The following is a 72,089-nucleotide window of genomic DNA, read 5'->3' on the forward strand; positions in this document are numbered from 1 at the left end:
GTTCAATGTTATACATCAAAAATCAGAACTAAAAACTTGTGTGTCCATTTTAACTCCTTTCTCTCCCTGTGTGCCAATACAAGGCCAATCAGTCACCGATCCAAAATGACTTGGATTCAACTGTCCTGCAGATCTCCTGGCAAATTTTCTTCCCTGGGAAAGAAAGCTCTTCCCCATTCCTTTTTCCAGAGAAACCGGTTACAAGAAAAGTTCCTAATACCAGTTTATATCCAGCCTGCCTCATGGGTTGGACAATTATCTGGAACATAACTTTTCTCTGGATCAGATCACACGATAGCAATGGTTTCCTAATTCTCATTGAAGCTGCAAAGGCCTTTGGACACAATGTTGTTCAGTGCTATGACCCTTATTTTTTTGTTTTGTTTTGTTTTGAACCAACTTTCTCAGGTAGAAGAAGCCCCTTGTTTCTGAACTGGACCCTGTCTCATCCAGAGGACTTGGTCTCTATCCTGCCCTAGTCTATTTCTTCCTCCTGTCATGCCCAGTAGCCTGACATCATGACTGTGCTCTTTACCACTATATCACTAACACTGGTTCATTGAAGGTACTTTTAAAATGTGTGTTTGATGGGAAAAGAAATAAAAACTGGATCAATTAATATTCTTCCCACTGAAAACATCTTTCTTCCCTTTTCCATCTATTAAATCACACAATTTATGTAAAAGGCAGCTTAAATAACAATCACAATGTACTATTTGCACCTCTCCTGGTGCGGATTACCTTTCTGCATTTTTAATAGTTTATTGTCTATCTGTCTGATCCTTGAAATATATGGGTAGGTGCAATTAAAATATCACAAAACCTTCAATTACTTTTGCACCAACCTATAGTATAAATGCTGAATCATATTCTCAAATGAAAATTGTTCCATGCTGAATTGGGGCCATAGTATAGAAATGTCTCTTAGTTCTAAATAAGGAGGAATAAATAGAAAAGGCTAACTAACCTTAATATTCAAAGCACCACAAGGAGTTTGGAGATGTACTGAGCAAAAAGAATGAAAAGATGCATCAGTCTGCTATATACAACATAATGCTGTGTAACACACTATCCCAAATTTAGCGGCTTACAAGACACACTTATTTCCTGTTTACATGTCTTCAGGTCAACTGAGATTTGGCTGATCTAAGCTGGACTCAACCAAGCTTAGATTCCAGCTGCAGTTTGGGTCCAGATCTTATCTATCACTCTCATCCTTCTTAGACCAGTAGTTTCTAGAGGCAGGCTCTCCTCACAATAAAAGGCAGCAGCACAAGAAGTCGAGTTCTACCATATATCACATTTAAAGGTACTTTATACAGCATATGCACTAATGTTCCACTGGCCAAAGCACTTCACATGGTAAAGCTCAACATAAATTAGTTGAAGTATACTCTGCCTACTCTAATTGGAGGAACTACAGAGGTACAAAGAGTATGACTCTGGGAAGTGTTCAATAATGGGAAGCACGAGTATAACACCTGTGGTTGGAAACTTAATGAATGACAAATAGAAGTGTTTTGAGCTTACTAGAACTAAGACAAGTAATTCAATTTCAAGTTGCTGTTTCCTCATTGAATATACATGAATCTTTCACTTTATATACATTATAGGCTAAACGTCACTAGAAAAGAAATGTGGTATTATAATTAAGCCAATCAGTGGCATGCATTTTTAGATGATGACACAGGACATACATTTCTACCCCCTTTTCTTCTGTTCAGCTGAATTATAACCATCAAAAAGACTATTTAATTTGGAAATGGCAATATTAACTAGAAACAGCTTTGATATTAATTTATTATTGATAGAAAATTTGTTTGTGCATGCATTTTCTGCTTTCAGAATTGCCTCTGAGATCAAAAAGAGTCTTTGTTTTAAGAAAAATACATTATTGGTTAACATACCATATAGTATAGATAATCTTATAAACACATAGGAGGTATGAATTTGCTGCTACTATGATTCAAAGTCAAAGAAATGTCACATTTCTTTATGCTCTTTCAGTCACATTAAATCGAACTTCAAGTTTGGGAAGAAATTGAGTCTTAGTCATTATTAGGTGCTATCCCATGACTCCCCATTGACCCTACCTTGTTCTCTCTTCCTCCACTCTGCAATGCCTTGAATTATACCAGGGCTCTCAAGCAGAACAGAACACTTGGGGAGGGCATGTTGATCATCTTCCAGCTAGCCTAACCCCTGAAGCCTCATAGCTCTGCAGTTTTCAAGGCATCTTGAGACAAGAATCCTCATGAAGCATGGCATTTCATCACCACTCTATCCAACTTCCTCGAATTACCACAGAACTATCTTTTTGCGGTCCTGATGACTTCTGGAGTGTCTGAGATAGGAAGGGAATATTGGGTTACTACTTCTTGCTAGACCAGCATATTACGGTTTCCTTCCACTCTTGGTATAATTTCTTTTCCCTCCACTTACTTATGATTCTCATGTTTAACAATCACTCATCTTCCTTCCCTCCAAATAAAATAAAAGTCTACCTTCTTGGAAGTGTCTCACATAATCTTATTGTGATTTAGGTTTTGAAAGATCAAACAAGAAAAGGAATTTTTTAAAAGATATTTGCTTTTGGCTCTAAGGCAAAAATTTTAATGGAGTCAGAGGAACAAAGAGGTTGGGTTGGATTGGGTGGGTTGGGTTAGGGTGGGGAGTGGTGGAAACAGAGAATAGAAATCATGAATAGCCCTCAGTCTATTGCTTATTACAGAGCAGGAGATTCAAAACATAAATTAATAAACCTGTAATTTTCCTGCCACAAAGCTATTTATTTTATTATTATTTTATGTCAGCTTCAGAATGAAATGATACCCATTTCTTCCATGCCATATTATTCTATTCAGTAGCATAGTTAATTAGAGGACTTCATTAACATGCAGACATGCTTACTTAATTAGTTAAGATATATATTTCTATTGTCTATATATTTTTCCTTTTAGCAATTGCAGTCTAAAGGGTAGAGTTCAGAAATTAATTTTAGCAGCTTCTGGGACACCCTGTACATAACAAAAACTGAAATGTCAATATCCCACAAGAGGATACTTCGCAGCTTTTCAATTTATTTTAATATAAACTACTGGGCACTAACAAATTAAAGCACATGGATCTTCTTGAAATAGCTGAATTTGTTGTAGAGGAAAATTTTACTGTAATTCATTCTTGCAATCACTTGCTAGTATTTTATACTTATTTCTTTCATTACTTTAATTCAATATATGAAGTTCTGAGAAGTTTTTTTCATCAGTCAAAAAAAAAGTAAGCTTTTTTCAATACTATTCTATGTCAGTCACTAATTAAAATTTATTTGGGACTTATAATGTACCTTTATAGAAGATACATATACGAGTTCAACTAAGTGAAGAACTGCATGATTTTGTAACTTCATTTATGATCAATCATATAAAGCAACATAAGATATAATTATTTCCATGTATCCCACAACAAAACAAAACAGTTGACTAAGGCTTATAAAATTCATTCTTTCAAAAAGTACTTCTTTAGCCTTACTATGATCCCAGATAAACATTTTAAAACAATAAGATAATACATAGTATGGGACAAAACTGCTGTGTAATTTCATTTGTATTAATTCAAACAAAGCTGAGATAAAAAATAATGTATTTTTACTACAAAATGAATAGACATACTGCTATGTCCATCTTTAAATATGCAATTAAAAACGCTCTTCTTATTCTGTATGAACCAATCAATCAGTTATTTCCAAATTTTCTTGATTCAATTAAATTTTATTAAATGTGTACCACTGTATTAAATTCTAGGAATACAGCCAATAACAAAGCAGTCATAGTCCCTGCCTTCATGATACTCACAGTCTTTAAATTATATGTAAATAGGCCGGGTGGTTCCAAGATGGCCGAATAGGAACAGCTTTAGCCTCCAGCTCCCAGAATGAGTGACACAGAAGACGGGTGATTTCTGCATTTCCAGCTGAGGTACCTACCAGGTTCATCTCACTGGGGTGTGTCGGACAGTGGGTGCAGGACAGTGGATTCAGCCCACCAAGCGAGAGCTGAAGCAGGGTGAGGCATCGCCTCACCTGGGAAGAATGAGGGGGAAGGGAATTCCCTTTCCTAGCCAAGGGACACCATGACACACAACATCTGGAAAATTGGGTCACTCCCACCCTAATATTGCTCTTTACCAAGGGTCTTAGCAAACGGCACATCAGGAGATTACATCCCGTGCCTGGCTCAGAGGGTCCTATGCCCATGGAGCCTCCCTCATTGCTAGCACAGCAATCTGAGATCGAACTGCAAGGTGGTAGCGAGGCTGGGGGAGGGGCACCCACAATTGCTGAGGCTTGAGAAGGTAAACAAAGCCGTGGGAAGCTCGAACTGGGTGGAGCCCACCACAGCTCAAGGAGGTCTGCCTGCCTCTGTAGACTCCACCTCTGGGGACAGGGCATAGCCAAACAAAAGGCAGCAGAAACCTCTGCAGATTTAAATGTCCCTGTCTGACAGCTTTGAAGAGAGTAGTGGTTCTCCCAGCACAGAGGTTGAGATCTGAGAATGGACAGACTGCCTGCTCAAGTGGGTGCCTGACCCCTCAGTAGCCTAACTGGGAGACACCACAGAAAAGGGGCAGACTGACACCTCACACCTCACATGGCCAGGTACCCCTCTGAGACCAAGCTTCCAGAGGAACGATCAGGCAGCAACATTTACTGTTCAGCAACATTCACTCTTCTGCAACCTCTGCTGCTGATACCCAGACAAACAGGGTTTGGAGTGAACCTCGAGCAAAATCCAACAGACCTGCAGCTGAGGGTCCTGATTGTTAGAAGGAAAAATAAACAGAAAGGACATCCACACCAAAACCCCATCTGTATGTCACCATCGTCAAAGACCAAAGGTAGATAAAACCACAAAGATGGGGAAAAAGCAGTATAGAACAGCTGAAAATTCTAAAAATCAGAGCACCTCTCCCCCTCCAAAGGAACGCAGCTTCTCACCAGCAACGGAACAAAGCTGGATGGAGAATGACTTTGACGAGTTGAGAGAAGAAGGCTTCAGATGATCAAACTTCTCTGAGCTAAAGGAGGAAGTTCAAATCCATTGCAAAGAAGCTAAAAACCTTGAAAAAAGATTTGACAAATGGCTAACTAGAATAACCAATGTAGAGAAGTCCTTAAATCACCTGATAGAGCTGAAAACCATGACATGAGAACTATCTGACAAATGCACAAGCTTCAGTTAACGACTCAATTTACTGGAAGAAAGGGTATCAGTGATTGAAGATCAAATGAATGAAATGAAGTGAGAAGAGAAGTTTAGAGAAAAAAGAGTAAAAAGAAATGAACAAAGTCTCCAAGAAATATGGGACTATGTGACCAAATCTACATCTGATTGGTGTGCCTGAAAGTGATGGGGAGAATGGAACCAAGTTGGAAAACACTCTGCAGGATATTATGCAGGAGAACTTCCCCAACCTAGCAAGGCAGAGCAACATTCAAATTCAGGAAATACAGAGAATGCCACAAAGATACTCCTCAAGAAGAGCAACCCTAAGACACATAATTGTCAGATTCACCAAAGTTGAAACGAAGGAAAAAACGTTAAGAGCAACCAGAGAGAAAGGTTGTATTACCCACAAAGGGAAGCCCATCAGACTAACAGCAGATCTCTCGGCAGAAAGTATACAAGTCAGAAGAGAGTGGGGGCCATATATTCAACATTCTTAAAGAAAGAATTTTCAACCCCGAATTTCATATCTAGCCAAACTAAGTTTCAAAAGTGAAGGAGAAATAAAATCCTTTACAGAGAAGCAAATGCTGAGAGATTTTGTCATCACCAGGCCTGCCCTACAAGAGCTCCTGAAGAAAGCACTAAACATGGAAAGGAACGGCTGGTACCAGCCATTGCAAAAACATGCCAAAATGTAAAGACCATCGATGCTAGGAAGAAACTGCATCAACTAATGAGCAAAATAACCAGCTAACGTCATAATGACAGGATCAAGTTCACACATAACAATATTAACCTTAAATGTAAATGGGCTAAATGCTCCATTTAAAAGACACAGACTGGCAAACTGGATAAGGAGTCAAGACCCATCAGTTTGCTGTATTCAGGAGATCCATCTCACGTGCAGAGACACACATGGGCTCAAAATAAAGGGATGGAGGAAGATCTACCAAGCAAATGGAAAACAAAAAAAAGGCAGGGGTTGCAATCCTCGTTTCTGGTAAAACAGACTTTAAACCAGCAAAGATCAAAAGAGACAAAGAAGGCCATCGCATAATGGTAAAGGGATCAATTCAACAAGAAGAGCTAACTATGCTAAATATATATGCAGCCAATACAGGAGCACCCAGATTCATAAAGCAAGTCCTTAGAGACTTATGAAGAGACTTAGACTCCCACACAATAATAATGGGAGACTTTAACACCCCACTGTCAACATTACACAGATCAACGAGACAGAAAGTTGACAAGGATATCCAGTAATTGAACTCAATTCTGTACCAAGTGGACGTAATAGACATCTACAGAACTCTCCACCCCAAATCAACAGAATATACATTCTTCTCAGCACCACATCACACTTATTCCAAAATTGACCACATAGTTGGAAGTAAAGCACTCCTCAGCAAATGTAAAAGAACAGAAATTAAAACAAACCGTCTCTCAGACCACAATACAATCAAACTAGAACTCAGGATTAAGAAACACAAACAAAACTGCTCATCTACATGGAAACTGAACAACCTGCTCCTAAATGACAACTGGGTACATAATGAAATGAAGACAGAAATAAAGATGTTCTTTGAAACCAATGAGAACAAAGATACAACATACCAGAATCTCTGGGACACATTTAAAGCAGTGTGTAGAGGAAAATTTATAGCACTAAATGCCCACAAGAGAAAGCAAGAGAGATCTAAAATTTACACCCTAACATCACAATTAAAAGAACTAGAGAAGCAAGAGCAAACACATTCAAAAGGTAGCAGAAAGCAAGAAATAACTAAGATCAGAGCAGAACTGAAGGAGATAGAGACACAACAAACCCTTCAAAAAAATCAATGAATCCAGGAGCTGGTTTTTTGAAAAGATCAACAAAATTGATAGACCACTAGCAAGACTAATAAAGAAGAAAAGAGAGAAGAATAAAATAGATGCAATAAAAAATGATAAAGGGGATATCACCGTCGACCCCACAGAAATACAAACTACCATCAGAGAATACTATAAACACCTCTATGCAAATAATCTAGAAAACATAGAAGAAATGGATAAACTCCTGGACACATACAGTCTCCCAAGACTAAACCAGGAAGAAGTTGAATCCCTGAATAGACCAATAACAAGCTCTGAAATTGAGGCAATAATTAATAGCCTACCAACCAAAAAAAGTCCAGGACCAGACAGATTCACAGCCAAATTCTACCGGAGATACAAGGATGAGCTGGTACCATTCCTTCTGAAACTATTCCAATCAATAGAAAAAGAGGGAATCCTCCCTAACTCATTTTATGAGGCCAACATCATCCTGATACCAAAGCCTAGCAGAGACACAACAACAAAAAAAAAAAGAGAGAGAGAATTTTAGACCAATATCCCTGATGAACATCGATGCAAAAATCCTCAACAAAATACTGGCAAACCGAATCCAGCAGCACATCAAAAACTTATCCACCATGATCAAGTGGGCTTCATCTCTGGGATGCAAGGCTGGTTCAATATATGCAAATTAATAAATGTAATCCAGCATATAAATAGAACCAAAGACAAAAACCACATGATTATCTCAATAGATGCAGAAAAGGCCTTTGACAAAATTCAACAGCCCTTCATGCTAAAAATTCTCAGTAAATTCGGTATTGATGGTACATATCTCAAAATAATAAGAGCTATTTATGACAAACTCACAGCCAATATCATACTGAATGGGCAAAAACTGGAGGCATTCCCCTTGAAAACTGGCACAAGACAGGGATGCCCTCTCTCACCACTCCTATTCGACATAGTGTTGGAAGTTCTGGCCAGGGCAATCAGGCAAGAGAAAGAAATAAAGAGTATTCAATTAGGAAAAGAGGAAGTCAAATTGTCCCTCTTTGCAGATGACATGATTATATATTTAGAAAACCCCATCATTTCAGCCCAAAATCTCCTTAAGCTGATAAGCAACTTCAGCAAAGTCTCAGGAGACAAAATCAATGTGCAAAAATCACAAGCATTCTTATATACCAATAACAGACAAACAGAGCCAAATCATGAATGAACTCCCATTCACAATTGCTTCAAAGAGAATAAAATACCTAGGAATCCAGTTTACAAGGGATGTGAAGGACCTCTTCAAGGAGAACTACAAACCATTGCTCAATGAAATAAAAGAGGACACAAACAAATCGAAGAATATTCCATGCTCATGGAGAGGAAGAATCAATATCGTGAAAATGGCCACACTGCCCCAGGTAATTCATAGATTCAATGCCATCCCCATTAAGCTACCAATGACTTTTTTCACAGAATTGGAAAAAAGCTCTTTAAAGTTCCTATGGAATGAAAATGAGCCCTCATTGCCAAGACAATCCCAAGCCAAAAGAACAAAGCTGGAGGCATCGTGCTACCTGACTTCAAACTATACTACAAGGCTACAGTAACCAAAACAGCATGGTACTGGTACGAAAGCAGAGATATAGACCAATGGAACAGAACAGAGCCCTCACAAATAATACCACACATCTACAACCATCTGATCTTTGACAAACCTGAGAAAAACTCGAAATGGGGAAAGGATTCCCTGTTTAATAGATGGTGCTGGGAAAACTGGCTAGCCATATGTAGAAAGCTGAAACTGGATCCCTTCCTAATACCTTATACAAAAATTAATTCAAGATGGACTAGAGACTTAAATGTTAGTCCTAAAACCATAAAAACCCTAGAAGAAAACCTAGGCAATACCATTCAGGACATAGCCATGGGCAAGGACTTCAGGTCTAAAACACCAAAAGCAATGGCAACAAAAGCTAAAATTGATAAAGGGATGTAATTAAACCAAAGAGCTTCTGCATAGTAAAAGAAACTACCATCAGAGTGAACAGGCAACCTACAGAATGGGAGAAAATTTTTGCAATACAGTCATCTGACAAAGGGCTAATAACCAGAACCTACAAAGAACTCAAACCAATTTACAAGAAAAAAAACAACCCCATCAAAAAGTAGGCAAAGGATATGAACAGACACTTCTCAAAAGAAGACATTTATGCAGTCAACAGACACATGAAAAATGCTCATTATCACTAGCCATCAGAGAAACGCAACTCAAAACCACAATGAGACACCATCTCACACCAGTTAGAATGGCGATCATTAAAAAGTCAGGAAACAACAGGTGCTGGAGAGGATGTGGAGAAATAAAACACTTTTACACTGTTGGTAGGACTGTAAACTAGTTCAACCATTGTGGAAAACAATGTGGCAATTCCTCAAGGATCTAGAACTAGAAATACCATTTGACCCAGCCATCCCATTACTGGGTATATACCCAAAGGATTATAAATCGTGCTGCTATAAAGACACATGCACACATATGTTTATTGTGGCACTATTCACAATAGCAAAGACTTGGAACCAACCCAAATGTCCATCAATGACAGACTGGATTAAGAAAATGTGGCACATATACACCATGGAATAGTATGCAGCTATAAAAAAGGATGAGTTCATGTCCCTTGTAGGGACATGGATGCAGCTGGAAACCATCATTCTCAGCAAACTATCACAAGAACAGAAAACCAAACACTGCATGTTCTCACTCACAGGTGGGAATTGAACAATGAGATCACTTGGACTTGGGAAGGGGAACGTCACACACCAGGGTCTGTTGTGGGGTGGGGGGAGCAAGGAGGGATAGCATCAGGAGATATACCTAATGTAAATGACAAGTTAATGGGTGCAGCACACCAACATGGCACATTATACATATGTAACAAACCTGCATGTTGTGCACATGTACCCTAGAACATAAAGTATAATAAAAATAAATAAATAAATATGTAAATATAAACTAATAAAATACAAATACCAGAATACACAATTCAAACATAATTATCTCATTTTAAAATATCCACCATGGAATTTTATATTAGAGATACTTACCTCCTTTGGGATTTCTTTCAGAGTTAAATTATGCTTAACCAAACACAATACTGCCCAATTAAATGCCACAGCACACTACCTAAGTGTTTGCATTAGTTAGGTAAGTAGCCCATTTTAACAATTCAACCTTCCAAAAAGTCTCTCATGCCATCAATCCCAAAAGGAATGTCTGATTGAATGGCAGGCTTGCATGCCCATTCAGGGCCCAATTTTCTTCTATCTTCCTCTATTCTCCCTCTAGGGTGTTAAATGGCAAAGAGAGAACACAGAGGATTGTGGGAGTTTTCCACAGTCCAGGCCAGGAAGTACTGCAATTACTGCTGATCACATCTCTTTCACCAGATGCAATCATGTGACTGCAACTGACTGGAAGAGAGGTTGGGAAATGTAGTCTAAGGCTGAGTCCAGAGGAAAGAGGAAATGGTTTTGGGGAGCACACAGCACTTCTGTCACAAGATTCTGTGACATAGCACAAGATTCTGTCACATCTTGTTTTTGGAGACATTTTAGCTATTTCCGGGGAAAGAAACAAACAAAAAATAAACAACAACATAAAACCTGCTTTTAAAGAATATTCTATAGAAAGTTATTAAAAACTATGTCACAACCTTCTTAATTAGCTCTTTTTTAAATTAATTTGATACTTTAAAAAATTATTTTCAGGTCATTTACATCTATAGAAGAGTTACAGAAATAGCATAGAGAGTTATTGTACATCCTGTACCCAGCTTCCTCTAATGTTTAAATCTTACATAACCACAGTGCACTTAGAAAAAACTAAGAAATTAACATTGGCAAAATGTTATTATAGATTTCACCACATATTTTTGACTTACGTCTTTTCTTCCATTCCAGGTACTTCTAACTACTTTTAACTCTCTCTCTCTCTCTCTCTCACACACACACACACACGAACATACCCCTAAGGCTTTATTTCTTCTTTATTTTCTAATTCCTAGAGTAAAAGACATTTCTCCATTCTCATAAGTAATCATTATTCAAATATCATCGGTTTTCCAAAAGTGAAATCTTACATAGATTATAACCATTGCCAGGAGAGTGGCAGTCATCGGAGGAAAGATGCTAGCATGTGGTAATAATGATAAGAATAATGACATAATGGAGGTTTACTGAGCTGTTACTACATCTGGCAAGTGCTAGTATGACTCACTTAATTCTTGAAGAAGCTGTATGAGAAAGAAACTATTTTAACCCTCTTTTCCTGGTAAGGGAACCAAGGCTTCAAGAGGTTACACAATTCATCGGTCCCACAGCTAGTGAGGAAAGAGCCTAGGTTCAATTCAGTCCATTTTTAACCACAAAACTTCAAGGGAAAATTGAAAATAATAAGGACAAAGGCATATCCAAGGCATTTCTGGATGGGGTTATATCCAAGCATTCACCATTGTAAGGAGCATTTAGATGTGGGTTTTTGAGGACAAAAAGAACAAAAAAATCAGCCTAATGATTTAATTTTTTGCCTTTATTCCTAGTAGTTCAGCATTTACCTAGGATAACAATCCTTCTTCCCCCTCAGTTGTCAGGGGTCACATAGGAAGTAAACTGGTTGCAAGAGTAGGAGTTGAGGTTCTGAGCCTTGGTATTTTCTGAACTTAGCATTTCCGACCTTGAGTCATGTTTGCCCCCCTGTGGCCCTTTCTGATCTTTGCGAATCCAACTTCTCAAGTCAGCCTAGTTTTGAGACCTAATTACTTGGCATTTCACCTCTAACAGTCTCTGCCCAGGCCTGAATGTTAAGCCCTGTGATTCTAGCAATAACATGCCCCTGTGTCTGCCAGTGGGTCCAGGTTCCTTGCATGAGTACCATCTGAGATCCATCTTAGAAAAAATATATTCCATTAGTGCAATCATTCTCAAAATGTGAGTCTTGGGCTAGCAACGTCAGCATCACCTGGGAACTTGTCACAGATGCAGATCCTCAGGGTCTCCATGCCAGCCCTACCGAATCAGAAATTCTAGGCAACAGGGAACATTAATCTGTGTTTTAACAAACTCACTATGATTTTGATGGATGCTAAAATTTGAAATTCCTGAATTAGTATCTGTGTCTCCTTATTCCCTATGATGCCCATCGGTACAATGGATTAAGACAGGGAGGACTTAGTGTCTGACAGCTCAGCAGTTTAGCCGGTTGCATGCCCCTGGGTCCTTGCTCAGCCTCTGTGCTTTTCCATTTTCTCATTTTTAAAAACACACCAAAGAGCTATAATCTAGCTCTCGTTTTTCTGTGTTTGCTGATGAGTAACTAATGGAGGGTTGTGCTATCCTATGTTAATCTTAACTGCCTGACTAATGCTTAGCAATGGCTTTTGTACAAAGGTTGTCCTTGTGATTTCTGAGCCTCTTCTCTTGCTTGGATTTAAGCAGCAATATCCCATCACATTTGTATTCCATAAATCATTGGGGCATGGGTTGAATGTTATATACTCATAACTATGTGTAATTAAACTTAATATGGATTTGACCATTAGTTAAACTCTCATGCTTTGAGATTAGCTATAATTGAGGGAGGCATGACCTTTATTCTAACAGGGTAGAACTTTCTCTTGGAGCATTTAAGGTTAAGGTATGAGAGGACTTCGCTGTTATACAAAAATATTCTACATAGGAAGGTCAAGTAAAATACTAAACCTTTCTAGGCCAGAGTTCTTTAAGAAATTAATCCAGATAAAACCATGAGATAGAGATAATTGCCACAGAAATTAGCAATCCTGCCAAAAGAACTGACCATGCATAGGTTGACCTTTTAGGAACACTGGAGGGACCTTAAAAATGTCACATGGAAACCACTCTTTGGGAGTTGTTTTTGGGATCAGAACAGAAATTAAGAAGCTAGATAGAAAAAAAATGGTGGAAATTAAGAAGCTAGATAGAAAAAAATGGTGAAGATGAGTGCCTTAGTTTGAATTCCCCAGAAGCAGATTCTGAGTAAGAATTTTAGTGCAAGTGTTTTATTTGAGATATGATCCCAGAAAACACTGACAGGAGGGGAGTAGAAATTGAGACAGGACAGAGAATGAAGGCAATACAGTGTGTATTATCAAGCAAGTTATCACTATCAGCAATTGAAGTGTAGGGTCAGAGTTTCTGAACACAAGTCTAGGATAGGCTCTGTGGCTTATCAACTCAGCCCTTGAAGAATTCTATCACTTCTTTATGCATTACATTCCTCTTCTAAGAAATGAAGATAAAAATGCTCTCCAAATGGGATGATGCTGTTGCCATTGATAATAAATGACTACCCTTTCATTGAATACTGATCCTGCACCAGCTTCAACGTTAATCTTTACTCCAAATCCTAGGAGACAGGTAAATGCTCTTCAAATTTTAGTAAGAGATCATATCAATTATACATATATATAAATTATATAAATATATGCATTTAACTTTTAAGTTCAGGGGTACATGTGCAAGTGTGTTATATAGGTAAACTTGTATCATGAGGGTTGCTTGCACAGATTATATCATCAACCAGCTATTAAGCTTAGTATCCATTAATTATTTTTTCTGATACTCTCCTTCCTCCCATCCTTCACCCTCTGACAGGCCTCAGTGTGTGTTGTTCCCCTCTATATGTTCATGCATTCTCATCATTTAGCTCCCACTTATAAGTGAGAAAATGTGGTATTTAGTTTTTTCTTTCTGTGTTATCAACTATACAATTTTATAAACATAAAGGTACTTTGCAAACTGTAAGGTGATGTTAAAGAGAACTTGTTGCAGCTTTTCATGAGTCAACAGAAAGTCCATACTTTTGTTATAATTTTGCAACTCATTAGCCTGAGGCTTCAACCAGATCACTTTGCCTCTTTCAGTCTGCCTCCTATATTAAAAAATACATATGCCGGATGCTAATATTAGGCATCGGGGAGGCTGGATACATGGGATATCAGGTCTCGGCTGGACATTTCTTTGCAAATTCTTGTAAATCTGTAATTATTAAAAAATAAAAGTTAAATCATAGTTGGGCTGGTGGAAATATAAATTAGTATAACCAATTTAGAAAATTGGTATAATTTATGAAAGCCAAACATATACACACATGTAGCCCAGAAACTACAGTCCTAAATAGATACACAACAGAAATACAAGCATATGGGCACCAAAAGCTATGTACTAGAATGTTCATAGCAAGATAATGTGTGACAGTCAAAAATGCAAACAACACAAGTGGCTATGAACTTTAGAACTGAGTAAGTTGTGATTTACTCATGTATTGAAATATTATGAAGTGATGAAAACAAATAATCTTCAAGAATACATAGCAACAAGGATGAATAATATTACAGATGTGATAGTGTGACAAACGTCATACAAAAGAGAACAGTATAATTCTATTTAGAAAAAGTTCCCAAGAAGCAAGATGTGGATATGCTATTGGAAGTCAGGATGTCTGGGAGGGAAGTAAGAGGTGGGCTCCTAGGAAACTGAGAGTTTTCTGTTTTTCCTTCTAGGTGCTGGTTACATGGGTACACTCATGGAGCAATTAAATTATTATCTGTGTACTTTTCCGTGAGTACTTTGTATTTTTTTAAAAGTTTACCTAACAAAAGCACTATGAGTTGGGTTAGATGACTCCAAAAGATTTTTCTAGCTCTAAAATCCTGATCGTGAGATGAGGCTCTGCCATCTTCCCATATCTATTGAGATGAGGCTGGGGGTAGAGTTGGTCCACTTGTCAACATGAGGTGAACACACTGGCTCTGTTTAGTTCTGCAACATGAGGATGCCCCTTTGCATGGAACAGTTCATTTTCCCCTCACTGGTACACAACAGAGAGATTTATACAAATGGGTACTCAGTAGACACATGTTCAAAGATTTTGGATCTTGCAATTTTAGAAACTTCCACAAGGTGGCAAGGACGCTATTTCTTGACAGTCTTTACGCACATAACAACCTTTCTCCTCTTTTTTTTTTTTCCCCTCTCAGTCTCTTTCACAACATACAGGTTTCCCTATCCATGGCTATTATAAATATTGGAAAATACAATTTTATAGACTATACTATTTCTAATGAATGCTCCATAGTACAATTAACTTAGAGGACTAACCTGAAGCTTGAGCAGACTAAATAAAATAGTAGGTAGGGGGAAATCAGTGTTGTACCAGAGAATATAATTTCTGAAACATAAGAAAATTAGCACAGAACATGACCAACGGGAGGAATTACCGCTAAATGAGTTGCAAGGTAATGGAATAAAGATGACATGATATTATTTGCCCCCTTTAAAAAAGGTCCTGGGCATTTGATAAGCACAGAATGAATTCAGATGGACACTAGCCAGAAGGTGGTAGATTGTTTGCAGAAGAATTGCTGCAATTTTTTCCTTTCATGTATCCACATCATTTTGCAATGTGGTTTTTCAAAAACTCCCGTTAAGGGGTGGAACTATTTCCCTACCTGTTGAATTTAGGTTGGTCTTTGGACCTATTTAACCACTAGAAAGTAATAAAGTAATTACCTTCTAGTTTTAAACTTAAGACTAAGGAGTCCTTGCACGGTTCTGCTTTTTCTCTTTGACCTTAGCTTCTGCCACATGAACAAGCCTGAGCCAGCCTGTTGGAAGATGAGAAGCCACGTGGAACAGTCATTTCCATTGTCCCAGCCAAGCAACTCCTATCCTTTAACCTACCCAGCAGCAGACCAGAGATACATAAGCAAGGCTTGCCAAGAGCAACCAAACCTCACCCACATCAATAGAGCCACCCAACATAACCCATAAACTTGTTAGCAAAAAAATGTTTTTAAAAGATAATTGTTGAAGTCATGAAGTTTCATGTAGTTTGTTGTACAGCAGTCGCTAACTCACAGCCATATAAAAATATCAATTGAACCAGCTTATTTTCTGCTAAACTTCCTTTTAGATGCAGCTTTGTATGCTTTGTATGCAGTGAGAGCTTCAGCCTGAAAGTCAAGAACTTTAGATTCAAACTTTTGTAACAGTAGAAAAATGAGAGATTTGGAAAGATTTGGAAAAATCGCCTTTGAAGTGCTTTTTTATCGATCTATCTGCCTATCAATCAATCATCTATCTATCTGTGTGTGGGTACATTAATCTTGTAATGGGTGCACGTGTATGTGTTGAATGTAAATGGTGTATTTGGTCCGGGTACTACTAAGTGAAGGAAGTAATTGCTAGGTGTTACTTGACTGGGAGTTTCTTAGAGGCAGAAACTGTGGCTTATGAAGAAAAGTCAGTGTCTTTGGTTAAGTTTTCCCAGCAGCAGGCCCCGAGACAAGCATTCAAGTGCAAGTAGTTTATTTTGGATGGGACCCCAGGACCTTTTAGGGAGTTGGGAAGTGACAAAGGGAAAGGAAGACAGCCATGGGAGTGCATTAACAAATAGGTTACTATTGTGAATAATTTGATTTTTATCTTCCTGGGGAACTCCAGAAAACAGTTTAAAATTTAAATTTTAAACCTTAAATTTATGCTATCCAGGGGTACAGGAGCTGGAAAATGTATCCTACCAATCCCAGATATTACTGGTTGCGAGGTGATCATGAAGGGAATTTTTTTCCCAGTATTTCCCATCACATGCATGGACAAGGTGGGCTCTGGTAGCCAGAGAAAGCCCTCAGGCAAAGAGAGAGGAGTGCTGAACGGTGGAAAGTTGGGTAAGAATGGTAAGGCCCAATAGGAAGCAGCCGAGCACTGACAGCATCTACCACCAAGACTGTGTCTTAAACCTGGGACATACTAGATGTACAATTAACATTTGTATACAAACATTTTTCTATTTTAGAAATCTATTGCTTACAATCTTTAGTATATAAAATGGGTTCTATTTTCACTCTCTGAATGAGAATTCAAGGGTTACCTCCTCTGTAGAGCTTGTTTTATGCAATTTTATCTACATTCTCCATCAATAAAGAGATCAATAGATAAATAAATACAGACACATATGCATAAGACAGATGAGAGTGTGTTCTTTATTCTTCAATAACTATCTACATTTTACAAATTACAATGTCCAAATTTATCATATTGAAACTATAATTATACTTAGGGGTCTCTTTTCTGCTGATTTTTTAGTTCCTTAAGTATTTATGTAATTCCAGTATGATCTCTGGCATATATTAAGCATTTGTGAATGCTGACTGCATAATCAATGAAATGAACTGATGGATACTCACCAAATGCTAGTAGAAAATCATAAACATAACTTACATGTACCCTATATGGTTAAATGTCTCAGCAGGCATGTTATATGCTCCACGAAGGTAAGGATTCTGTTTGTATTGTTCACCTTTATATCCTAATGCCAAACAAAATGCTTCTAGCAAAGTAGAAACTAGTAAAATACTTGTGAAATAAAAGAAAAATTGTTTGAAGTGTAAGAACATGACTGAGAATTTAAAAATAGCAAAAATAAATTACTTAGATCTTTCTGTATATTCTGTTGCACCGGACACATTCAATTTGTAGTAAGCACACAAGATAGCAGAATTTTAGATGACTTCTGTACAATTCATAGATTACATACACCCAATTGCAAATTTCATTTGAGAAAAAAGTTGATGCTCCTCATGTTTGAAGAATTTCCTTTCTGTTATAAAGTTTCACTGTGGGGTTCCAAATACAATAAAATAAGTCAAAACATTTTTGGGGTCATAGAAATAATGTATAGCTGATTGTTCATTATTAAACTGCAACATATATTGAATGTTATCATGTTTCAAGGCTATTTTATAATTAGTAAGTTTTTGCAAAATAAAAATCCTAGAATTTTATTTTTCATATCTGCACTTTTCAGAGTTCAGCTTCATCCATATACCTCTTTCTACAGGGAGGTGCATTGGTTGAGCAAGGAAACGCAGATATTACTCTCAATTACCAGTTGTTACTGAGTTGCTGTGAAAATATTCAAAAAATTTTGAGATTATTGTCAAAGATGCAGGCCAGAAAAAATAAAAACTATAGAGGACCAGGAAGAGCTGTATTCACACTAATGTCAGAGTTCACTGTACAAATGTCTTAATTTGTCATTATAAAATGAATCTGGAAATACTGAACACATCAAAAGAGATCTGTTGTGATATGATGATTTTTTTTTTTTTTGAAAGCTACATACCACCAGAGAACTTCTGTCATCCAGGTTATTCCAAGACAGTTTTCTATTCCTGCCGTGGCTATGAATGACAGCTTAATATAATGTGTGTGGAGGGGAAAGAAAGAAATTCTTACTCAGACTCAGGGCTTCCAAGTGTCTAACAACAATTATAAAAAACAACTGCATCTTCAAATAACTCTTAAACTCTAACTTAAGGTTTAGCATCCATCTTTACACAAGTACTAGTGGATAAGACGAATTCAATTATATCAAAGGTGTGGCATCCTATGGAAAATCAAAGGCATGCTGGGCTGTTACCTTTTAGAAATTGATTTCTCACGAGGAAACTTTACCTCTTTGTCTGTCATCATGAAATTGTCCCTTAACATTTAACCCTCTGGATGAGGAAAACATTTGAAATAATAAAAGTGTGTAGCCCATAAGCTGCTATTATCTCTAATAGGAACTGACATTTTTGGATTGATGCTAGACACAAAAATATTTTCTTTGTGCTATTTGTTTATTTTTACTTTATTGCAAACTATCTACTAAAATAAAATTCAGGGCAGAAATTAACCAAAATTCCATCCCGAATTCAAAGTTAGTGTTCTTGTTTTTCTAATACAACTTCCAGTCCTAGTCCTTGTTCATATTAAAAAGGTTACCTTTTCAACTTTTGTAGTCTACATTTTTACTTAATTTTATACTGTAGCTTCTCCCTCCCATTTTCCTACAACTGTTTTGTGGGTTTTTGTTTGTTTGTTTGTTTGTTTTTAACCTTTCTCTCCCAATTCTGTCTATTCCATCCACACCATCACATCCCTAATGTAACAAATATTACCACCTTGGGGTATATTTTTCCAGACCTTTTTTCTGGTCTTACAATCTGTATTAGGCAAAATTCTAAGATTTCCCCCAATGAACAATACCCTTGTATAATCCCAGCCCTTGAGTATGGGTAAGGCCTGTGTGCATAATATGATTATCACTCCTGTGATTTAGATTAGATTAGATTAGATTAGATTAGATGGAAGTTATTTTGCTAATATAATTGAGGTCTCTAACTAGTTGACTTTGAGTTAATCAAAGGAAAGATTATCCTGGATGAGCCTGACCTAATCACATAAGCCCTTAAATTAAAGTGTATTGAGCCCTTTCTGAAAGGAAGGTGATTCTTCTATATGTTTTGAAGAACTGAATTGTCATATTATAAGAGGGCTATGTGGCTAAACCTGAGGGTGGCCTCTGACAGGTCAGAGCAACCCTTAGCCAATAGCCAGGAGAAAAATAGGAACCTCAGTCTTAGAGTTACAGTTTTGATTTTGCTAACAATCTGAATAAACCTGGAAGAGGACTTCAAGTTCCAGGTGAGAAAGTAACCCAACAGACATTGATTTTCACCTCGTAAGATGCTGATTAGAGAACCCAGTAATTTCGTGGCCAGATTTATGGCCCAGAGAAACCGTGAAATAATAAAAGGGTGTTGTTTTAGCCACTAAGTTTGTAATTGCAATAGAAAACTAATTCACAATCATTTACACACATATAGAGATAACGTCACTATTGTTTGTAATAGGATGTTAAAACGGAATTTTGTAGCAGACAAATTCACGGTTATAGTCAGAGATTTTATAATATCAAAATTTGTATAGTGCTACTGAATTAATAATTAGGAGTAAATTTATAGAAATAAAATTTTACATTGAAAAAAGAAAGAACTCACATTAATTACCAAAGCATTTATAGAAAGAGATTAGAAAAAAAAGAAAAAGAGTGAAATTAAGCAATAGAAAGAATAATAAATATAAAAGCATTTCTCAGTTAAATAAAAGTAGAAAAACAATACAGAAAATTTAATGAAACTAAAAAGGTGGTTCTTTGAGAAGACCAAAACAATGATAAACCTTTAGCTAGACTGATAAGAAAAAGAAAGAATAAAGGCACAATTTACCAAGTCAAAAATAAAGGAAGCGTCATCACACAGGTTATATAGATAATACAAAGATAAAAGGAGAATATTGTAAAAAATTTCATTTTAAAGAAACTTAGAATAAAAATTGCATAAAATACACAAACTATCAAGATTCACTACAGAAGAAACAGATGGCCAACATAGCCTTATATCTATTAATTAAAAACAATTTAAAGTTAAAAGACTTACTGACTAAAAAATTCCAGCCTCAGATGGCTGGCTCTACATTGGAAAATTCTTAAACATGAAGGAAGGAATTATACTAATACTACTGAAACTTCTAAACTCCTCCTGAAGAGGAGAAATACTTGAAAAGTGAATCTATGAAAAACAAATTATTTTATGAAGTCACCATTATCCTCACACCAAAACCAGAACAATAAAGGAAAACTATAGACTAGTATCTCTTACGAAGATAGATGCAAAAATAAAATTGTAATAAATTGAATCCAACAATGTATGAAAAAGCTAATATATCAATCATGACTAAATGGTATTTATACTAGGAATGTAAGGTTGGTTTAATATTCAAAAATTAATAAATGCAACATATTATATTATAAAACTCAAAAAGAAAAAAATAAGGTCATCCAAGTAGACATATAAAAATAAATTTGACAACATCTAATATACTTTCCTAATAAAAACACTCAGAAAATAGAAATATAAGGAGATTCCTCAATCTCATAAAGGGCATCTACCAAAAACTCATTCTTAATGATGACATCATACTTAATGATGAAACAAAGTGTTCCTCCTGAGATTAAAAAAGAAAAAACACTTTCATGACCTGCCTGCAACATTGTCATGGAGGTTCTGGCCAGTGGAATAAAGCAAGTAAAAGACATTAAAAGAAAAGAAGATTAAGAAGGAAGAAGAAAACTATCTTTATTCACAGAGGATATCATTGTCTATGTAAAAAATATAATGGAATCTACAACATATCAATTAGAAATAATAAGGGAGTTTAGCCACATTGCAGGATGCAAGATCAATATAAAAAATTAATTATAGAGCACAACATCTGGAACAGTAGCATGAAGAGCTCCATGGAATTGCCCTCCAGCAAAACAATCATAACAGGTAAAAACTGAAAAACAACAAAAACCAGATTACTTTAATCTCTGGAAATTATTATAAGAGCACACAGAAAAATTTTAAAAGATAATTTATTATAATAAATCTAGTAAATATTGATAAGAACAGTGCTACTCTGTGGCATTTGAGCCACTACCTGTTCCCTCCCTCCCTTCTTCCTGCTCAGCATGACAGAAACATTATGTCAGGGCAGTGCAGTGAAATACACAGGACTCCCTCTCATCCTACTTCCTACTTAAGGACTACGACATCTTCTTGGGAGAATCAGCCCAGCAGAATTTCTCCTTCTCTCCATTTTTTGTATAGAAATTCAGTCAAGAAGACCCCTGAACACAGTCAAGAAAGAATGAAAGAAATGAGACTTTCTTTCCCCACACAGTTTTAATTAAAGGGTGAAACTTTTATCTCAGGCATGACAGCCTGAGACTATTGGAGCCCAATTTCCTCTTGTCCCAGATCACTTGTGAGGCTTCACACTAGAAGATTCCATACCAGATGAAGCAAACTAAAAAAGAGAGAAGCCACTTGCTCTGTCCACTGTCCTGCTAGTAAAGCAGATATGTTACTCCAAGACAAGTGGGTCATTGCCCCCCTCCAATCCACCCCACTCAACAGCAATCACAAAGACCATTTGCCTAGAAAGAGAGTGATCAGATCTCTATAAAGAAATGGATTTTATTTGGAATAGCTTGTGGGAAAGTTCAAGCCTAAGGGCAATTTCAAAAACAATGAAGGTTTTGGTGATAAGTAATTAAGAAGATGCAGGTAATCCCATGGAAGCAACTACCTAAACCTTAGACCAGCTGAAGTTTACCAGAGATAATACAGGAAAAGACACAGAAGAGCACTCCTAGGGTTGAAGATTCATCTCAAAGGCTACCTATGCAAAGAGACCTGACTTTCTTGAAAGCAGGCTGCAAAACAATTTAGGTGCCCAGGGCACTGTTGAAAACAATAGAGCAATTATCCATCAATTCATGTAACCTAACAGCTAGATGTGACCAACAAAGGCAAATAAGTTAATAGACAAATCAAGGAAAAAGTCAAAGACAGCCCTTCTAAAAACATTGTCTTCCCACAGTGACAGTGCCCATCTCATACCACCTTTTTGTTCTAATTGGGCCATTAATGTATTTGATGATGCCCAACCATGTTGCTGAAGTCAACGTTCTTTACTCAGTCTATGACTTAAATGTTTCTCCTGGAAACACCCTCACAGACACATCAAGAAATAACGCTTTACCAGCTATCTGGACATTCCTTAGTCCAGTTAAGCTGACACATAAAATTAACCACCACAGGCAAAGAGGAGAAGCAGCAACCTTGACAGACCACTTGATATTATTGTGTTTGAGAAGCAAAACCAAAACGAATGAAGAAGCAAAGAGAGACTTGAAAACAGAAAGTGAAAAGTGACTCATCACATAAAATAAATCTCCAATAAGATTAGCAGAAAATTTCACAAAATAAACCTTGCAGGAAAGAAAGCAGTAGGATGATACCTTTAAAGTCCTGAAAAAAAAATGTAAGCTGAGAATTCTATATTTGGCAAAACTATCTTTCAAAACTATGGAAGAAATTAAGACATCCCAAGACAAGCAACAGCTAAGGGAGTTTATTATCGCTAAAACTTTCCTACAAAATATGCTAGAGAGTCCTTCAAGTAGAAAGGAAAGGACATTAGACAGTAATTCAAAGTCATATAAAAATATACAGTTCTTCAGTAAAGGTAAATATGTGGACAAATTGTAATTTTGGTTTGTAACTTAAGTCTTTCATTTTCTACAAAATTTTAAAAAAACGAGTAACAAATTGTAAACCTATGTTGAAAACTATGTGATATAAAGATGTGCTGCGTGACACTGATAACATAAAGGGGTTGAAGCTGTACAGTAGTAGAGTTTTTTGTGTGAATGAAGTTAAATTGGTATCAACTTAAGATAGAGTAACATAACTTTAGGACATTATATGCAATCCCTATAATAATCTTAAATAATCTACCTATAGAATATAAGCAAAAGGAAATAAAAAGGGAATCAAAATTTATCACCACAAAAGTCAACTAAAAATAAAGAAAATCAGTAAAGGAAAAAATAAGGGACAAAATAGCTATAAGAAAACAAAATTTACCTGTAGTCCCAGCTACTCGGGAGGCTGAGGCTGGAGAACGGCATGAACCCGGGAGGTGGAGCTTACAGTGAGCCGAGATCGTGCCACTGCACTCCAGCCTGGGTGACAGAATAAGACTCCATCTAAAAAAAAAAAAAAAAAAATTTACAATGTCAATTGTAAGCTCTTCCCTATCAGTAATTATTCTCAACATAAATGAAAATATTTATATTTTCATTCAAAAGACAGATTGGCAGAATGGATTTTTAAAAATTAACAGGATCCAGCTATATACTGTCTACAAGGGACTCACTTTAGACCTAAAGACACACATAGGTTGAAAGTGAGAGGATAGAAAAATAATATTAAATTTAAAAATTGACCAAAAGAGAACAGTGGCAATTATATTAATATCACACAAAATGCACTTTCAGTGAAGAATGGTTACAAAAGACAAAGTAGGACATTATATAATAATGAAAGGATGAATTCACTAAGAAGATATAACAATTATAAACACATATGAAACAAACATTGAGAGAATTGAAAGGGGAAATAGACAGCTCTACAATAACAGTAGACTTTAATAACCCACTTTCAATAATGGATAGAAAAATTTGAAAGAACAATAAGAAGCTAGAGAACTTAAGAACTATTTTAGAACAATTGTATCTAATGGATATACACAGAACACTCCATTTAACAAGGCAGAATATGCATTTTTCTCAAGTGCACATGGAACATTCTCCAGGATAGACCATGTTAGGCTACAAAATAAGTCTTAGTAAATGTTAATGTATGGAAATCATATGAAGTTTTTTTTTCTCATCACAATGGAATAAAACTGCAAATTAATACCAGAAGAAAAACTTTAAAAATTAGAAATGAGTGAAATTAAGCAACACACTCTTAAACAGGCCATGGGTCAAAGAAGAAATCACAAGGTGTATTAGTTTGTTTTCATGATGCTGGCAAAGACATACCCGAGACTGGGAAGACAAAGAGGTTTAATTGGACTTACAGTTTCATATGGCCAGGGAGGCCTCAGAATCATGGTGGGAGTCAAAAAGCACTTCTTATATGGAGGCATCAAGAGAAAATGAGGAAGAAGCAAATGCAGTAACCCCTGATAAACCAATCAGCCCTCATAAGACTATTTACTATCATGAGAATAGCACAGGAAAGACTGGCCCCCATGATTCAATTACCTCCCACTGAGTCCCCCTTGGATTCTGGGAGGTAAAATTCAAGTTGAGATTTGGGTGGGGATACATCCACCCAACCATATCATTCCACCCATGGCCCCTGCAAATATCATGTCCTCACATTTCAAAACCAATCATACCTTCCCAACAGTCCCCCAAAGTCTTAACTCATTTCAGTATTAACCCAAAAGTCCACAGTCCAAAATCTCATCTGAGACAAGGCAAGTCCCTTCCACCTATGAGCCTGTAAAATCAAAAGCAAGCTAGTTACTTCCTAGATACAATGGGGGTACAGGCATTTGGTAAATACAGCCATTCCAAATGGAAGAAATTGGCCAAAACAAAGTTACAGGGCCCACGCAAGTTCGAAATCCAGCGGGGCAGTCAAATTTTAAAGCTCCAAAATGGTCTCCTTTGACTCCAGGTCTCACATCCAGGTCATGCTTATGCAAGAGGTGGGTTCCAGTGGTCTTGTGCAGCTCCACCCCTGTGACTTTGCAGGACACAGCCCCACTCCCAGCTGCTTTCACGTGCTGGCATTGAGGGTCTGTGGCTTTTCCAACCACACAGTGCAGGCTGTTGGTGGATCTACCATTCTGGGGTCTGGAGGATGGTGGCCCTTTTCTCACAGGTCCACTAGGCAGTGCCCCAGTAGGGATTCTGTGTGGGGGCTCTGACCCCACATTTCCCTTCCATGCTGCCCTGGCAGAGGTTCTCCATGAGAGCCCTGCCCCTGCAGCAAACTTTTGCCTGGGCATCCAGGCATTTCCAAACATCTGAAATCTGGGCGGGGGTTTCCAAACCTCAATTCTTGACTTCTGTGCACCCGCAGGTTCAGCACCACGCAGAAGTTGCCAGGGCTTGGCAGCTTCCACCCTCTGAAGCTACAGCCCAAGCTGCAAGTTGGCCCCTTTCAGCCATGGCTGGAGTGGCTGGGACACAAGGCACTAGTCTGCACATGGCATGGGAACCCTGGGCCCGGCCTATGAAACCACTGTTTCCTCTTGGGCTTCTGGGCCTGTGATGGGAGTGGCTGCTGTGAAGGTCTCTGATGTGGTGGCCTGAAGGCATTTTCCCCAAGGTCTTGGGGATTAACCTTAGGCTCCTTGCTACTTATGCAAATATCTGCAGCCAGCTTGAATTTCTCCCCAGAAAATGGGTTTTTCTTTTCTATTACATAATCAAGCTGCAAATTTTCTGAACATTTATGCTGTTTCCTTTACAAAACTGAATGCCTTTAACAGCATCCAAGTCACCCCTTGAATGCTTTTCTGCTTAGAAATTTCTTCTTCCAGATACCCTAAATCATCTCTCTGAAGTTCAAAGTTCCACAAATCTCTAGGGCAGGGGCAAAATGCCACCAGCTATTTAGGTAAAACATAACAAGAGTCACCTTCACTTCAATTCCCAACAAGTTCCTCAACTCCATCTGAGACCACCTCAGCCTGGATTTTATTGTCCATGTTGCTATTAGCATTTTGGGCAAAACCATTCAACAAGTCTCTAGGAAGTTCCAAAGTTTCCCACATTTTCCTGTCTTCTTCAGAGCCCTTCAAACTGTTCCAGTCTCTGCCTGTTACCCAGTTACAAAGCTGCTTCCACATTTTCGGGTATCTTTTCAGCAACCCACTCTATTGGTACCAATTTACTGTTTTAGTCTGTTTTCACGCTGCTGATAAAGACATACCTGAGACTGGGAAGAAAAAGATGTTTAATTGAACTTACAACTCCACATAGCTGGGGAGGCCTCAGAATCATGGCTGGAGGCAAAAGTCAGGGGGCAACAGAAAATGAAGAAGCAAAAGTGGAAACCCCTGATAAACCCATCAGATCTCATGAGACTTATTCACTATCAAAAGAGTAGCATGGGAAAGAGTGGTCCCATGATTCAATTATCTCCCCCTGGGTTCCTCCCACAATATGTGGGAATTCTGGGAGAGTCAAGTTGAGATTTGGGTGGGGTCACAGCCAAACCATATCAGAAGGGAAATTAGAAAATATCTTAAGACAAATGAAAATGAAAACACTACATGCCAAATTATGGGACTGAGTAAAAGCAGTGCTAAGAGAGATAATTGTAATGGTAAACACTCTCCTCACTGGATTTTTTGTTTGAGATTGTTCTTCTTTTTTAACACAAATGTTCACTGACATTACTACTAATTTTACAGAAATAAAAATAATTGTAAAAAGTACTGTGAACAACTGCACCTCAACAAAATAGATAACCTAGATGAAAATGGACAGATTTCTAGAAATGTACAATCAACTAATACTGGATCATAAAGAAATAAGGAATTCCAACAGATGGGTAATGAGTAAGGAAATTGAGTCAGTCATCAAAACCCTTACATGAAAGAAAAGTTCAGGATCAGATGGCTTCATCAGTGAATTCTAACAAACATTTAAAGAAGAATTAACATCAATCTTCAAATTTTTAGAAACATTAAAGAGGAAAGAATACTTCTATACTCATTCAATGAGGCCAGTATTATGCTGATGTCAAAGTCAGAAAAAGATATGACAAGAAATACACACTAATATTACTTATGAATATTGATGCCAAAAATTATTTGGTTTACTAGGACACCAAATTCAATAGCATATTGGAAGTATTATATGCCAAGATGAAGTAGGATTTATTCCTGGGATGTAAAGATAGTTTTACATACAAAAATTAATTTGCCATACCATCTCAGCACAATAAAGATATATGTAGAAAACCCACAGCTAACATCATACTCAATGGTGGAAGACTGAAAGCTTTTTCTATAAGATCAACAACAAGGCAAGTATGTTCAATTTTACCACTTGTATTCAACATAGTGTTAAAAGTTGTAACCAGAGCAATCAGGAAAGAAAAAGAAATAAAAGACATCTAAATTGGAAAGATAGAAGTAAAATCATCTCTGTTCTCGGATGAGATCCTCTCATATGTATAAAATCCCAAGAATACACACAAACACCGCCCCCCCCACCCCGCCATACACACGCAGAAACAAACAAAACCTGTTTGAACTAATAAACACATTTAGTGACGTTTCAGTATATAAAATCAGCACATAAAAATTGGCCATAAATATGTCCTAACAATGTGTAATCTGAAAAGGAATTTGAGAAAAGCAATTCCATTTACAATAGCATCAAAAGAATAATAAACTTAGGAATAAGTCTAACCAAAGAGATGAAAGACTTACACACTGAAAACCACAACCCACTGCTGAAATTAAAGAAGACACAAATAAATGGAAAGAAATCCCATGTACATGAACTAGATGATTTAATATTGTTATGATATCCATACTACCCAAACCAATCTACAGATTCAATGCAATTCCTATTATAATTTCAGTAATGTCTTTTGCAAAAATAAAAAAAAGTCACTCCTAACATTCCTAATAAATCTCAAGGAATTCCCAATTGCCAAAACAATCCTGCAAAAGAAAAATAAAGTTAGAGGTCTTATATTTTCTGCTTTTGAAACTTACTACAAAGCTATGGTAATCAAAACAGTGTAGTAGTAACATAAAGACAGACATATAGACCAATGGAATAGAATAGAGAGAGCCCAGAAATAAACTCTTACATTTATGGTCAAATAAACAATGGTGCCAAGATGGCTTAATGGGGAAAAAGACATCTTTTCAACAAGTGGTACATAGAAAAATACATATTCACATGCAAAAGAGCAAAGTTTGAACATTTTATCATCTAATATTATTGAAAAAAATTAACGGAAAATGTATCAAATATCTAAACGTAAGAGCTAGAGCTATAAAACTCTTGGGAGAAAACATAGGGGAAAAGCTTCATGACATTGGATTTGGTAGTAATTTGTTGGATATGACACCAAAAGCACAGGTAACAAAAGAAAAAATATATACAAATTGGACTCCATCAAAATTTAAAATATTTGTTCATCAAAGGATGTTATCAATAAAGTAAAACAAGTAACACAAAAAATGAGAGAAAAATGCAACTCATCTATCTGATAAAGGAATAATATCTAGAATATAAAAAAAGTCCCTACAATTCAACACTATAAAACAAACAATTCAGTTCAAAAATGAGCCAAGGATTTATAGACATTGGTCCAAAATATATATACAAATGGTCAATAAACATATAACAAATACTCAACATCACCAGGAATCAATAGGAAAATGCAAATCAAAACACAATGAGACATCACTTCTCTTCTAAAAATGCATGGGGAATTTGTGGTAATTGCATATATCAGATATATAGACACAGAAATGATGATTGTGAAGAACTTTATACTCACAGATTCTCCAGAAACAGGAGGCATAGCAGGCCACAGAGGGCCACACGAGAGAAGCAACAAGGTCAGTTAGGAGGCACAAGGGCAACAGGGGAAAACATGGCCTGGAGCCTTTATTCGGGGTTTTCTGGGAAAAAATGGGCAAGGCAGGATAGGTGCGCCCAGTACATTTGGGATTTAACAATTTTGAAGAGCTCTAGACTATAGGAGCCATCTCTAGTTGTCTGGTATCTGATTCTAGGGTGATTTACGGCAGGAAAAATATTGGCTCAGTGTGTGAAAGTGATAAAGGATATGGTTGGGGCTGTGGACTCTGAATTGTTTTGTTTGTATATCAGAGAGGCTGAAAGGGGAGTTGTTTGCTGTCTGAAATTAGTTAGTTACCCTTGGGAAAGGAAGTCTATCTGGTATCAACGAGGGTCCAATTTCCAGAGCATCAAGAGTGCGGAAAACTTAGTCAATACAACTTTACACCCTTTGGGATGGCTATTTTTCAAAACAAAACAAAACAGAAGACAAGTGTTACAAGGATCTGAAGAAATTTGAACCATTAGTATTTCTAGTAGGAATAACAAATGCAGCAGCAACTGTGGAAAACAGTATGGCAGTTCTTGAAAAAATTAAACAGAATTAAACCATAGGATTCAACAATTCCGCTTCTGGGAATATTTTTAAAATTTTTTTAAATTTTTTAAAAAATTTAAAAAATAAGTTTATGAATATTTGTACACTAGTGTTCATATCAGCATTATTCACAATAGCCAGAAGGTGAAAACAATACAAATGTCCATCAATAGATAAATGGATAAATTAAGTGTGGTGTATAAATACAAGTGGAATATTATTCAGCCTTTAAAAAGAATGAAATTCTGATACATGCTACATGGGTGAAACTTGAATGCATTATGCTAAATGAAATAAGACAGACACACACACACCCATACACACACACACACACACACACACACACACACACACACAAATGCATGATTCTGCTTACATGAGATAACGATAGCAGTCAAATTCATAGAGACAGAAAGTAGAATGGAGTTTTCCAGCAGCTAGGGGAGGAGAAAATGGAGAGTTATTATTTAATCCATATAGAGTTTCACCATGGTAGGATGAAAAAGTTATGGAAATGAATAGCGGTGATTGTTACCCAACAATGTGAAACTTAATGACACAGACATGTACACTTAAGAATGGTTAAAATGGTAAATTTTATGTCTTGTACATTTTAACACAATTTTAAAAATTAAATTAAATCTAACAATAACCAAGCAAAACTAGGCAGTTTTTCTCCATAAGCTGTGCTTTTAATCATTTCGTTGTAAGTAATGACACAGAAATGTTTTAACCAACAAATAATTGTATGAACATATGCAGACATATAGATATATAAAGCACCATTAACTTAAGGTTAGGGTAAAAGCATTTGGGTATGACTGTCATACAATAGCTCATAAAGCAGTATTTAATAATAACCTAGACAAGAGAATATATGGTACAAATATGTTATAAGAGAAAAAGGTTGTAATCCATTGTTCAGTCTTTCCTCAATTAAAATAGAGCTTTATTCCTTAGTTTACCTTCATCTTTTCTATTCACTTACGTCTTTCTTCTTCCTCCTCTTCCATTTTCCACGCCGTCCATGGTTGCAGTCTCTGCTGCAAGCATGCAAAAAGAAGACGGTATTGACATTTCCATAGAATGAAGGTCTTGAAAATCTTCAATGAATTCACTAAATGTTTCTGTTACAAAGATATTCAAGAGAAAACTGAAGAAGCAGCAGAGGGAAATTCTTTCCATAGAGAGGGCATGACTTCTAGAACTTACTAACCTAAAAACAAAAGAACATGGCCTATAGAAAAAGCTGGCTTCATAAACAGGAAGCAGAAGTCTGTGTAATGTCATTTTGACCAAAGTCCTTTATCTTAATAGAAAAAGGTGATTTTTCTCTCTAAGAAGGCTAAGTTTAGTATGGTCAGGTGCTCAAGTTAAAGTAAATAAAATGTACTCTGTCTAGGTTAACCAGTAAGGGATTTATTTATAAAAAGATCTTAATAGTTACCAGAATAGCAGTTATCTGGGGGGAACAGATAAGGTTGAAATTCCAGAAATAAAAAACACAAACCATTCAGTAGAACAGGCTGCATTTAACAAACAAACAAATAAAATTAATAGCACCGCTATATCAATTACTGGAAGAAAGAAATTCAGCTTTTCTGAAACCACTGTTGATGAATGCTTTGTAATTTTTAAAAAATGTGTTACTGTAATTAGGTGATAGTCCCCATTTATTTAATTAAATGCTAATCTAGTGTTGCTGTGAAGTGATTTTGGAGATGTCATTAAAGTCCCTAATCAGTTAACTTTAAATAAGGGAGATAAGCCTGGATAATCTATGTAGGCATGACAACCACTTAGAAGACCTAAAAAGCAAGGCAGAGTGTTTCTGAAAAAGTGCAAAGAAATTCTTTCTGTTGACAACTTTGGCCCATGCCCATGGAATTCCTCCTACTCATAATCTTCCCTTTCTGATTGCCCACCCTACAGATATCAAACTAGTTTCAACTGTATCAATTCACACCACTGTATAATAAAATTCCTTGGCACATCTCTCTAGAGAGCTAGAAAGCTAATTAAATATGGATAGTCAGAGAGATAGAGAATTCTGACTGCTGTACCACTCTATGACAAAAACCTGACTTTGAAACAACTACCATTCCCCAAATCCACAGGCTTCCCATAGGCAAAACATAATTCTACTCAAAACAATGTCCTCTATTTCCTGCTTTCAAATCAGTGGAACTAGGGGTATATGTAAGTCAAATGCCTACACCCTAGCTCCAAGTGAGACTAGGAACTCAATTTTGATTTCTACTTTGAAAAGACAGAACTTCTAACAGGTGAATTTTCCCAAATACTGGAAGCCGGGCGCGGTGGCTCAAGCCTGTAATCCCAGCACTTTGGGAGGCCGAGGCGGGTGGATCACGAGGTCAGGAGATCCAGACCATCCTGGCTAACATGGTGAAACCCCGTCTCTACTAAAAATACAAAAAACTAGCCGGGCGTGGTGGCGGGCGCCTGTAGTCCCAGCTACTTGGGAGGCTGAGGCAGGAGAATGGCGTGAACCCGGGAGGCGGAGCTTGCAGTGAGCCGAGATCGCGCCACTGCACTCCAGCCTGGGTGACACAGCGAGACTCCGTCTCAAAAAAAAAAAAAAAAAAAAAAATACTGGAAGCCTATCCAAAAGGTTGAAAACAGCCAAAAATATAATTCCTGGCCAGGTACGGTGGCTCACACCTGTAATCTCAGCACTTTGGGAGGCTGAGGCGGGCAGATCACAAGGTCAGGAGTTTGAGACCAGCCCGACCAACATGGTGAAACCCCGTCTCTACTAAAAATACAAAAATTAGCCAGGCATGGTGGCACACGCCTGAAATCTCAGCTACTCAGGTGGCTGAGGCAGGAGAATCGCTTGAACTCAGGAGGCAGAGGTTGCAGTGTGCTGAGATTGTGCCACTGCACTCTAGCCTGGGCAACAGAGCGAGACTCTGTCTCAAAAAAATATATATATAATTCCTTCTCCTCAAATTTCTGGCTTCTCAAAATGTCTTAAAGGAAGAATTTACTCTTTAACCTATTAATCCCAATTAATAATTGAGTGACATACTCAGGATTAATAGGTGAAAGAGCAAATTGTGTTTTATCAGCTTTGAGTATGTTACTTAGCTGACTTGAGGTCTCAACATAATGGTGATCATGCTAGCTTTGATTACACAAACACATGTGATGACTATTTTCCCATGTTAATATATATCAGTCTGTGCGTCAGTCTGGATGCTCTAGATTATAGGGCTGTAACAAGTAACCCCCAGAGCTCTGTGGCTTAATACAACAAATGTTTGTTTGTTGCACATGGTACAAGCCCTATGTGTTGGCCACGGGGCTTTTTTACCATAGTCACTTAGGAACACAAGTTGAGGGACACTTTTTCTTGAAGTGTCCTTCCATAATTATCAAGGCAGAAAAAAGGGACATGGTTTATTGTGCATTTTACCTTAAAACTTCTATAAGACAGGTCACAGGTTCCTTCTGCTCACATTTTGTCAACCAAATATAGGTCATTCTTAGATTCTGGAGAATATGGCAAGGGTAATCTAACCATAATTTTTGAAGAAACACAAGGTTTGTTAACAACCTTCTCTTTTTTCGTTGCCAATAAGTCTTTATTTATTCACTGTATTTTCCCAGGGAAAGGAGAAGAGAAGGGAAGCGTCAGCATGTGTTACAAAATGATTAGAAAATGGGAAAGGAAATACCCAGTACGGCAAATTCAACCATCAAATAAATACACCCCAGTGATGGGGTCACCAAAATCCAAAGGGGCTCAGTCTCCTGCAGTTCAGGAATGAGGGGAAGGGATCAGGAAAAGAACAGACAAACTCAGGCTTTCCTACCCTCCCTCCCAATAAACACAAGATTTCATGCAAAGCTTTGGTTTCTAGCAAAAAACATGGAGTTACATTCATTCGTCTCCTATTAAACAATCTTGGGGCCACTTTGACAAAAGTTTCTTGCACCTGCATAACAGTTCCTGAGTGCCTTGAATATACATTCATATTCCCTTTCGTGGCCTCCTGACCACACTTTCCACATGGAAGGCCCTCAGTTGCTTCTCTCTACTTTAGGATTAAAGATTAACTAGGTTTGATCCATCCAAAGTGCAGCAGTGTCTCAAGCATTTGGCATGGATACATCAAGAAATGGTCTTGACTCAGGAAGTTGGGAACAAGGGATGGAGGGTTCCTAGCTTCTTCAGGATGTTTGCATAAATCATTTAAGAGTTGTGAAGACACTACAAGCATTAAATGTGTATGTGTCTGGGTGTGTAGATTTTCTTTTGGGGGTGAACGGAAAACAGGGCAGGGTAGGAGACAAGTTTTTAGGACAGAAGATGTGGTCTAATAGGTAATAGGGGAAGGGAAACACAAAAGAAAGATGGTTCAAGATCTCCACTTTAAGAAGAGGGCCCCCCAAACTAATGTTTCAGATCTTTTGGCCTGATGCAGAACCTTCTGTCAAAGATGGTCTCAATACAAAAAGAAGTTATAAGTAAACAAGAAGTAAACAAAACCCCAAAAGAACATGGAAAAAGACCAATACATTATATTTACATAAAGTAGGCCCCTAGCGATCACCAACTCCATGAAGTCCTACAAAGCCCAGACAAATACAATAACTGGGGGCAGTGCGGAGGGCAGCATTTAGGGAAGATAAGAACCCAAGATCAGACACACATCACCCAATGCATTCTATTTCATTTGTCCCATTTCAACACAGTGAGGCAGGTTTGTGGTGATCTCAGAGCATGTAAATGAAACACCTTTTTCTCCTTTAGCTACCATGATACTATTAATCACTAGTGTAGTGAGCAGGACATGGGCTCCAGGCACCACAAAGAAGCCCTCACGTCAGGAGATTGAGACCATCCTGGCTAACACGGAGAAACCCCGTTTCTACTAAAAAAAAAAAATACGAAAAATTAGCCAGGTGTGGTGGCAGGGGCCTGTAGTCCCAGCTCCCTGGGAGGTGGAGCTTGCAGTGAATTGAGATCGTGCCACTGCACTCCAGTGTGGGTGACAGAGCAAGACTCCGTCTCAAAAAAAAAAAAAAAAAAAAAAAAAAAAAAAAAAAGAAGCCCTCGCTTATGGGTCTCCCTGGAACCCCAAAATTCTGAACGGTTAAGGATTTTAGACCTTGTTTCATATACCCAACCCTCGACAGCACAGGATAACAGAGGTATTGGTCTTAAAACTTATCCTTACCAACTCACATTTTTTTCTGAACACACATACCCTGTGGAGCATGGTAGGCCTAATCTGGTGAAGAATGGATCTGGGATGTAAAGCATATCCTGTGCCCTAGGATTAGACAAGCCTCACCTAATCTTGGCTTCCTCTCTAGACCTTTCACCTGGCCCAACCTCTCCTAGTGTCTCTGCACCACCATTTCCTGTTTAGACTAATTTCCAATCTTCCAGTAGTTGGCGATCAAGTCATGGGGTAACCCAGTTAAAATCTATCTCCCATAAAAAATTGTCAAGGCAGAGGGGGTTTCAAGAGGATACTACGGCAGAAAAGCCAGCTCTCTTTAGCAAAAATGAGGTAGTTCAATAGTCTGGGAACTCCAAATAGTTGCTCTCCCTGGTGGCAAAAACGACGACAAAAAGTATTTCTGCTGTGCAAACCTGGAGTTGCTGCCGGCTTATACCTGAGATTTCTCACGTACCTGAGAACACAGTGCAGGAAATGAGGGACTTAGATTAAAATATACAAAAATACAAAACCAGAATATTTAGAGTAAGGAAAAAAATGTTAAAATGCACGAGATAACATCAGTCACACACAGCTAATGCAGTTGGCATCCTGGAGAAAGTGAGACCCGAGGTGCTGTATCCAAGGGAGCAAGTAAATAAAATCACATTGGCCCAGAATGCGGTGGGGGTGAGCATAGGAGCAGCAGGTTTGCAGCTATTCTCCCAAACACAGTTTTTGCCTTCATCTCTACCCATTGTTTGGGACAGTCCCCAGCACCCTATCCCAAAAGTGGGTATAAGGATACAAGATGTGAAAACAAAACAAAAACACCACCTTATTCCTGAGAGATTCCCTCCCACAGAATGTAGTGGCCTGGCTCCATGAATCCGGTCTTATACTTAATCACTTCACTCTGGAATGGAAATTATTACTAAATATTCTTCCTTCAAAGTGTCAGAGGCATTTGAACCAGAGTAGCTCCATCTTGAATAGGGGCTGGGTAAAAGGAGGCTGAGACCTGCTAGGCGCATTCCCAAGGGATTAAGGCATTCTTAGTCACAGGATGAGATACAACATACAACTCATAAAGACCTTGCTGATAAAACAGATTGCATTAAGAAGCCGGCCATATCCCACAAAAACCAAGGCAGGGATGAGAGTGACCTCTGGTTGTCCTCACTGCTACACTCCCACCAGCGACATGACAGTTTACAAATGCCATGCGAAACGTCAGGAAGTTACTCTGTATGGTCTAAAAAGGGGAGACATGAATAATCTACCACTTATTTAGCATACAATCAAGAAATGACCATAAAAACAGGCAACCAGCAGCCCTCGGGGGCTGCTCTGCCTATGGAGCAGCCATTCGTTATTCCCTTACTTTCTTAATAAACGTGCCTTCACGGACTCACCCTGAATTCTTTCTTGCGCCATATCCAAGAACCCTCTCCTAGGGTCTGGATCGAGACCTCTTTCCGGTAACAAAGGAAAACAACTTCCGTACCTAGGCCACTTTCAACAGCTGGAAATTCCCACGGCCACCCCCGCGCCACCGCCCCAGAAGCCCTCACTTGCATTTGGACAGAGCATGGTTGCAGTTCCTTTGCCTCACCCTTTCCCCCCACCTAGAGGGAAGAAGGGGCGATGGTGTGAACCCCAGCCTGAGACACATTGGGGCCAGCTGGCCCCAATGTACCCTATTCCCACTTTCCCCACTTTGCCTGCTCCTTGAAATTTCCTGCTCTTGGGAAACACGAAGCTCCACCCGTTGTGGCTCAATTCTTGGAATCCTGGGGGCAGGGCAGGGCTGTGGATTTCTTCTTCCCGTGGAGAGCAGCTTGGCTTGACCTGTGCGCGAGGGGCCTGCTGGGCCTCATGGTAGCCGTGAGGCTACCATATGGCTGACACTCTGGCAGAAGTGGCACTTCTTGGGCTGGGGTGGCAGCTTGCATTCCTTAGCATGATGGTCTAGACCTCCACAGTTGTAGTACCTGTCTCCTTTTGATGTGCGTTTCTGCATGTTCTTCCCCTTTGGCTGCCTCTCACTCCCAATACAGAACACCCCACCAGGTCCGGTGACCGCACGGTTAGATTCCACACCCTTGGCTGACTCCTCCACTGCCTCGCCCTCCTTCAGGCTCCAGGAAGCCCTCCGTGTGCAGCTTACTGTGGTGCTCGATCCACTGGGGGATCGAGCGCGACCCCGGCGAGGGCGGTCGACAAAGCCCAAGGGCACGTTGAACCACTTACAAATGCCGGCACGTTGAACCACTTAAAAATGCCGGCACGTTGAACCACTTACAAATGCCGGCACGTTGAACCACTTACAGATGCCAGCACCTTGCAGCAGCTGAGGCTTGTCCGCGGCCGGGGCTGTGTCCTCCAGCGCCTCTTTAGGCGCCTCCTCTGCCGCCTTGGCGCAGCCGTCTGCTAACTGCTGATTGGACACGGAGCCCAGGGTCGTCAGCTGAGCCCGCGGCCCTGGGTCCCAGGTTGGGCGGCTGCTGGCCCCAGAGAAGTCAGAAGGCCTCAACCTTCTTCATTACCTAAGTTTTCAACAGCTGTGTAAAAGAATGTATATACTTCACCTTTAAAGGGTTTACTTGATGGAAATAAAAAAGGAATTTATAAATTTTAAAGTTTCCGCTTACATAACAATAGCTAGATCTGGTAGGAAGTCGGAGCATGACAATTCCATGGTCTGCCTGCTGCAGAAAGGGTCCAGGGTAAGGTACAGCCTCCTCACCTGGGAACACACGGAAAGATTTCTAGGGCAGTACAATAATTTCTAGAATGAGAAATCATTCCAGGAAAATAAAGAGGTTGAAAACACCTGTCTGGCTTCCCGTCTTAGGGGAGATCACAGATGGTTAAGGTGGGAAGTAGAGAAAGGAAATTATCTCTATATATGTGTATATAATCATTGGAGAACTTGAAAATATCAGAAGATAGATGAGTAGATTCATTTCATAGATGCAGCCTTTAAGGGGAGGGACTTCACTAAAAGAAGTCCCATGTTCTCCATTGTGTTTTATCAAACATACATTGGGAAAATAGCATTTGCACAGGGTAAGTCTGAAGAAGATCTGTTTTCTCACGGTCTTCAAGGAGGCATTTGGAGATTTCAGAAATCCCTCTGTGCCTCAGGGGGGAGGGGAGGGGAAGGGAGGGGAGAACTCACAGATGTGTGGCAGTGGCCTGAGTATGCAATGAAGAAGCCACAGTGTGCAGACTTAGAGCAGAGGCAGAAGGGTGGACCCTGAGACATTATCTGTGGATACCTGAAAAACAACTCAGAAAGAAAGGCAGGACCAATCATGCCTCAGCAGTCACCAGTCCAGGAAATGGAAGAGACACGTCACCTGTGGCAACAGCCATTGATGATCTGAGGAAGAGACACGTCACCTGTGGCAACAGCCATTGATGATCTGAGGACATTGAACATCTCTAACGGTTCTGTGGAACTTCACAAACCTCCTGCCCTGATGCACCATCTCCAGGGAGAGTAAAGAGAGTCTGGAAAAACAAAGAAGGCTGAATTATCCAAAATCAGGAATGGAAGCCAGAAGTAAGTGAAAGTTGGCAACTGGCAGAATGAGTCCACAGGAGGAATATTAGGACTGTTTTAGAACATAAAGTTTATTCTATGTGTAGAACTCATTTTCATTTTATATAAATGTATAATCCAATGACAAATACCTTCAAATATTTAGCAAACTTGGGTCTATTTCCATGGAAAAGTTGAGCATTTATGAAAGTTAAGAAATATTTAAGAAATTAAAAATCCTTCAAGTGTTTTTTGTTTTTTTGATGGAGTCTTGCTCTGTAGCCCAGGCTGGAGTGCAGTGGAGCAATCTCGGCTCACTGCAACCTCTGCCTCATGGGTTCAAGCAATTCTCCTGCTTCAGCCTCCTGAGTAGCTGGGAATATAGGTGCATACCATGGCTAATTTCTTCTGTATTTTAGTAGAGACATGGTTGCCCAGACTGGTCTCGAACTCCTGAGCTCAGACAATCCACTCGCCTCAGCCTCCCAAAGTGCTAGGATTACAGGCTTGAACCACCATGCCTGGCCAAATGTTCTTTAAAAATGGTGCTTTGTGACAACTCTAAAGATAAGCCTATTCTAGAAATCTCTCCATTGAATGCTTATTTTAATTTCAACAAACTTGGGATAATAGTGTAATAAAGTGTCATATAGGTATTCTTCATATTTAATAATTATTAATACTCTACCATTTATGCTTCATTTTTCTTTCGTTTCATTTTTCTTTTTCTTTCTCCACCTTCCTTTTTAATTTCCTCCTTCCTTCTTTCTTTCCTTTCTTCCTTCCTTTTTTTCCTGAAGTATCTTAAAATACAAATACACTCAATAGATGTTTTCTAAATAAATAAATGACACACATGTGTGGCTTTAAATGTCAATTAAGAAGTTATTGTGGTCCAGTTAAAATTACAAGTTGTAACTCTTTCCCATTTAGAAGTTTTGAGTCATGAAGAGAGAAAACAGATAAACAATTATAATTTAGTGAGCTAAACAAAATAATAAAGAGTATGAACTGGGACAATATGTAAATGAAAGGATATAAATGAATGGGAGGAGCATAATAGGAAGAAAAAAGATGATAGAATATGATGGAAGAAAGGCTACTATGGATAGAAGGAAGAGCACTGGGCACCAGGAATACTTGTCTGTCCACAGTATGTAGGAGGATAGAATGAACAAGGGCAGTAATTCATCTGAAAAACATTCAGGTTTTTACTTCTAGATTTTCAGGAAAGGTAAAAATGAGAATCAAACATATCGAACACATTGTGCAAGAGACCAATATTCCCCATTTTGATCCTCTCTTCACCTATGCCTTGGGGGAGGCGCTTAAGGTAGTTGCACGCATGTGGAAATTACATACACACATATATACATGTGAACACAGGCATACAGTATACAGACCAATATGTGTATGCTGTGTATATTTATATGGCGTATCTATAATGTAAGATATATGTGTGTATATATGTCTGTACAAGTTTCATTTATGTATGGCAATAAAACAAAACAAACTTTGACGAAAAAAAAGATGAAGAAGCCTAAGAGGAGAATGTGTTACCTTCAGAGACTGCAAGTGATGAAGCCTCAATGGGCCACAGATGAGATTTATGGAGAAGTGGTGGAAGATGAGCCTTGGGAAAGCCTACAAAGGAACAGTCCTTTATATCCTGATATATATGTTTTAAATTCCTAGATTTAGGGCGTGTTTTTCAGTTTTAAGCTGAAAGGAGTGGATCAGATTTAGTTTTGGAAAGATCAATGGGAAGAATAAACACAACCTGGTATAATGTAAAGACTAATAGGGTAGACAAAATTGGCAAGCGTGATAAAAAATGAAACAGAAATGTTACAACTAAAACATGTTAGGAGTAAAAGAAATATATAACTGAGCTTTGAGATTTGAAAAAAATAAATTATAGTCCACAACTCAAAGTCAATGCTGTGAAAAATCGTATAGTGAAACATTTTTAGGCAAAAGATAACATCAAAACTAACTAGAAACATGACAGTTTTATAATCTTTCAATAAAGAAATTTAATAGTTAAAAAACTCAACCCCCAAAACAAAACAAAAACATATGAAAACTAGTTTTCAGATTGTTTCATAAGCAAATACTAACACATATTCAAAAATCAATGATTTTTCTACTATTCAAGAAATCACATAGTCTTCCTTTCCCTCCCTCCTTTGTTCTCTCCCTCCTTTCTTCTTTCCGTCCTCTCTTCTTTCCTTCCATTTTTCCCCCTTTTATTTTTTCTTTTTATATATTTTATTTTTAAGGGTGACATAATCTTGATATCTAAATTTATAGATGATAGTACATGAAAAAAAAAAAGCTTCCAAAAAGCATCACTATTGGCTGTAGGTACAAAAAATCCAAATAGAATATAAGCAAGTAAATCCAGCTTCTTAATACATAGACACATATGCACATATATATAAACACCATTAGGAAAAGTTGGGTCTATGCTAGGAAAGCAAAAATATTTTCATTGGAAAAATCTGTTAATGTAATTTGGTATAATAAAAGGAAATAATTGTAATTTTCAACGGAGGAAGAAAAATCATTTAATAAACCCATATCTATTCATTAAAAATAAATAGTTCCAAATTAATTTATTCCAAAATAAATAGAAAAAAAACCTGTTAAAACCTGATTGAGCAAATTGCATTCTTAAAAATAAATGATAGGAATATTTTCTTTGAAATCTGCAACAAAATTAAGACACTCACTATGAGTGTTCCTTTTAGTATTATGTAAGAGTTTCTAAGAGGAGTTCACTAAATGAGAAAAGGGAATTTTAAAATATAAGTATTGTAAATAAACAAAATACTCATTATTAAAAAATGTTATGACTATTACAATTGTCAACATAAGAAACAAAACCAATAGAGTTAATAGAAGAGTTTAAGGAATATTGCTAAGTACAAAACCTTTATTAAAAAATGCATCTCTAGATATTGGGAATTAATACTTAGAAAACACTTTTTTAAAGGTATCATACAAAATGTTCCTAAATATATAAAAGTATAATACTGTATTCAAAATCATAAAAGAGAACATTAATAATTGAGAGGTAAACCAAGTTCATGGATGGAAACACTCCAACTTAATATTATAAAAAGTCAGTTCTCTCAAAATTAATCCATATTCAATGCAATCCAATCAAAATACCAACAGCTTTATTGAGAAACTTGAAAATTTATTTAAAAATTCATAAGGAAGAGTAAAGGGCTCAGAATAGTCAACATAATTGAAGAACAGTGTAGGGGTTCTTAGTCTACAAAATAACAAGCATTTTATAAAAGTGCTATGATTAAGAGACTATAATACTGGTTTAAGAATAGACAAAGAGACAAAGAATTCAAACAGAGAACCCAGAAACTGAGTCACAAAACAAGGTAACTTGATTTATGACAAAGACAAAGATTAGTGAAGAAAGGATATGCTAGTCAATAAAAGGCACTGGGGAAATTATCATCCACTGAAAACAAATAGTATTCGTACCACAAACCATATGAAAAAAAAATTGCAGTTGAATGAAATGTGTTTCAATGTTGAAGGCAGGAAATCTCTTTATGACTTTGGTGTATTGGGAGGATTCATTTTATAATGCACAAACAATAGGGAAAAAAGAGAAGATAAATCCAATCTCACACTGTATTAAAAACTGTGCATTAAAAGACACAATTTAAAAGTGTAATGACAACCTACAGATGTAGAGAAAATGTTTGCAAGGTATACACACAACAAAGGAGTAATACGATACCTTATTTATGCATATAGAAAAGTTTTCTATCTCTGTCATAACAAATTACCACGAATTTGTCAGCTTAAAGAACACAAATTAATTATCTTACAGTTCTGTAGTCAGACACATGACACAGGTCTTGCTAGGCTAAAATCAAGGTGTTCTATTAGAATGGCTTTTATCAAAAAGAGAAAAGTATTGGCAAGGATATGGAGAAAAGGAAACCTTTGTACATTGTTGGTGGGAATGTAAATTATTACAGCAATTATAGAAAATACTACAGATGTTTCTCAAAAAGTTAAAAATAGACTTAGCATATGATCAAGTAATCCCACTCCTAGGTATATACCCAAAGGAAATGAATTCAGTATGCACTGCCATGTTTATTGCAGTATTATTCACAGTAGCCAAGATACGGAGTCAACCTAAGTGTCATCAAGTAATGAATGGATAAAGAAAATGTAGTATGTGTATATTATACACACACACACACGTACGTATACATACACAGTGGAATACTATTCAGCCAGCCTTTAAAAATAAGAAAATCCTGTCATTTGCAATAACATGGATGTACCTGGAGGACATTATGCTAAGTGAAATAAGCCAGGCACAGAAAGGAAAATATTGCATGATCCCTTATATGTGAACTCTAAAAAAGTTGAACTCATAGGAGTAGAGAGTAAAATGGTGGTTACCAGCGACTGGAAGTTGGGGAGTTAGGAAAAGTTGAGATACAAGTGAGCCCGTACAAAGTTTTGGTTAGACAGCTGGAATTAGTTCTGGAGATACACTGTACAGCACAGTGACTACAGTTTATAATAATGTGCTGAAGATTTGAAAATTGCTAAGAGAATACATTTTAAATGGGCTCGTCACAAAAATGATAAGTATGTGAACTGATGGATATTTTAATTAGCTTGATTTAATCATTCCACAATGTGTGCATAGATCAAAACTTCATGTCATACCCCATAAATACATATAATTAAATAAAATGAAATAAAATTAGGTGTTGTCAGGGCTGCATGCCTTTTCAGAAACTCTAGCAGAGATCTCTTCCTTTTCTCATTAAGGTCATTGACAGAATTCAGTTCCTTGTATTGTAGGACTGAGATCACCATTTCCTTGCTGGCTATCATCTGAGGACTGCCTTCAGCTTCTGAAAGTCATCCACATTCCTACCTTCATCTTCAGAGCCAACAACGATGGGTTAAGTTCCTCTCATGCTTTGAATCTCTTCTTCTTCCATCTATCTCATCTCTCTGACTTTTTTTCTTTTTTTTTTTTTTTTTTTTTTTTTGAGCCAGTAGGTCTGGGTTCCATTTATTGACAGCAGTTTATACACATGTATTTCCTTCTCACGGTTATTTCCTTCCTAGCACAGACACAGAGCCCTTGAGAAGGGCAGTCTCTGAACGAGGGAGCCAGGAATGCAGGTCAGACACATCTTTGGCAGGCATGTTCAGTCCCAGCAGGGTGCAATCCTTCAAGTTGGAATTCCATTGGGTATTCGAGAGAGACCAAGGGTGGGGTGGAGAGGGAGTCTTCAACAAGACTCACATCTTGGTCCAGGCCTCGTCTCTCACTATCCACGTCCATCCAAGTTTTAGGACCCTGGGGGGCAACAATCAGGCCCACCCACCTCAACGGGGCAGATTCTTCAATCTGTGCCCAGTTCACACACGCCTGCTTCTGCTGGTCGCACAGTTAAAGAGAATCAGCCTTACGGTCTCTGACCTTAAGAGGTCTTCTGTTTTCAAGGACTCAGGTCATTACTTTGGGCCCACTTGGAAAATTCAGGATAATATCCTTATCTCAAAGTTCTTTAATTAATCACTTTTTCCATGTAGGGTAACATATGCACAGGCTACACTTTTGCCTGTGGGTATATCTGTCTCTACCTATTCATGTATCTTAAGATTAATAAAATTAAAATTAACCAGTTTTTAAAAGTGTGTTCAAAGATATGAGCAAGGAATTTAAAGAAGTTCAAACTGAAAGACATATTAAAAGTTTCTTTGTATCACTAGTAAACAATGTGAATAAAAATTAAAACTGTATATAATTTTACCTGACAACAGCTGGTGTTGGTAAAGGCGTGAATCAGTGGAAACTCTCATATTATTCTGATAGAACTTAACTGTAGAAAACCACTTAGGAGAGCAATTTCATAATTCTCGTTAAGTTAATGATTCTTACCCCTCAGTCCAGCGACTGCAGCTTCATGTAAACATCCCTGAGAGAGTCTCAAGCACAGCCAAAAAGGAGACAGGAACAAGGATTATTATTGCAACATGATTTGTAATATAAAAATAAGAGAAATAAATGTCCATCAATAAAACATTATCTAATTATTTTGTTACATTCATACAATGAAACATTTTAAAGCTGTGAAAATACATGATCTAGAAATATACTCACCTAGATAAAAGAGTCTCCAAAGATATTAAGTGAAAAAAATCAAACTACAGAATATACTTAGAACAATATATATTCTGTAAGACTTGCAAACACACAAAACAAAAATGTATACTATTTAGTGATACAAGCATATGTAGTAAAAAATTATAAAGATATGTGTGGAAATTCTTAACACACACACGAGAATCAAGAGTTTAAAATTCAGGAAAACAGTTTCAAGTGGGGGATCAAGGATAGATTGGGAGACTGCAGCTCCATTAGTATATATTTTAAAGTAAATGATGAATAAATAAGTACTTGTTATTTTTGTTATACTTCATCAATGTAAAGAATTTTATAGTTTTGCAAGAAAAACATCACTAGGACTGAGATGAAGGAAAATTTGGAATGGGCAGGTAGAGATGGCATAAAGCTGAAATGGCTATTGCAACAACTACATGAAAGATGCTAACTCCCCAAAGAAACATGGTGGTGAAAAAATATAAATGAAAGGGTAAATCCCAAATATATTTGGAGATCTAATACACAAAACCAATTTAAATTGAAGAGCTTTAATAGTAGGATGGTTTCAACTTTTTGATTCTGGTGACTTTGTGAATATTGGCACCATTGACCAAGATGTGTGGGGAGGAACAGGTTTCTAGGGAAGATAATAATTTGAGTCTACACTTTTTGGCAATACTTGAGATGAAATTAAGTTGGCGTTGGGTTAGCTACTCAGTAATACCCAAACACAGTCTTCATGTAATCATCCCTCCCTAAGACGGCCCCAAAAGAAATACGTGTACAAACAGCATAGTAGTAAATAATACTCTCTGGTCCACATTTGAATGCAAAACTCTAAAAGACTGGCCATGACTCAAACTCCTGTGATCCAGACTTGAAGTCATGGCCAAACTTCAAGTTGTAACAGTGGACTTTATTACTTCAAATGTGAGGAAAAATTAATTCAGAGTCTCCCAGTATAGGAATAGGAACACAGGTTTCAATGCAGGGCTACAGGTTTATAGAGTAAATACAGTGAAAACAACAACAAAATGTTGCCAATGTCTAGGCAAAAAGGTGCATCCAGGAGAAGCTTTATCAACTGGGAGAAAAAGAAACTCCCCGGGACTAGCAATTTTTTAGTCTAGGTAAACAGTGTGGTCAGTAGTGTAGCCCTTGCCGTTAAGCCACATCCACACCCACCTCTGCATTTTCAAGGCTCCTTAGTGAAAACACACTGGCTTCTCTGCCTGAGGATATTTTGTTTTTTCGTTGTTTGTTTTTCCCTGACCAGTGAGCCTGCTCCACTGGCATAAAAGGGAAGATATAACAGGTCCCAGAAGAAGCCATTACTGCTGAGTACAGAAAGTTGATGCATATGTACCGCTTACTCAATCCTTGGGCAGGATCACTCTAAGACTTGTACCTCACTGTCTCCTAGAGTTTCCAATGCAGCTCCGATTGCGTGCAGCGCTGACTTTCTTGATAACACATCCATTTTCTTCTCTGTCCTATCTCCTGTTCTTACTCTCCTGGTGCATGTCCCAACTAAACAACGTGTACTCAAGCTTCATGGTTTGCTCCTAGGGAAACTCAAATGAAGAGAGCAAGACATTCAAAATGGCAATGGGTAATGGAATAGAGAGGGTGAATCCCAGCAGCTGTCTCCTTCAGATATTGTCTAGTTAGCTGGCGAAAGATGGCTGAAGACTCCCAGCATAGCTGGTACTCCAGTGCACAAGCTCCTGGGGCATCCTCAGTATTGCACCCCAACACCAACACTGACAGAGACCTTCCCAAGGGTGTTCCATCTGTGTTGTTCTGTGACAACACCATAGGTGGCTGGTAAAGTTTGCTTAGTAAAACAGAATAACACATTAAATTTATAGTGCCATTACTCTGGCTAAAAGAATTACCACTGTGTGGGAAGAATTTCTGCTTGTGGAAATACTGTTAATTGACAGCTGGGAAAAATTGTGGTGATAAAAGTTAATTAACTTTACCAGGTTTCTCTGGATTTTACAATAACTGCCGTTTTTAAAGGCCACTGCCAGCAATCTTGGCAGAACAAATGAAAGAACTCTGCAATAGTAACTCAAACTTCCTATTTCACAGCGAAGTCTGAAGTGAACCTCAGGCATTAGCAGGAAAAACATTGAAACAGTTCAAACAGCTCTTGGGAGAAATTGGCCATCACCAGCTTTCTTTCAGAAAGCTGGAGCTTCCAGTTCCGTTTTGCAAAATATAATGCATGTATGACTTATATCAGAACCCCTAGTGATTTAAAAATCACTTTTAAAAATACTTGATCTTGGGATCAACCTCAGATTCACTGACTTTGAATTTACTGACATAGAGCTCAAGACTCTACATTTTTAGCCAGCTCTTAAGGTAATCCTTCTATAATCTCAAGGTGAGAATCATTTATACTTCCTTCAGTGCTACCAATTTGAGCTGTATTTAAGTTAGGAAGCATTCTTTTTAAAATAAGAAAATTAATGTGTTTTCAACCTTTCGCATATCAATATTGAATTTGAACTAATGGGAGCTGAGTTGCACTAAAGCGATGGTTATCAAACTGCATTCAGAATATTCAAAAGCAAGTGTATGTTTGATTCAAATTCTGTTTTTAAAATATCTTAAAGCTGTATTTTAACAACTAACATATTCAAATGTGTCACAGCCCAAATTTTTAACACATTGGAGACAACCAACTTAAGCCATATTACCACTTCAACTAGGCTTTGTGCTGACTTCCAATAGTTTTCCACTATACCTCTGAATCCATTGAACTTGGAGGAAGGTCATAGATAAGAAAGGTTTAAATTCTGCTCGGATGGCTTTTTGCAGGAGTAAGCATTTCTCCACATATAAAATTGTACACCTGAGTTCCAAACAGAAGCTCAAACTCATCATGTTCAATTATGTGCCACAAAGGTCCATGAATAGCAGTCTCTGCGCCCAGAACATGAAATGATTCAGTAAGTGAACGCAGAACACATTTAAGCATGCTAATGTCAGAGTTTCAATCTTTGTAAATGTGTTAAGTGTTTGTTCTATCATTTGTATTCATACATTTTCCATAGTATTTCAAGTAAAGGTGATAGGATCACTCAAAACAGGAAATGGATCAAGGGTTAAAGAAAGAAAAAAGCCAAAAGAATTGTGCAGATAGAATGGAGGGATCGAGCAGGCACAAGAAAAATTGACACACTATGCTATATAAATAGCAACTTGTTTTTCAGCCAAAGGGGGTCCCACTGGTGAGAGTATGAAACAAAAATCTTGTGAAAATTCATGGGATGAGTCTCTCGGAGACAGTAGAGCACAAGAATAATTATTAGGCATTTGGCTTCAGCTTTATAAGGCAAAAGTGGCCAAGTGCTCCTGTGTTTTATGCAGTGATATTTTTCCATCTTTTCTGTAGCCCTTTCCAATTTACAATGCCATATTTAAAGCAAACATAGTGAGTATAAAAATAAGGATCTTGGTTTCTTTCAGCATAAAAATTACAGGGCTTTATATAAAAAATGTATGCAAGCAAAGTTGAGATCCAAAGATTAAAATACACATATAGATTTAACACTTTTAAGAATAAAATACACTGTGGTATCATTCAAAGGAGTCACTAACTAGATGTGAATAAACAGAAGGGCAGGTTACTCTGGTGCAGAGTCATGCAGCAACAAAATGCCATCGATACCTTTGCCTGATGAGAACAGGGAGCATGCAACAGCCTTCATCCAACATTTGATCAATGAGTTTGTAATCATTTTAAATTTAATTTGATTGAACACAAAAGGGACTGACCCATGGCCATCTTGACTATTTTTTAAGCAATCTGAGTATTTTTTGAGGGTGTGTTTTTTAAGATAAACGTCAAGAAGATTTAGGTCAGAAATACTGGAAATTTGGGAGGGGGATATATTGCTAAATGTTTATATCCATTTTCAACTTGCCATCAAATAATTTGGTTCCTATATGTCAGTGTACTCAGACTGATGGGGAAGAAGAAAAGGCACAAAATATGACAGGAGTAGAGAATTTCATTAAAACATTGCTCCCAGTCGGCACCGCGTCCCCAGCTTGCAGCCATGGTTACCTACACACTGGTGCAGATCCAGCATGGCCAGAGTGCCTGGAACCTGGGGAACCACTTGGGCCATAAAGAGTGAAGTGCAGCAGGCAGGCGTTGCAAGATGCTGGCTATGAGTCTGACATCTGCTGCTCCTTGGTAGCAAGGACTTGGTGCCTCAGCACTATGGGGAAACTGACTAACCTCGATAAAGTAGAAACTGCTGCCAAGCATGGTGAGGCCCAGGAAAAGTTCTGGAGGCTGTGATGTCCCACCCCCTCCCATGGAGCCTGACCTTCTCTTCCATAGCAATGCCAATAAGAACTACAGGTATGCAGATTTCACTGAAGATCAGCTACCCTCTTGTAAGAATCTGCACCCACTCCCTTCGTACAATGTAGTCAGAATAGCACCTCTGGGGCATGAGTTCTCAGTCCAAGCCATGAGAAATCTCCCCTGACCCAAGAGAACTGAGAAGTAATAACTCAGGTTTTTGCTAGTGCTTTGTTTACTAAGGAGCTGCTTGAGTAGGAAACAGGAAGGAATCATGTTAAGGCACGACCAGTGAGGAGAAGCAAGAGAGCCTATTTGCTCTCCAGAGCCAGTCCTGTACTCCTTGTAGTCAAATCAAAGAGAAGATCTAGTCATCCCCATGGAGATAGATGTAACCTGCATGATGATATGAAAACCATTTTCTCCCTGACCCCAGAGAAGCTGGCTCCAGAGGTCTTCAGAAGGTTGAGATTAATCCTGATTTAAGTTTATACATAGCATTTATTTTTATAACTATATATACCTATATAAGTATATTATAAAAGTATATATAGTATATATACTTATATAACATATATGCTTATAGTATATAAGTATTATATATATTTATACAGGTACATATTTTTATATATATATACACACACACACATATATATACACACACACACACAAAATGACCCCTTTTCAGGCTTTTAGTGTTGGTTGAAAGAGTCCCACATGTGGTCATGAGAAAATGAGCCATTCCTCACACTAATATGGGATAAGCTTCTTGACCTCCTAGGGGTTGGAGTACATTCTGCTATGAACTTTAGATTCCCTTTCCAACCTTGTTTTGTGGCAGTGAAATGCCTCTTGATCATGTCCAAGTGTGTCTTTCGCTGTACGATTTCTGAATCATGTTCTAGGTGTTTGGCCCTGTTACATGGGCCTAGTACTTATTTTGAGAATTAATGTATTAAACCTTTCTTCCAGATCAATATAATAAAGGAGTAATATGCAATTTAAAAAATGCTGAAATATGTTCGAGAGAGGTGAACACTAACTTTGATGCCGATACTTATCAAAAGTGTTGAATGATAACACAAATGTAATTTTTGTAAGAGTGCCTTTCCAATTAGATCTTTGTGAATTCTCTGAAATAAAGGGAATGATGATGTCCAAATGTTATCACACCTGCAGGTGTTCATAGGCAGCCCTAAGGTGAGGTGTTCCAAAGAATATTTCTGTTGAGATACACATCCTGTATCTTTATCTATAAATTATGAATAGAGAATGAGGAACTGTGGCCTCGTGCATGCATACAGGTGCTCCTTTTCTTGTAATTTTCTCTGGATGATACACTATGTACAATAATGGGGTAAAATTCCTTGAGATGAAGCCTCATATGCCCAAGACTTAATAGACCTGAGTAAGAAGAGTGGAGGTGCCAGAGCAGAGGATGAAGGTAACAAAGTTGTGGAGAGGAGGAAAGGACTGAATCCCAGAGTGCATATAAGCTGGGTTCCCTCCACCTCATTGACTATTCCCTGGCCTGGAGCTTATCACTGGTAAAAGGACACAACAGTGAGAGCAAAATGACAGTAGTTCCTTTGAGGCTGATCCCTGTGCTTGGCGCCACTTTCATAGGTGGAGATAATGTTGGATGGGGTCAGTAAATCCTGAAGTGTAAAGAGATTATCCAACTGCACCTCCAAGTCAACATTGCTGCCCAAACTTGGATGCCTTGCTGAGCTAAATGAGCTTGATCTGGACCTCAGAAAATATAAAACATTTTGTTGCAAGTCAGGTAGAAAAAATTGAATTTGATTTTGAAATTTTGAGTAAATCTCAAAATCAAGATGAGGACTGAGAAAAAATTTTAAGTGAATTGCTGAATCTCATGTTACTGAATGTGTTTAAAAAGCATTTTTACCCCTCCAAAAGGAATGTGTATTAAAATTCAATAATTAAAATAATTGGATAGATATTTAAAATAATTCCTATTTTGAAATTAAATTTTGTATTCCATTTTCAAAATTATAGACATATTTGTTTGAAGCATATTTTAATATTTCAAAGTGACTTAATATGAACTTGTTACCATTTGCAGCAACTTATTTATTGGAATCAGGATTTTTTAATTTTATATGAAAAACATATTTTACAAAATGAGAAAAAATATATGACAAGGTTGGCTTAAGACTCTGAATGCCATCAGTAAGTTTTGTTGTTGTACCTGTGTTTAGGCAACATCCTCAATAAATTCTTGGTTGAATTTACAATAAGTAAACCTAACATATTTGAAACTGAAAATAAATGTATAATAAAACAACACTGTTTTTATCTACTTGCTTATTGGAGGAGAGCGTAAAACTTCATGGGATCTCATTATAAAGAGCATTTACAAACCACAGCTCTAAGGCAAGAAGAATGGATTTGAAAATGACATGGGAAAGCATAGGTTAGGGGTGCACATGAGGCCTGGGTAGGGCCTCTGTGGGTGCTATGAGAAGAGGGAGACCCTGAGGAGGGAGGAGGAAGAGACAACAGAAGGCTGGAAAGGGGCATAAACAGGAAGATCCCAAAACATATTTTCATCCCCAAGTTTTGCCAGATAGTACTTCTCACTACCCAGGAGAGAGAGAGTCTGTTCTTACATTAAAGTTTCAGGACAGGTACCAAATTGGAGTTGCCATTATGAGGATGTTTTCTATTCAGAGGTCATAGTGATTGGTGACTTTTTTATGTCTACAATCACACATGAGAATTGCATCCTAGACCACATCATTCTAAAAGTTGAGAAAATCTGCCTCCTATGAAGTAAACTGATCACCTTTACAAACAGGATAGAAAATTTAAAAGGGTTAATAATCTTCATGCATTAAAAAATGCTTTAAAGAAACCTCAATTTCTTTCCCTCTCAGTACAGTGATTTTTAAGGGGGAACAAAGATGCAAAATTAAGTCAAAGTTCCAATTACAGAAAAAGATCAAATTAGGATAAAAAAAATGTACAGAACATGATAAATAGAAATTAGTTGTAACCTCTCGGGCAACTTGACAAAAGTGGGAAATGAATTGTGTGCTCAATAATTAGGGTGGAAGCCCAAACACACTGGGCTTTGAGCACACCTTGAGGTCTTCTGAGGAAAACAAAGCAATTTATTATCTAGGCCAAATCTGAAGAGATGGCCTTGAGGGCAGAGGGCTTGCTGCAGTGTTACCAACTCATGGGGAATTTTAGCTGTGTGATAAGTGCCTGTCAGGACTCCAATGCTAGGAAGTACATTTTCAGATGAAATCAATTGTAAAATAATATACTATGATTAAAGAAAATCAGTTGCAAGCCAAAATCATTAAGCAAAATTGCAACCTCTAACCTGGAGTAGCAGGTTGGTACATTACTGTGTTCTGTGAGGCAGTGAGGCAGTAACACATATCTGAGGATTTACGTGTTAGTATGATTTTCTTGGCTCTTGAGTCAAAAATGCTTTTAGTTATGCAAGCAAAACAAGTAGAGATGATTTGTACTCCAGTGACTGTTGGGATTTACTGGTTTTAAATTTAGATGATTTCAAATTTTGTTTGATCATGAACTGCTATCAAAGGGGATAAACATTATATGTGTTAGTTATCTTTTGCTGCATAACAAATTACCCCAAGACTTAGCAGCTTAAACAAAATACATATTTATTATCTCACATAGTATTTTGGGATCAGGAATTCAAGAGCTTCTTAGGAAGCTAGGATTGCCATCTTTGGAAGGCTTGACAGGGGCTGGAGGATCTACTTCTGGGGTGCTGGCTGTTGGTGAGGCCTCAGTTCCTGTCTCGTGGGCCTCTATAGAGACCTGCTTGAGTGTCTTCAAGACATGGTGGCTGGCTTCCATCAGAATAAATGATCCAAGGAACCAAGGCAGTAGCCATAATGTGTTTTATGACTTCTCCTTAGAGAAGTCATTTCTGCAGCATTCCACTGGTTACAGTATTTTCACATGGGAGGGAACCACACAGGTATAAATAACAAAATGGAGACCATTAGGGAGTCAACTTATAGGCTGGCTACCAAATTCCCAAAAGTAAATTTATGTGGGCCCGAATCCTCTTCTATCCCTTTCCTATTTTAGGAGGATAAAAACCTCTATAATGCCCTCAAACTTAAAATACTAACCAGATGGAGCCACTGGCGATTACTAGGAGGAAGATCAAATATGAGGCTGCTGAAAATGGGAACACAGAGGGATTTAGAGCTGTACCAATTCTGGAAATGCTAACACCAAACGGATGCCCAAGAGAATCTGTTTGGAAAACTGTGAGTACCAAGGGTGACCACAAGAACACAGGAAGTAACCCACTCAGGAAGCTGAACAAGTGGTCCCATCTCAGAGGGAATTGGTGGACAGCACAGACTGCTAGAAGGTAACACAGAGATAGACCTCAGAGACCATGTATGGCCACAAGAGATGATCTTTCATCCACTATCCTCAGGAGCTGATGTGATGGAAGACTATGCTTCTTGGGAGACTCTACCACTACTGGTACACTGCACTTTTAATTGCATTTCCTCCTAAAATAAGGAATTAAAATCACAGTCTTAAGGATGCTTTCATATACATGGAGGCATCTCGATCCAGAAACAATGTGAATTCCATTTTATTTTTGCCTTTCTATAAAGGGTCTTGATTCTTTGTGACATGCTTAAGTGTGTAAGACATCTGGCTTATAACCAGTGGTATGCTGCTAAATGCTTAATACCTGACTCTCCAGGAAATATAACTATATATATATATATATCTATATGTATGTATATACACACACACACACACACACATATATACATACACACACACACACACACACACACATGTATTTATAGCATTTGACAATTTCCATTTCCATAGTGGGAATATTTCCATCATGGCTGATGTCAAGCTACCAATGTGCTGTTACATGGAGAGCTGGAAAGAGATGATGATGTGCACACTCAGTTCCAGCACGACACTGCTTACGACACAGACTTAATACATACCATCTTTTGGTCCTTCGTAGATTTTGTCTGTCTGAACTTGTCTCACGTCTTGGGCAAACTTCAGCAAAGTTTTCCTTCAATATTTCAGGCTATGTGAACTATACAGTCTCTGTGGCAACTATTTAACTCTGCTGTTAAAGGTCAAAAGCTGCCACAGGCAGTTTGTAAATAGTGGGCACAGCTGTTTTCCAGGAAAACTTCATTTATGCAAACAGGTGGTGGCCTGTTAGCAGTAATTTTTAATGTAAGCAAGCAGATTCCCTGGAAGCAGAGCCTGAGGCAAGGATTTGGGTATAGGTGATATGTTGAGGAAGGACTCTCAAGTGAAACTTACAAGGCAGTGAGAGAGCAAGACAAGGAAAGCAAAGATCTGAGTTAGAATATGGCATGAGTTAAACAAAGTGTAACCCTGGCCTGACCCCATGAAAGAGCTCTGGAGCATAAGTCACACTGCAGTGTTTCCTACCTTGAAAACAGGGAGCTGGGTTTTTGGTCCCCACGTCAGTCAGTTGTTGGCCGGCTTCAGAGTGGTGATTATGGAAAAACCTCCAAAGGGTCTCCATCTCTGGGCAAGGTGGTTCAACCAAGGTGGGCAAGGTGGTTCAACCAAGGTGGTTTGGAGGAGGTTACAGCTGTGAACTGTTAGTGACAATGCTCACAGATGACTGTGCTAGCTGGTAAAAGGAATCTAGCCGGGTCCCATCAGTGTCTACTACAGCACATGTTCTCAAACATTAATGTGCATGAGAATCTCCTGGAGGTCTTATCAAGACATCGGTTGGTAGGATTCACCTCCAGAGTTTCTAGTTGGTCTGGGATGAGACCCAAGAATTCATATTTCTAAATTCCCAGGTGATGCTAATACTGTTGATCCTGGGATCAGAGATAGACTGCAGAGACCACGTATGTCCACAAGAGAAAGATCGTCCACTCTTTTCAGAAGCTGACATGATTGAAGATTATGCTTCTTGAGAGACTCTACCACTATACGTGTACACTGCACTTTTAATTGTACTTCTAGCTAAAATAAAAAGAAATTAAAATCATAGTTTTAAGAATGCTTTCATATACATGAAGGGATCTCAATCCAAAAACAATGTTAATGCCTTTTTCATTTTGCCTTTCACTAAAGGCATGTTGCAAAGAATCAAGACACTTTGAGAACCCCTGTATTATGATAATAATTCCTGAGAGCTGAAAGCTAAGGGCTTAGATGACCCATAGTTTTTATTATGGCTTATTATCTGAAGGATGGAAGGGGAAGTATAGGGGAAGAAATGAGTTTCCCAAATCGTTTTCATTCTTTTTGGCTATGGCTTTCCCTTATTCAATAAATCTAGCTTCTACCTGAGATACATTTATAGTATACATTTATACATTTATAGTATACTGCATGGACTTAGTAAAAAAAAATTCACAAGATTATCTAATGAAAATTTAATAAACAAATCCTTTTAAATGCCCCTGCTTCTGACCACTACCACCTTCTATATTGCATGAGTCAATCTACAACACCTTTAAGGCAGTAAGTTATCAAGAAGTATCACTTCTGACTTGGAGCTGATCTTTGTCATCCAACTTCCATGAATCAGGGAAGAAAACAAACTCCCAGGTTATCCCCCAGGCTTAACCTAGCACCTGCCTGAGATGTCTCATCTCCAACAAGCATTGACAGTGGAAACTTGAAGGACAGTTGTTATTGCCACACCTTAGGGCAGGTGGAAACAAGACTATTTGTGAAGGTGAGCAAACCCAGCACCAGAACTGCAAATCTACAAGAAGAATGCCAGGTCTGTGCTGCTGGTTGGGCCATTAGTCTTGTCACCTTGAATATTTCTTTTCTCCAGTGAGTCCACTGTTGGAAGCCTCAAAAAGGAAAGCATGGGTCCAGTGCCCCTGGTGAATAAAATAATCTATCTGATAATTAAAGAAACTATTAAAAAGCCAATTTCCCAGAGATAGGCAGGACCAACTCTCTAAAAAAGGCTTTTCTAAGGCAAACAGCTTTACATATGCAAAGATCATTAGCTCATCTTCAAACGGGAAGAAAATGATAACAGTGTTTCTGATGTTCTCCAACTTACAAACAGGTTGTGTGTTCTATTTTGCATCTTTATTTTCCATTTTACTCTTAGAGAGATTCGATGGCTGGGTTTTGGCTCATGGAACAGAACCACAGGATCTCAGAATTGGAAGTTATTAGAGAATTCTAGAACACTGTGATGTCTTGACACACTAGGATGCTACATCAGTTTGAAGTATGACCAAATAATTTGCTCCTAATGACAAATAGCAACATTTGCAAATAATTAACTTTTTAAAATGGCTTGGAGTAGACTTGAATTACTTTTATAATGTTAATGTCATTCTCTTGCACTCTAAGGTTTTCGTTTTGTTTTGTTTTTCAGCATGTGAGAAAATCTTGACATTAAAGCTCATATTTCTGGAATTGTGCATCTCCTTGCATTCTTCCAGTAGGGGTGTTTCACTTGGAAATGTCAATGCACTTGGGTAGATGAAGAATTGCTGGCGTGACCACTACAAGCCCATAGAAATATCATGTGAGCCACAAAGTTAAATCATGTGTATAGTTTTAATGTTTCTAGTAGTCACATTAAAAGAAGTGAAAAGAAACAGATGAAATTAATTTTAATAATATTTTTATTTTACCCAATATATCCAAAATATTATTTCAACACAATCAATACAAAAAAAAAATGAGATATTTCTGCATTCTTTTTAAATACTAATTCCAGGAAACCTGGTGTGCACCGCAATCTCAATTTGGACTGGCCACATTTCCAGAACCCAGAAATCTCATAAAGCTGGAAATGACCACATTGGACAGCTCAGTTCTAGATTGATTTCCTTAATTTATGGCAATAAACAGAATCCCAAGGCCCAAAGTAACTTGCCCAAGGTTCTGAAGCTGATTAGAGGAGAAAAGGGGAGGTAATCTATGCACTGGGTCTCACACTAGCAAGTCACAGCACCTCAATTATACAGAAGTTGTTGTTGATTTAAGTATTTCCCTCCTACGAAAAAGTTAAATAAGAACACACCAACTTGGCCTCAGGGAAAAATAGTGTGATGATTAAGAACAGAGACTTTGGGGCTAGAATGCTGGGATTCCCATCCTGGTTCTTCTCTGTACTAGCTGTGTAATCTTAACCAGGCTACTTAGTTTCTCAGTGCTTCAGTTTCCCTATCTGTAAAGTGGGGATGTTACTAATACTACCTGCTTCTTAAGGTGGTATAAGAATTAAATGTATTAACATATACATATGTATTCATACTCATATAGATATAACATATGGAACTCAGAAAAGTAACCAGAACATAGAAACTATTATGTAGGTGTGGGCTATATATTACTAAAATTGTTCAAAATTTTATGACAAACAATTTCGGGTGAGTATAAATTATGATCAAACCCATATGCTTCTACCTGACCATCCTTCACTATATTACAAGAAAAGGGTGTAATGTGTCACCACAATGTACTTATTAAAGTGATAGATTTTAGAGCATTTTTATTTTAAAAAATATTTTGGCCAAAATGAGCTCCTGAGTGACTTTTTTAATCAAAAAATCTAAATATAAACCTCCCCATACTCCCAGTACTTGGGTTTATTAAGGTGTTAATATATTGTTTTTTGCAGTGATTTTCCTGATTTCTAAAAGGAATGCAGATGAGTTTAGCATTAAAAAGGCAACCATATATATCTGAAATCTAACACCACGCACAAAAATCATGATTACCAGATTCAACACGGATCAAAACCATTTATTTACTGCCGAGTCAGTACAAAATAAGACCTACAGTCAAAGTTCCTCCAAAGTCCGCTTTATAGTTAGGAATCGTTTTTGGATTGTCTCTCTGTCTCTCTCTTTCTCTCTCTCTCTCTCTCTCTCTCTGTGTATGTTTTACAAACTTAGAGAAATAAAGGTCAAAATAATCTTCTTTATTCCAAAACCAGAAAATAATCCTGAAAAACATGTCCTAAAAATAATAACATCTGATTACCAAAGAAGGTCACTTTATCTAAGGAATTTTAGTAGCCAATATTGTTTGGGGGAATTCCTCAGGTGAATTTATTGGGGGTAGGTTGTGAAATGGGGTCATAGCCCCATAGTTTATTTTACAAACTTTCCTACACTGAACTGAGCTACAGAAATATGTAATTTCACCTCAGCTGGTGACATTTGTTCTCAGAATCCAGAAAGTTTTTGTGTGCTAAAAGTTGTATTATTTCTCAGGGACTATACCATTTTAGATTTTTATATATAGTGCCTGTTCCCTGAATCTCCTGAAGCCCTTTTACATATCAGTAATGCTATCATTTGAACCCAAAGATAACCCCTTTGTTGGTGGTGCTTTCAAGAATGGGGACATTTTGGGGTGAGTTATAGAGGCCCCAAAATTGTTTTCATAACATATAACTGTCAAACTATGCCTTTGGATTATCACTGGGCTTGCTGGTCTCACTGCCATTGCTCACTGGGACTACTTCTGTGTCTTAAGTAGCCCATAGTTTCCCACACAAAAATAGTAGTAATAATAAAGTGAGCTATGACTGCTTGTTGTATGTCAGATTTTTCTTCTAGCTGAGATTTAAACACAATTCCCTATGATGGTATATTATTCTTTGCCTCCACAATGCATCTCTTTTCTCCTTGATTCCAGTCTGCTCTCAATCTACCTTGACATAGACCTCAGTGACCTTTTGATATCTGTTCCTCAGGTCTAAAGGAATTCTTTAGTGGTAAGCATCATTGTAATGTTTGTTGATTGTCAACATTTTATAGCCTGGCTAGAAATCTTACTATTTATTTTTCACCAGTGACTTGAAGAAGATTCAGAAAATCAATAGCTTATTTTCTTTCCAACTCATTTGAAGCAAAATAGCACAAGTAAGAAACAATTTCACTAATAACAGCAATTCAGGGATAGGTACATTAAGTACATTTTCAGGCTCATAGGTACAGTCAGTGCCAAATCATAATCAGTACTCTTCTTCTCACTAACACTGTGGAGGGAAGACTGCTAGATTCAAAATCCAAGCAGGTGAAGACGATTTCTTTTGCACTGCTTACTGACTATGTGACTTTGGCAAATTCCAGAATTTTTCTGAGCTTTCATTCCCTCATACATAAAATAGGGCTTAGGACTCCAGTAAGAGTCATTTTGCCTTCCCAGCTGAGCTGACCCTTTCTTAGTGACAACAATCCATTCTCACTTCATATCATATGGTAGGGCTCTCAGTGACGGGGCCGCAGCCCTGCCCTCAGCAGGACAAGTGACATACTCTAATTCAATCACAGTCCCTTCCCCAAATTTAAATCTTGAGTGGAGATTCACAGAATGGAGAGTGAAGGAGCTGAGCCACTTTGAAATCCCATGAATACTGGCTATTTTACTGAGTGAGGGCTTACAAATTGCTATGCGCTGTTCCATGTGTTCTACATAAATTACCCCATTTAGTTCTCACAACCGTTGAACTTACAGTGTTTATCTATGAGACAGCATATCATTGTCTTAAATCAGATTTTTCCAAAAGCAGAACCCATGGCAGAATTTGGAACCACACAGTTTCTTTGAGAAGTAATTCCAGGAGGCATCAGATGTCTGTGGTGAGACAAAGAAAGTAGAAAAGGCCATAAAGTTTATATTAATGATCCTGAGACAGCTTTTATGATGTGCCCTGTGCACTGTAACCTCTTCAAGGATCCTAAATCATGAGCAAAACTACGTATTTAGATGCTGCATGTGAGTGGATTTTTGTATGATATTCTTTTATGGTGTTTTGTAGAAATCAAGTGAGAATGACTTTTATGTTTGGGTCAGCATAGCATTCCATGGAGTGGTGGAAGTCAAAACAGTAGCTCAGAAACAGAAGATACCGTACGTTTGTTAGGACTCATAGAAATCATGTGGCAAACTGAGATTTCACAGGATATGGAATGGGAAGTTGAGCTAAGAACGTGAAATTAGTAGCAGCACTGTTCTTTCTTTCTAAATCTTCAAGATCTGGTAAACCCCAGATGATGTCAAACTTACATTAAGACAAATAAACACAAAGTCATATCTGCACGTCTACTGAAGTTTTGTAATTAATGTGTGTTCAAATTTGGGGCCAGAATAACTTCTGGATTTGGTTTGATTCTCAAGAAAATACACTCTATCCTCAAGCCCATATTGGATATGAGTTCACCCTAAATATTAAATGGCAGCTGGTGCCCCTATAATTTGTGTTTTCTTCCTTAGGATGGCACCTAATAATACATAGCTTTGCCAAGGATTTGAGATCCATCAAGTAGGAAATCTGAAATATAAAATTCATACTCTATTTTATTTTTATATTGCAGTTCACAAGATGAATCTCAGGAAGAACAAAAACTGACTTCATTTTCTTTCCACAGGAAGAAAAAAAGGTGGAGGAAAGGCGGGCTTATTCGGCAAACAGGCTGAATAAGTTCTGACTACATCATAACTTTTTCCAACAGCATCTTAAATCCAAGTTATTACCCTAAGTTGTTTATCTGGTACTTTGTGTTGCTTAACACTCACTGTTGGCAGATTTAGGATAGTGTATAAGTCTTGCTTTGTGCTTGAATCCTTGAATAACCTGAAGATGGATAATGGTAAAACCAGAGTTGGTTTTGAGATGTTTTTAAGAAACACAACCTCAGTAACATAAAATAAGGTAATACATTTTAAGGATGTGATCACACATTCTCAAACTTTGTGATCCATAGAAAATGAACATTATTTTTATTGCTGTCAGAGAACTCACATGCTAGATTTAAAATTTCATATCCTTGTAAGAAATGAAAACAAAAATCAACATACAAAAATCAGTAGTGTTTCTATATTCCAATAATGAACTAGCTGACAAAGAAATCAAGAAAGCAATTTCATTAACAATAGCTACAAAAAATAAAACACCTAGGAATAAATTTAGCCAAGGAGGTGAATGATCTCTACAAGGAAAACTACAAAACACTGAAGAAATAAGTTGGAGATAACACAAGCAAGCAAATGGAAAGACATCCCATGCTCATGGATCAGAAGAATTAATATTTTTAAAATGACCATACCACCCCAAAACAATGTATATATTCAATACAATCCCTATCAAAATACTGTAATTTTTCACAAAATAGAAAAAAACCCCGAAAATTCATATGGAACCAAAAAAGAGCCCAAATAGCTAAAGCAATCCTGAGCAGAAAAAGCAAACTGGAGGTATCACAGTAACTTCAAAATATATTACAAAGCTATAGTAACCAAAAATAGCATTGCATTGGTATAAAAACAGGCACATAGGCCAACAAAACAAAATAGAGAATCCAAAAACAAACATGTATGTACAGCCAACTAATTTTTAACAAAGGCACAAAGAACAGGTACTGAGGAAAGGACACCCTCTTCAATAAAGGGTGCTGAAAAAATTGGAGATATATATATATCCAGAAGAATAAAATTAGACTCCATGCCATATACACATATCAACTCAAGATGGATTAAATACTTAAATACGAGACCTGAGACTATAAAAATACTAAAAGAAAACAAAAGGAACACTCTAGGACATTGGTCCATGCAAATGTTTTATGGCTAAGAACTCAAAGACACAGATAACAAAAAACGAAAATAGAAAAATGGAACTATATTAAACCAAAAAGCAAAAAAAAGCGAATAGAGTGAAGAGACAACATGTTGAATGGGAGAAAAATATTTGTAAGCTATTCATCCAACAAGAGACTAATATCCAGAATATACAAATAATTCAGCAGTTAAAAAAAAACAAATAATTCAATTAAAAGTGGGCAAAGAACATGAATAGACATGTCTCAACAGAAGACATACAAATGACCAAGTATATGAAAAAAATGCTTAACATCACAAATTATCAGGGAGATGCAAGTCAAAATTACAAAGAAATATCATCTCACACCAGTTAGAATGGCTTGTTTTTAGAAAAACAAAAATAACAGATGTTGGCAAGGCTGTGGAGGAAAGGGAACCCTTAGACGCCGTTGGTGAGAGCATAAATTAGTACTGTCACTATGGAAAACAGTACGGAGGCTTCTCAAAAAACTCAAAATAGAATGACCATATTATCCAGCAATCCCACTTTGTGGTATTGATCCAAAGGAAAATAAATACGTGTATCAAAAAGATACCTGCTCTTGCATGTGTACTGCAGTACTATCTGCAATAGCAATTATATGAAATCAGCCTTAGTGTCCTTCAATGGATGAATGAAAAAAGAAAATGTGGTATATGTACACAATAGAATAGTATGTGGTCATCAAAAAAGAATTAAACTGTGTCATTTGCACCAACATGAATGGAACTGGAGGTCATTATGTTAAGTGAAATAAGCCAGGCACAAAAAGACAGATATGGTCTGTTCTCACGCTTATGTGGGAACCGAAAAAGTTAATCTCATAGAGGTAGAGAGTGGAATGATGGATACCAGAGGCTGGAAGGGTGTGTGGATAGGAGTAGGGGATGAAAAGAGGTTGATCAATGTGTCGAAACACAAGGTCAGATAGAAGGTGTAAGTTCTAATATTCAATAGCAGAGTAGGGTGACTATAGTTAGCAACAATGTATTGTATATTTCAAAGTAGCCAGAAGAAAGAACTTGAAATGTTCTCAATACATAGAAATGATGAAGATTCAAGGTGACAAATACCCTAAATACCCTAACTTCATCATTACACATTCTATGCATGTGACAAAATATTACATGTACCCCAAACATATGTAAAATATTATGGATCAATAAAAAAGAAGGCTGGGCACCATGACTCATGCCTGTAATCTAAGCACTTTGAGAGGTTGAGGCAGGCAGATCACTTGAGACGAGGAGTTGGAAACTAGCCTGGCCAACATGGCAAAAACCTGTCTACTAAAAATATAAAAATTAGCTGGGCATGGTGGTGCACGTCTGTAATCTCAGCTACTCGGGAAGCTGAGGCATGAGAATTGCTTGAACCTGGGAGGCAGAGGTTGTAGTGAGCCAAGATCATACCACTGCATTCCAGCCTGGGCAACAGAGTGAGCCTCTGTCTCCAAAAATAAAATAAAATAAATGAGAAATTAAGATAAAGGCTTGGTAAAGGCGAGCCAACAAGAAAGAACACTTGCATTGTGTTGACAGTACTCGCACAAAAATTGCGGAACCAGGTGTCATCTAGGGTGTCTCTAAATCTTCAGAGCTAAATTTGTTCATGTTTCCAGTCTATCCTCAATAGAATATGAAAACTTTTCCCTAAGACACCTGAAAAAATTCAGGGATGCTTGCATTCTTAGTACCCGCTCTAGACTCTTGCATCTACCAAAGAAGATTGGCTTTGCCATCCTATATATTTGCTATGTATATACCCATATACATACGGGTACACACACACAAAACACACACACACACACACATACACAACCACCTACTTACTCCCCTACATAAGTTTATATGTAGAATTCATTTCTATCAACTTTTAAGAAACTAACATAAGGCCGGGCGCCGTGGCTCAAGCCTGTAATCCCAGCACTTTGGGAGGCCGAGACGGGCGGATCACGAGGTCAGGAGATCGAGACCATCCTGGCTAACACGGTGAAACCCCGTCTCTACTAAAAAATGCAAAAAACTATCCGGGCGAGGTGGCGGGCGCCTGTAGTCCCAGCTACTTGGGAGGCTGAGGCAGGAGAATGGTGTAAACCCGGGAGGCGGAGCTTGCAGTGAGCTGAGATCCGGCCATTGCACTCCAGCCTGGGTGACAGAACGAGACTCTGTCTCAAAAAAAAAAAAAAAAAAAAAAAAAAAGAAACTAACATAAAAGTTAAAAACACACACATTGCGTGTTTGTATGCAACAGATTTTATTTGAAAAGTTTGGGGCTTATATTTTAGCCATGAAATCAACTTCACATGGAATACCTAAAACTCTTCTACCTTTTGCACCATCAATAATTGTCCACTGGCCACTGCATTTCATGTTATTATCTCTCCCTTACACTATATCCCTGATTTTTCTCTTTTAAAAAATTATTTCTCATTAATCCCTAAACCCATATTCACTCTAGGAATTCAAAGTTTTCTTTTTCCCTCACTCAAGTGTAATAGTGGCTCTTACAGCTTGGAGTACATATGAAACTTATTTAATGTAACAATTCTTAGGGCCAACCAAAGACTAGCAATCAGATGTAGGGTGCGACTCTGGAAACTGCCCTTTTGACAAGTATATTAGATAGTTGTTTTGCAACTGTCTCACAGAACACATTTTGAACAAAGATGTCGATGACTTTGGTCCTATCCACCTATCACACCTAAACTCAGATCCATACCCATCTTTGTTCAGACGAATAAAAGTGCTTTTCCATTTAATAAGATCTGCACACTTCAGAAGGCAGATGAAGTTGTAGACAGCAACGCTACCCTGCTCTCCTGTAGTTAGAAACACTTCTTACAAGAGTCTATCTTGTTGAGAAGACAGCCTGCCATGTTCCAGGCAGATTATAGGTTTCTTGGAAAGTACAAGGATTAGTTAGAGGGCATTTTTTGTATTTCGAAGGCTTCACAGTACTCTGAGGGAGGCTGTAAATGGTATTTGTGTCCACAATACAGAGCAAAGCAGGATCAATACTATGATAAATAGTGGAGTGCAGTGGAAGGACAAGAGAGGAAACAATTCCCTCTAGGCAAATATGAAGGCTGCAAAGGAATTCTCCAGTGGACAGCAGATAATGGGAGGATGGGAGCATTCCAGACAAGGGGATGCATAAGTAAAGCCCCCAAGTAAGGATTCTACAACACATTCTAAGAATGGAGAGTAAATTCACTAGGCCTAAACTGTGGCTGTGATGGAAGCTGACCTTAGGAAGGGAGGCCTTTCTATGTCATGGAGGAATTTAAATTTTATTCTTTGTACCATATATCAGGTCTATAAATGCAGTCATGGTAATGTTAAAGAAAATAAACTGATCATAGTAAGGACTGCACAATATTGTGAATGTACTTAATGCCACTGAATTGTATGCTTAAAACAGTTAAAATGGTTAAATTTTATGTTATGGATATTTTACCACAATTTTTTAAATAGGAAGGAAAAAATCAGCAGTCGATTTGGGATGAAACAAAAAAAAAAAGGTTTCTGGTGAGACCTAAACATCACAGAGAGGGAAGGATTTGAAAGCGTCGGAGCACTCACTCTGGGCTGTTTGAGAGATACTAGTGCACGCATGGAAGCAATCCTGGTAAGAGTAATTGGTAGTTATAAATAAATTAAATCTAAAGAAAAATACTTATTGGAAAGAATTGACTGTGGCTACTGGCAAATGGAGATCCCTAGACTTAAATGAATTATATTTTCCAAAGAACCACTAGTCCAACTTAAAAAATCAAAACAAAAAATCTCTATCAGAGACTTAAAATGACATTGCAGGCACCCAGTTTTCTATGAGCAGGTAGCAAATTGAAAGAGGTGCTCAGCCCCCAAAAAGGGCATAAGCTACGATATCCATTACAAATGTGACCAAGAAGGACAATGGAAGAGGAAAGATCTTCAGAGAAGTGAGTCAAGAGTCTTGCAGAGCAAAGGAGTTACTTCCAAGGAGCAGCACTGGTGCATAATCAAGGAACACTCCTTATCCCAGAAAAGCGAGACTTAGAATATTTGTTGAGCAGGATTTCAGATTTCCTCTAAACCAGTGACTGCTCCATGCCTCCCGTCCTTCTCCCTTATGAATGGAAGTGATTGTTTTGACTTTCCTGTCCCTATTCCACCATTATGCATTGGATTTTCCAGTGCAGAGATGACTATAAAATCCTGGGCTTTGAGCCTGATGTCACGATTGGATGAGACCTTGCAGTATGTTCCATGGGACCTTTGAGTGTAGTTTGTAGGCATAATGGAAAGAGGAGTGGATTTGTGACTAAGAGGACAGATTAGGCTAGATTATATTCTTATTCCTAATATTTACTCTCACTTCCATAAGAAGCTTATACACCTCGGCCTATGGCTATGACATACAATGTTTCTGTGAGAAAGACATGTCTGCATACCTGCCTCTGTAGGGGCTGGACCAAGTGATATGCTTTCGCCAACACAATATGGGCAGATGTAATGTTTGCCACCGAGGAGTGTAAGCCTTAGAAGTGATCATGTGTTTCCCCCATCTGTCTTGCTCTTTCCCTCTGCCAGAGAATATGCACTTCTAAAGAGTGAGAAAATGTGGAATGGAGCTGGGCAAGCAGAAGCAGCCAGCTGCACCTGCCCAGGAGTAACAAATGCTTGTTGGTGGAAGTCACTGAGATTTGGAAATTGTTACCAAATGAAAGCAAACTAATGAAGAAATCAAACTCTCGTAAAAGGGTTTCACATAAGTCTGTTTTAGCTGATACTAGTATAGCTACACAAGCTTTTGTGGTGGTTGTTGCTAATATTTACCTGGTGCACATTTATCTATAATTTTTAGACCTCTCTACTCATGTATTAGACACGTCTTTTGTAGGGAACACATAGCTTGAGCAATGGTTATCAGACTTGAGCATGCATCAGAATTACCTGAAGTGCTTGTTAAAGAACAGGTCTTTGGGACCCAGCACCACAGATTCTGTTTCAGTAGGTCCGGGGTGGGTTTCGGAATGTGAATTTCTAACAATTTTCAGGTGATGCTGAAGCTGCTTTGCCCAAAGATCACAGCGTAAGGACCACTCAGCTAGTTGTTTTCTTTTTGTGTTTTTCTCTTGCCTGACAATCTTTTCCTGGATCATTTAACCCATTTTTAGCCACTATAATTACTACTATATCTATATCCATGTCTATTATTATTTCTGAGTTTATTTATATTTATTGTTTTTGAGTGTGTGTCTTTGTAGGCCATCTTTTCTGTTGCTTCATCTTCCTGACTTTGTTTAGGTAATTTTTTTTTGTTTTTTAATAACGTAGAACTCATAACTTCTGCCTCTCTTCTTGTACTGGTTTCCCTAGAAATTGAAGAGACTAAGTTACTAAAGTCAAAATTTGGCAGTATCTTTGTATATGCTCCAGACAAAACAAATACTTTAAACACAATAAATTCAATCACTTCTCTTTTGTTATTATCATCATGTATTGTATCTCTTTTTAAAAAAGGTTTTGCGGCTGGGCACGGTGGCTCACAGCCTATTGCTATGACATACAATGTTTCTGTGAGAAAGACATGTCTGCATACCCACCTCTGTAGGGGCTGGACCAAGTGATATCCTTTCGCCAACATGAAATGCCTGTAATCCCAGCACTTTGGGAGGCCGAGGCAGGTGGATCACGAGATCAGGAGATCGAGACCATCCTGGCTAACATGGTGAAACCGTGTCTCTACTAAAAATACAAAAAAATAGCAGGGCGTGGTGGCGGGTACCTGTAGTCCCAGCTACTCGGGAGGCTGAGGCAGGAGAATGGCGTGAACCTGGGAGGCAGAGCTTCCAGTAAGCCGAGATCACTCAGCTGTGCTCCAGCCTGGGCAACAGAGCAAGACTCCATCTCAAAAAAAAAAAAAAAAAAAAAAAAAAAGATTTTGCAAATTATGCCTTATAAAATTTCTATCTAGAATCTGAATCTTGAATTTCATCAGAAATACATCCTCTAGACTTTTATTTTACAGGACTCTGTTAGTGTTAGTGATTAACCATATTTCTATTTACACATTTGAAATCTTATTTTCACTGTGAAAAAATCATTTTAATAGAGAATTCTAGATTAACTACTATTTTCTCCCAGATCATTGAATATATTTGTTGACTATCTTCTGGTTTCCATTGGTTTTACTGTAAAGTTTGCAGTTGGTTGTCTTTTTCACTAAGTTCCTTTGAAAATCTCTTTGCCATGGATTAGTATAATTTTTTCATTTTATTGTGTCTTAAATTTGTTGGGCATTCCAAACCTGAACATTTTTGTCTTACTTTAGTTATACAGAACTCTCTGACAGTATCCTCTTCTTTATTATCTTCCTAAGCTTTATTCTAAATACATTTTTCATATCTATATCTCAGTTAAAAATAATATTCTCTTCAGCTAGATTTAATCTTCACTCAAATCCATCTACTAACTTTTAAAACTTTATAATTATATATGTATTTTTATGTCTAGAAGTTCTATTTGGTTTTACCAAACCTTATTATTTCTACAAGTTTCTTTCTTTTTCCTCATATTTTCACCTCATACATAAATTATTAAAATGTATTAAATATCTGTTTTATATCTCAGCTGGATAATTGTAATACCTGAAGGATTTGCTGAGCTAATTCACTCTCCTAGCATTTGTTTTCTTTTGTGTTTTGAAGTTATGACTTGTGATTTCATACCCATAATGGACTGAATGCTTGCGTTCTTTTTAAAATCTGTATATTAAGATCTAATCCCCAATGTGAATGTATTTGGAGGTGAGGCCTTTGAGAGGTGATTAGGTCATGAGGGTGGAACCCTCACACAAAGGATTAGTATCCTTATTAGAAGACTCCAAAGACGTCCCTTGCTCCTCTTTCCACCACGCGAGGATACAAGAAGGCGGCTCTCTGCAGCCTGAAAGAGGACACTTACCCAGATTAAACCATGATGGCATTCTCATCTCAGACTTCCAGCCTCAAGGACTGTGAGAAATAAATGTTGTTTAAGCCATCCTATTCTATAGTAATTTGTTATAGCAAGCAGAATTGACTAAAACAATACCCTCAGGATGTTCTCCATGGAACTTTCCTGAGATGTGAGTTGAAGGTGGGTCCCTGCCCTCACTCAAAGTGTGATCCATGGGTCAGCAGCAAAGGGTTCACCTGCAATATTGCAAGACCTGTAGAATCTCAGGCCCGCCCCAGAACTCCTGAATAAGAATTTCCACTTTAATCATAACCTCACGCATAGGAGAATCTGAAAAAGCATAACTAAGGGAGAATTTGGATTTCTAGGCCTTTTGTCTTCTGGGGCTTTTCTGCAAGGTACCTGGAGGAATCATTGCACCTTACATGAAATTCTAAGCTGGAGGTTTTTTGGGATCACACAAGTTATATCAATTCAGGATGCAAACTTGTGCAGGCTGGTTATAAATTCTCAAAGATGTTTTTCTCCTTTCATCCGGAACCAAAGTTCAAAAGGGGCAAATTTCCTAGCAGTTCTCTTAGGGAGCAGGTGGGCAACATAGATTTACTAACAGATGCTCTGACAGCTACGGGGCAGTCCATTATAGTGCCAATTTTGGGAGCAGAGATAAACCTAATACACTGCTCCATGCTGTGGTGAGGACCGAAGGCTATACCTCCTAATTCTTACATGCCCAGAAGGCCATAAAAGCCGAGGCTCCACGTCACATAGGTTCAACAAATGCCTTCTGGACAAACTTCCTCCTCCTACATCCTGCCTGATTCCTACCTGCAATAAGTTTTTCGCTTTTGAATATTCTTTCTTCTTATCAGGTCAGTAATAAATGTGAACATGTTCTGTTTTTCAATACTTCTGAGTATTTATTTTTGTTCTATTTTGTTCTTTGTTTTTTCAATACTTCTGAGTATTTATTTAGTATTTATATTTTGTTCTAGGTCATTTAGAGTAACCTTACATACTCCAAGAAACAGGAACTCAAGCCTTAAGATTTTCACTTTCATCATGAAGGAGAATGCACACCTAGGACACAGACGGTGAAAGGCTTAACTTGATGACCAAAAGAAGAAAAAAACAATCCAGAAAGCCTTTTGACTCTTCCCTATTGTTTAATGCAAGTTCCTATTAGGTCTTTATCTGGGGCCAAGCACAGTGCTTCTCATATATTACCTTATTTAAATCTCACATCACCCCATACTCACTCTAATTATCATCATCCTACTTTCACACATGAGGAAATGGAAGCCCAAGAGGGACAGAATTTTCTCAAGGTCACCTATCCAAAAAGGACTAGGATTTAGACCCTAGTCACCTGAGTCCAGTGCTTGCTTCCAGTGTTACGCTGCTATTCTGAAACTGCTCTACCCTTCCTCCTGATGGCAGCAGCAGGCTGTCCAGAGCAGCCATTGCCATCATGCCAGCTGCTGCAGGGAGGACACTGGGGAGAAGGCAGAGTTGGACCAAGAGTGGTGCCATGTTCCACAGGACTGATGGAAGCCCCCCTGGAGACTGGCGCCCTGGGGGCCACTGTGATGGGGCAGGGAGGGGCAGGCAGAGGGGGGCCCAGTGAGGAACTGGAACCCCCACCTCAGGCTGAGAAAAGGCATGGCCAGGGCTACCTGCACACTCCATGGAGTGAGTAGGAGCCCTGCTCTCCCAGGCACAGGGTCCCTCTCTGCACTCTGCATACTCAGGGGCCTGGGAAGGCCACTGTGCCCTGTCAGGCTTGGGGGTGTCTCCCACTGCCTGACCTCCCCCTACTCCCAGAGCCCTCTCTGATCTTGAAGTGGAGCTGGGGCAAAGCCCAGGTGCTGTCACACCCCGATCAGGTGTGCACGCATTCGGGGCAGCTCTGACACACCAGCCCCCTACTGCCTCGGTCCCCTCCAGATTTTGGGGTCCAACAAGCTTGGGGGAGAAGCCGAGGCAGGGCTGAGGGCAGCTTGGCACTGGCCTGCAGGTATCCCTTGGTGTGAGCAGCCTGGGCGCCATGGACAGTGGCAGGAGGCAGACAGGCTCCTGGGTGGAAGGTGGGGGGTCCCCAGTGAGTCTCCACCTTCAGGCCATGGAGGGCCTGAAGGTTGGAGGCCCAGCTTCCAGCCCCAGGGACTGGAGTGCAAACTTATGGTGCCTTTTCCAGGCCCGCCCATGGCTGCCCATGGACCAATGGAGCTACCCTCTCTGCTGAGAGCTGAACACTCATTGGGACAACCTGCCTAGCAGAGAGGAGCTATCTTCTCTGCCAGGACATACCCCCTCTGCTAGGAGCTGAACACTCATCAGGACACCCTGGCTATGGAGAGGAGCTGCCTGCTGAAGGTTTCCTCTGAGCTGTTCTGTTGCTCAATAAAGTTCAAATTCGTCTTGCTCACCATTCAGTTGTCTGCATACCTCATTCTTCTTGTTCACGAGACAAGAACTTGGGACCCACCAAATAGTGAAGCTAAAAACTCTGTAACACAAACAAGGCTGAAACATGCCTCTTCCTCACCATGTTGCAGGTGAAGAGAAAGAGAGAAGAGCTGGGTGGTCCTTCAGAGAACCCAGACCTGGGAGCTCCCCAAGCCAGGGCTGTGACTCCCTCTTTAGGGCTCTGGGGTTCCTGGCATCTTCCAGCTTCTGAACACCACTGTGGGAATGACTGAACACCCCAGCCAGGGAAGCTACTTGCAGTATGCCTGGTCCAGCCACAGCCTTGCAGAGAGCCAGCACCCATGCCAGCACCTAGAGCTGCCCACCCTATAGCAGCAGCAGTCGGCATGTCTGACTGTGCAGTGGTTGGACCCCACACTTGCTCACACACCCCTTGCTGCTCCATGCCTGACTTGCAGTCTTCCTTGGGGATGTGGGATCCAGGCGAGTAGCGAGAGCTGAGCACAGCCCGCCAGGCCTGGTGGGTGGAATGAGCCCAGTGGGCCCAAGCAAAACTCAGGCAAGGGCACCACCAGCCACAGGCTTCTAGTCAGAAAAGTGACACCCCAAAGATCCTATAATACTCCCACAAAGTCCTCAAACTCGTGTCCCATCTCTGATCATCTCTAAGACATCATGCTGGTGACTCACAGCCTAACACAGCCCTTTCATCTTTCACAACCTCAACAACTTACTGCGGCTCCCTTAATATTATACTTCAGGATGATCCAAAACCCACCACACCATATGTGAAAGCCCATTTTCAAGTCCAACTCTTCCTTGAAGCTTCATTCAACTTTTCCAGTTCACAAGGATTTCTCCTTTTTTTCCTACTGCACATGTAGACCTAAACTTTAGTAAGCATTTATCCTTTAAAAGTTTTACATGTTAGCTTGATTTATGACTAAACTGAAACCTACTCTAAGGCAACAATAGGTTTTCTCTCTCTCTCTCTCTCTCTCTCTCTCTCTCTCTCTGTTTCCGGGAACTAAGCAGTACATGTGATACTTAGTAGGTGTTAAATAAATGCTTACTGATTGACTGCAGGACCAATCATATTTTTATTCTGTTACTCTTTTTATTTTTATTTTTGCAAATAGTGATAAGAAGCAAAGAAAGCAGAATAAGGGAATCCTATGACTATAACTAAGAAAGGAGAAAAGTGATGCCTGGATTATGAGTTATTTTTGTCCCTAGATGTTTATTCTAAGAACTGCCTTGGTAGATGCAGTTTAGGCAACAGGTAATTCTTAGAGATGATTAAT

General features: G+C 38.3%; 1 pseudogene; it reads right to left on the reverse strand.

Annotated features, from left to right (window-relative positions):
- Positions 1–34,992: 34,992 nt before the first annotated feature.
- Positions 34,993–38,131, reverse strand: LOC126964128 (protein lin-28 homolog A-like; annotated as a pseudogene).
- Between the last annotated feature and the right edge of the window lie 33,958 nt (positions 38,132–72,089).

Source organism: Macaca thibetana, chromosome 10 (genome assembly GCF_024542745.1).
Source record: "Macaca thibetana thibetana isolate TM-01 chromosome 10, ASM2454274v1, whole genome shotgun sequence".
Lineage (NCBI taxonomy): Eukaryota > Metazoa > Chordata > Mammalia > Primates > Cercopithecidae > Macaca > Macaca thibetana.